Here is a 71,314-nt window from a genome sequence, read left to right on the forward strand (position 1 = left end):
ATAAGATGCCCTGGAGCTTGAGCCCCAGGTATTGTGAGCTACCCAACCTGGGACCTAGTAATTGAACTCAGGTCTTCTGGAACCACTGAGGCATCTCTCCAGCCCTTCTTTATTCTTTCAACAAATATTTAAGGGTCTATTCTATGTTGAGAATTACCTTAGGCCATGAGAATATGTGAGTAAATGTCTTAATCGGTTGTCCCTTGCTGTGACATAACACCTAAGTCTGGATAGAATGAGGTTTATCTTGTCACATGTTTCAGAACTTTAGTAACAGAAATTCAGGTAGTCACATCCAACAAGGGTCTTGTGACACTTAAAATCATGTTGGAAATCAGAAAATGAAGTAGACGCAAGCAGAAGAAACATGAGAAGAGGGGCGTTGGTTTATAATTACCTACTGTCAGGGTAACCACTGCAGTCCCTCAAGAGCAGGATGAGAAACCCACTAGTCCATCCATGACATCTCTGTCCCCATGTCATCAGCTTCCAACACTCCTGCATTGTGAAACCAGGATCCAACACAAGCTTAGATTAGGACAAATTATATTCCAATACAACAGGTTGTTTACTCCAAAGCCAATTACACGGAACAGACATTTTTATGTCTATGCTTTGCCAGGGTCTATTTTATGCCATACATTGTCCCTCGCCCTTAATTCAGTGTCTCAAACAACTTCACACAAAGTTATGAAAAGGTCATTGTGACCATTCTCAGATTTCCCATGAAAACAGTCAAAAAGAGGTTTAAGTAATTCCATCAACGCTTGCACAGCTAAAAGGGGCAGGGATTTGAGTTCAGACAAGCTAACCCAATTTACAAAACGCCATTACCATGTTGTACATTGTGATGGAGTTCTAGTTTATTCCTTGCAGACTTCCATTTTGTCCAACAGGTATGTAGCATAGGGTGTCCCTTGGAGAGCCATGTAAGCTGGCCCCATCTTCCTTTTAGCCAACACCACTCACAAACTCTGCATTGCTTACCTCACTTCTGTGGCCTACAGGAACTAACCCTATTAACATAGGCACTTACAGACAAATTCCTGAAAACCATGAACAGCTGCATCCAAAGAATCCACTTGCTGCCGTGATGGACAGAGATACAGAGACAAGCCTCCTCTATAAGCACGCTCATCACAGTCCAACATGCATCATCCAAGCCATGGTGACATCCCAGAATAGTCAGTCTGGGTCTGGAAAGATGGCTCAGCAATTAAGAGCACTTACTGCTCATGCAAAGCATCTGAGTTTGATTCTCAACACTTATATTGGACAGCTCACAACTACCTGTAACTCCAGCTCCAGAGAATCCAGAACCCTCTCCTGGCCTCCAAAGTACTGCACCCATATTTCTCTCTCTCTCTCTCTCTCTCTCTCTCTCTCTCTCTCTCTCTCTCTCTCTCTCTCCCTCCCTCCCTCTCCCTCTCTCTCTCTCTCCCTCCCTCCCTCCCTTCCTCCTCTCTCTCTCTCTCTCTCTCTCTCTCTCTCTCTCTCTCTCACACACACACACACACACACACGGACACACATATGCAGATAATTTAAAATAAAATCTTTCATTTAAATTTTCTTTCATTATAAGTATGTATGCCCACCACCTGGGTGGAGTCAAAAGCCAAGTGAGAGAGGACAAAGATGAAGTATTTCTAAACATATAACAAATACTGTTGCGTGTTTCTACGTTGTCTTAAGCTGGCAAGTTAGGAAAATAATGATGGTGGTGGTGGTGGTGGTGGTGGTGGTGGTGGTGGTGGTGGTGGTGGTGGTGTGATGGTCGTTGTGGTGATGATAGCAACTATTGTCATTGTACTATTCCAAAGATCAAATTCTTCTGTGCACTCACCTCACAACTGTAAGAAAAACAAAGTGGTCTATCGACATGCCTCCAGTCCATCTTTGGGATACTGGCACTAAGTTTAAATTAAATAGCAGCTGGCTACACATAAGCCAGCAGTCCTGGTGGAGGTGTGGTCCTGCCCATTGCTGAGGTATCATTATGCCAATCTGTCTCTCCAGCAAGGTGATCTGACAACTTACCAGGACTGTGTGGAGTCTCTTCCTGAGAGGCAAGCACTCTCTGGCAGGCACCAGGCTTCAGCCTTTCCTTTCTCCCAGCATTGAGATTCCTGGGGTAATTCAAATTTCTTGGGGCCAGCTTTTTTGTTTTTCATAGTTGGATGGAGTGGCATAGGTGTTCTCTTTTCTGCAAGAAAAGAAACAGCAGAGCCATTTGCCTTCTGAGTTCACAAATCTTAACCAGCTTTTATCCTTCATCCTTCCTTCCAACACAGGGCCCTAGGGGACAAAAACATGGAGGGGAGCTCAGTGCTTTAGAGTTTTAACACCTCCGTCCATCTCTCCCAAGACCTCCACCCCTGTGGCTTCAACAAGACTATATTTGGCTGACTTCATACTTGGAGAGGCTATGAGAGAAGTCCTGGGAGATGGGCAGAGCAGCATTATACTAACATTTCCAGTAGACACCAAGGGAAGTGTGCACAGGCGTTTGGACACATGTGGGTTGGGAGGGGTGGTTTGCTTTTGTTTCATTTGTTTTGTTTTCTGTTGGCAGGGTCTGTCTTACCTGAAACTCTCCATGTGGAGCTGCCCAGCCTCAAACTTGCTGTCTCCAGACTGCAGCAATTAACGGTGTACATTGCTACACCTGGCAACATTTGGGATTCTTGTGGCCAAAACTCTGGGTGTTCAGAGGTTTATTGCAGCTTAAATAGTGGGTTTGCTGAAGACTCTTCCTCCATGTGAACTAAGCATGTCAGTAAAACAGCCAGTAGAGGTGAGCACACAGAAATGAAAACAAAGCTAAATCACTTTTCTAAAAAAAAAAAAAGAAAGAAAAAATAAAAGAAAACTCACTGCTAGTGATACCCCACCCCCAAGTCTATGATATTGTGTGTTACTTTTGCACAGTTGCCATAGCAATGCAATAAATATTTAAAAGTCCAACTTTGAGAAGCACGGGCCCTGGATGAATTTGCATAAGGACTACAGTGTCCTCTAGAGGTAGATACTAGTAACGTCACTACTTACCGATGCCAACACCAAAATCCAAAACCCAGGTTATTAAAATGACTTGTTGGTGTTTCTGGAACCTGAAACAGAGGGGCTTAGCCCAGAAGACGCAAAGCTACTGTGTCTCTCCAGCTGTACATATAAACAGAAAGACAGACAGAAGCTCATCTTTTGGATATTGTTTGCCTCCAGCGCCAGAGCAAAATGTATCTTTATTCTTTACTGCATCTCAAATCAACTAAGAGCCATGTCTCTGGGTGGGTCTATGGGAAGTAAGGGGTTTGCAGTTTCCAGGAAGGATTCAATGAAAGAGGGACAGTGTCTTAGTTAGGGTTGTACTGCTGTGAGCAGACACCATGACTAAGGCAACTCTTTTTTTTTTTTTCCCGGAGCTGGGGACCGAACCCAGGGCCTTGGGCTTGCTAGGCAAGCGCTCTACCTCTGAGCTAAACCCCCAACCGACTAAGGCAACTCTTATGAGGACAACATTTAATTGGGTCTGGCTTACAGTTACAGACATTCAGTCCGTTATCATCAAGGCAGGGAGCACAGCAGCATCCAGGCAGGCATGGTATAGGAGTTGCTGAGAGTTCTACATCTTGTTCTGAAGGCAAACAGGAAAGAACTGATTCCAGGTAGCTAGGAGGAGGGTCTTAGAGCCCACAACCACAGTGACACACCTCCTCCAACAAGGCCACACCTCCTCCAATAAGGCCACATCTCCAAAGGGTACGACTCCCTAGGCCAAGCATATTCAAACTACCACAGATAGCCTCCCCCAGAGTGAATAGCCATTTCCAAAAAGTGTGGCTGCTGAGTGCATGGGCTTCATTGCTGCCAACCTTGCTGCCATTCTTACTGATATCAGAACCCAGCTTCTACAGCATTCCTACGTGGACTGAAGATCAGAAGCTCTACACAAATCCTCCAGGCCTTTGATGCCAGACTGAAACTATGAAGTATCCAGGCTATGCACTGGGCAGCTACAAGGTTCTCAGCCTGTAGACAGCCATTATTGGACTACCCAGCCTGTATTGTGTGAGACAATCTAATGAGTCCCATTTGAAATAGATATGTTCTGTTCCTCCAGAGAACCCTAATATAAATGCTGTCTGGGCACACCTGGCCTTTGGCATGGGGCTTTTCTTTAACCAAGAACTGGTGATCCAAAACACATCGCTATAGCCCAGGACTTTGCATATGCTAGGTAATGGAAGGTACAAGTCTACCACTGAGATCCTTGCAGTCCCACAGTGGGCTTTTTAACCCATGGTGTGAGGCAGGCAAGCATGGGAATTAGTTTAGCAGCCTAGGTCTCTAGTGGAAAGAGTTATGCTCTCTCTCTCTCTCTCTCTCTCTCTCTCTCTCTCTCTTTCTCCCTCCCTCCATCCTTCCCTCCTCCCTCCCTCCCTCCATCCCTCCCTCCTTCTGTCTCTCTGTCCCTCCCTCTTCTCATAGTGCACTTGTCAGCCTAGCCCCTTCACCTAACCAATGTTCACACCCTTCCCCAATGTACCTATCAACATGAGAACCCCTGAACCTCGTATGTATATCAGGCCATACATACTTGAGTCTCTTAACAGTACTATAGATTTCTCTGCTCTTAGTAACAGTCTAATTTAGACAGCTTCTAGTCAAATACGTTCCCAGGGTATCCTCTATGAAGATTAAAAGGGGCGGCCAGCATGAACTAATGTCAGGTGCATGTGCAAAAAGGCAAACTGTGTCCTTCAAGTGAACACTCAGAGCTAATCCTTTATTTTCAATGTTAGACCTATGCATAACTGGGCATGCATATAATTAAAGTCAGATGCATTATGGGAAAGGATGAGTTCTGTAGGAAGAATGAGCATATGACTTAATCTATCAATCAAGATACAGAACCTGGACTGGAGAGATGGCTCAGTGGTTAAGAACACTGACTGCTCTTCCACAAGTACTGAGTTTAAATCCCAGCAACCACATGGTGGCTCACAGCCATCTGTATTGAGATCTGATGCCCTCTTCTGGTGTGTCTGAAGACAGCTACAGCGTACTCATATACAAGATACAGAACTCCTCAAGCCACTCCCCACAGTAGCCAGCCCCTCCTTCCTTTAGACCCTATAAGAAAGAGACACCAAGCCATAGCCTAAGATCCTTCAGTATTCTCACTCTTTTGAGCAGCTGTTAATCTTGACGACATATCCTCTGTAATCCATACTAGCCCTTCATTTCTAATAAATTTCTATCCCTTTGCAACTGTGTAGCCATTATTTTCAGTTCTTGTAGTAATAGGCAAAGATCCTAGAAACATCCACTCAGACCCTCCCACCTCTAGGAACAGTTGTTCCAGAGAGTCCATTCTAAAAACAACAGCCAGCTCCCAGCATCCATCACCACGTAATTGCACCCCAGCTACGCAGTAAATCTCCATCTTGCAATGTCTTGGGAGAGGCAGGAGAGAAGGACGAAGCTAGAATTTCCCAATAACTTGTTGTGCTTGGCCCAAAGTATCTGGAGAAGATGCGATGAGGCTCGTGCCCTTTAAGAATGCCCTGGTCTCACCAGGCTATCATGAGGCATGTGCCTGAACCCCTTTCCCCACTGCAACCCATTCTGTGGACCAAGCCAGGCCCTGTATGCTGCAGTGTAAATCCTCCCAACTACCCCAGGCTTGGGAGCAGATCCCTTGGGGTCGCTACCAAGAGCCAAGAATTCTGAGAATTCAGGGTGGAGGGAGCCCTCAAGAAAACAAGTGAGTGACTTGATCCTTGCACCGACACATTTCTATTTTCAGCCTGGGACTGGGCTCATCCCCCTTGGGGAGAAGACCAGGCAGGAGAGAGCAAAGGCCAAAACGCGCATCCAGTTTATTATGGCCTTGAACTGTGTTGACTGTGGAGTAAAAAGAGCTCAAGGCTCTCCTGGGTGTGGACTTCACTTAGAAGAAAGGAGGAGGCAAGCAGTGAGGCGTCAGTTTTGCCTCAGATGGGAACTTGATGGGGTTTCAGACCCATAGGAATGTCCTCCGAAATGAATGTGGCCTTCATTCCGCCACCACACAGCATTTTCTAGCACTGAGTTAGACCCTGGCATAACGAGCATTGTGTCTGTTTTATAGGCCAGGAAAACAGGGCACGGAGAAGTGTCTGATGTGGATGATAGGAGCTGGGGGAGCAGCTCATGGTAGCACCCAAAACCCAAGGTTTGCCCCATAGCACTTCATAAACTTGGGCATAGCGGTGTGTAACTCTAATCTCAGCACTTGGAAGTGGAAGAGGATGAAAACTTGGAGGTCATCCTTGGCTATCTGGGGAATTTGAGGCCAACCTGGACTGAATGGACCCTGTCTCAAAAGAAAAAAGAGAAAGGAACAGAAGGAGGTGTAATTTGGTAGCAAAATGTCTGTCCAGCGTCCAACTTTCTTTGCTGATATTGTGATATACAATACTTAAACGCAATTTAAGGAAGGAGGAAAAGTTTATCAATAAATACATTTTTATTTCACATGTGCATGTGACATGTTTGTGCCTGAGTGTGTATGCACGCAATGTGCATGCAGGAGGTCTCTGGAGGCCAGAAGAGGGCAACAGATCCCCTTGAACTCGAGCTACAGATGGTTGTGAGCCACGATGTGGGTGCTGAGAACTGAACCCAGATTCTCTGCAAGAACAAGTACTCTTAACCACTGAGCCATCTTTCCAACTCCAAACTTCAGAGTGAACATCTCCTTTCTATTCCCGTGTCCTTCGTGGTTTTCTGTCTTCACCTCTGGATCATGGACACATGCCACCATTGTCATCTAATTCTATTCTAATCTCTGTCACTAACATCATGACATTTAATCAATTGTTTTAGTAATTTATTTATTTTTATTTTATGTACATTGGTGTTTGGACTACATGTATGTCTGTGTGTGGGTGTCCTATCCCCTCGAGCAGGAGTTACAGACAGATGTGAGTTGCCATATGGGTACTGGTCCTCTGGAAGAGCAGTCAGTATCCTTAACCACTGAACCATCTTGCCAACCCAAGCACATTGTCATCTTTTATTGTTTGTTCATTTGTTTGTGTTTTTCAAGAAAAGGCTTCTCCCAGGCTGTCCTGAAATTCACTGGCTTGGCTTCAAATTCACTGAAATTTGCCTGCCTGTCTCCTGAGTGCTGGAATTAAACATGTGTACCACCTCTGTCCTATTCCTAATTAGTATTTTAAAGATCTGTTTACTTTTATTTATGTGTGTGTGTGCCGTGAATGTGGGAACCAACAGAAGCCAAAAGAGAGCTTCATATCCCCTAGAACTGAAGTTACAGAACCTTGTGAGTCCTTAAAGTGGATGCTAGGGAATGAAACATCTAGAAATGGATCTTGTGGAAGAGCAGCAAGCACTTAAAGGTTGGGCCATATCTTCAGTCTCAGATTTACTTTTTTCTTTGTTTGTTTGTCTGATTGGTTGGTTGGTTGGTTTGATTTCTTTCAAGACAGGGCCTTACTATTTAACTCTGGCTGCCCTGGAACTCCTTGTGTAGATCAGACTGGCCTCGAACTCAGAGATCTGCCAGCTTCTATCACCCAAGTGCTGGGATTAAAGGCACGCCCAGCTCTACTTTTATTATTTTTAATTGTGTATACATCTGCATGTGGGTATGTACACATGAGTGTGGGACAGTAGACTGTGCCAGGAAACTCTATAAGGTTGAGTGTCTTTGGCTCCCAGATACCCACCTGAGATGGTAGGCGGCTCCTTGATCCCTGCCAGATTCCTGGCCTGGAACATGTGCCACACTAAACATGACCTGTGGTCGCATAGCCCAAAACAGAGTTCTCCATACTAGTCAAGTATCTAGAGGTCCTGAGGGTTTAGCTAATGAGCTTCCCTTCCCAGACATTCTTCCTACAAAAGGTATTTAATCTCTGGTCCACCCTAAGAAGGTAGCATGCACCCATTTCCCACGACCAGCAATCAATAAACAATTTGGAACCAATGACTCTCTTTTATCAAGAACCACTGTGAGGAGCACAGAGAAGGCTTTTGACTACTGAGCCACACTCTGTCTAAACCTCCAGCAGAAAGCCCTTCTACACTCTCAGACATCAAGCTAAGGACAATCACCAATGAGCTAAGCTGGAGTTCCCATTTCTCCAGCTCGTCATCCTCAGTCAGTGGCTTCCAACTCCTCAAGACCCAGAGATGACTGGACGTCCAGGAGTTTGAAAGTCCCCTATCCCAGCTTCATATCAGACCTGTAGACTCCTGATCCTTGGTTCCTGACTCCTCTGTGTGGTTTTCCAGCAGCAACTAGATGCCCAGGAGCTTAGAAACCCCAGCTTCGGCTCCACCCATCCTAGGCTGTATTTTCCCACCCCCACCCCCACCCGGGGTTGGTGTCTCAGTGCCTCCCTGTAGGCCAGCGGTGCAGGATAAACACAGTCAAGTGCTCCCTGAGTTTCCACTCCCCAGCAGCGCTTCTATACCTCAGCACTGTGGCAGAACATGGATACACGCATAAGTACAGGTGTTCATGGGGGTTTGACACATCAAATACACCGGAGCTAGAGTACTCATAAAGCTGTGAGCCACCTAGGTATAATGGGCACAGGTATAAACCTAGCACTGAAGACATAGGAGAACTCTAGAGGCCTGCCAACCTAGCTGAAATGGCATGTTCCAAGTCCACTGAAGAAACCCTATCTCAAAATTTAAAAGGTGGAGAAGTAGAAAGGGAAGATATCCTGAAGCCAACCTCTGGCTCCGCACGTGTTTTCGAGGGCAAGCATACCTGAACACACATGTGCTCAACACACATACATACACAGGAAAACAGAAATAGTATCTCTATACCATCAAACTTAACAGGAAAGCCATTTAAAGAACAAGACATATCTTAGTTCCTTGTGAGCAGAGTTTTATCTTATCAGATTGTAGGCCCATCCAAGACACCTCTAAAGGGAGCTGGCGGGATGGCTCAGTGATAAAGAGCACTGGCTGCTCTTCCAGAGGCTCTTAATCAATTCCCAGCACCCACATGGCAGGTCAGACCTGTCTGTAACTGTAGTACCAGGGCACCTGATACCCTCACACACATCTACCTGCAGGCAAAACAGCAAGGAACATAAAATAAATTATATATATTTTTACACTTGATCTTAGCCAAAAGGCCGAGAAGCGATTATATATATATATTTTTAAATGGGGGAAAAAACAACCTAGACATCTCTGGAGCCATCCTACAATCCAAATCATGAGAGAGAGAGAGAGAGAGAGAGAGAGAGAGAGAGAGAGAGAGAGAGAGAGAGATCTCTTAGCAACCCTTTGAGATGTGACCTAAGAGTCACCCAAATGTTATATATGGTTTCTGCTGAAATATGTTGGAAAAGTTTTCCAGGAGAAGCCATGTCTATGTTGTACTTGTACGTGGTATGCTTAAAGCCCATGTTTTTAAAACCTCTGTGTAGTGTGTATGTGTGTGTGTGTGTGTGTGTGTGTATGTGTGTGTGTAGATGTGTGTATTATATGTGTCCATGTACATCTGTATATAATATATGCATGCAGGTGCACCCATGGAGACCAGAGGCAGTTGGTTTCTGAGTGTCTCCATCAGTCATCTTCCACCTTAGCTTTTGAGGCAGCATTTCTCAGTGACCTGGAGCTCACCAATTCAGGTAAGCCCTGCTGCCCAATGGATCCAAGAGATCTGCCTTTCTCCATCTCCCCATCTCTGGGATTACACGCATACCACTTCCCCCAGCTTTTACATAGTGCTAGGGATCCAAACTCAGATCCCTTTGCTTGCATGGCAACTGCTTTCCTCACTAAGCCATCTGTTTCCAGCCCCTAAAGGTCAACTGTTAATAAACTCTAATTCAGTTTCAGTCTGGCTCAGCCTGAACTTGTTTTCTGCAGTGAAATGCATGATTTCTTTCCCAGTCTTTTAACTCTCTAATTGATGGAGGAGAAAATGGACCTGTTCCTGCACCTCTTGGTGACAAGGACACAGCTCCACACTGCCACCCTCAGAACCCTGGGAAGTTACCTGTGGTTTGGGGGGGGGGGGACTTCAAGTTAGAGCAAACTGGGTGATCATATATTTGTTCCAAGCCTGCTTTCTTTTTCTAGTGCAATTAGCCTGTGACACACTAAGGTTTATAGAGCTGTATTTGCAGTGACTTTAACACTGAAAGGAATGTCAAAACTAACCACTGTGGAATAGAGCTGGAGATTATTGGAGATATTTTAATATAAGCTTAAGAGTGGGTGCTCAGAACAAAGTTCAGCACACCCAAGTGAGGTTATGTGCTTCCCAAGAGAGTATGGGAAAGTAGGACACATCCAAGTGTGAATACAGGCTCCTCAGGAGAGAAGGAGCAATGAATTGTCCCAGCATCTGTGCTGTTTTGTAATTCTCAAGTTATATCCCTAAACATAGCTAAGGAACTATTTTCCCTCTTTTCTCTCTCATGGTAAGAGATCTATGTGAGGTGGTTCTGAATGGACTTAGAATAAGCAAAGATGAACAAAATGCCATGGGTGTTGCATGACGGTTTCAGTGTGTGTCTTTCCCACGAATGAGGTTTCTAGGGTGGGTCCTCAGAAAGTTCAGGCTTACAGCTATGAATAGGAAACGGCCTTGAAAGGCTGATTTTGAGATGGAGCATCAGAAGCCATCTAGGAAAGGATAAAGGCATGCAAGAGAATTTTCTAGAGATGTTCCACTTTTTTGCATTGCCTGCCATGGGTAAGCTCTAAGAATACATGGTCCTTAGAGACTTCATCCCAGGATTGCTTCTTGCTGCTGATACACCTTTCCTGTCACTATTACATAGCCTAATGATTCCTGGGCATCAGCCCACCCTAGGGGGTAGATTTTCTGCAGATCAACATGAAGATGTACTTATGTAGTAATGCTCTGTAGACAAATTGATGATTACATAATCCCTGATGATTTTATAGAATTCTTAAATTTATACAAGTAATTTCAAGTCCCCTATAAAATAAAAGCTGCAAATACAGCTCTATAAACCTTAGTGTGTCACAGGCTAATTGCACTAGAAAAAGAAAGCAGGCTTGGAACAAATATATGATCAAGTGAAACTTTCCTTCTAGGGTGGGTAAAAGGCCTCTGTCTGGTAACTAAATGCCATAAACTGGGAATGGACAATTTATTGTAGGTACAAGGTCAGAAAATAAAATATTGACTAGTTTGTCTATACAAAACTTCAGAATAATAAGACACAAGGCAGGTGATTTGTCTCTTGACAAAGCCAGGCTAACTCATGACTTAAAAATTATTGCTTTAAACTTATAATGAACTCATGGGGGGCTAGTAACAGATAATGAATGTTTAGTCAGCTACTACTCTTAATGGAAAGGCATATAAACAATTCTGCTGTTCTTCCTTAAGTCTTATCGATTTATGACATGAATTATTGCCTTAAACTTACTATGAACTTATTGGAATGTTAAATTTCTAAAGTATTTAGAAAATCATGTGATCAAGTATCCTGCTGTAATGATTATACTTTATAGTTGTATGAGGTAATTTTTTAGAAAGAGTATATATACTGACAACAGAAAATTAAGGTGTTGGAACTTCTTTTCCTGCTTCATTCAGAGTGAGTGGGTGTTCATTGTGCATGCATGAATTTTCTCTTTTTTTCCTTCTTTCACTCTTTCTTTTTCTTTTTTTCTTTTCTCTCTGGTTCATAAAGAGTTAATGAACTTCAAGCCTCTCATGTGGCCAGTGAGGAGCCCCAGAGCCAGAGAAAAAAGAGCCCCAGCAACTAAAACTTCTTTATTGACTCCCCTGCTGCTAACAGCAGGAGTTAATTGTCAGAAACCAGTGGCAGTTAGCCACAGAATAGTCAGAAACAAGAGACTTTTAGTCACAAAATAGTAAGAAAGAGTTACAAGGCCACAGATCACCAGTGTCCTACCTCAGAACCAAAGAACCTTTAAAGGCTGGCAATGGAGTTCTGTTCCACTACAATAGGAGGCCCCAGCCATAACTACAGACACCTGGGTGAAGGGCTTCTCTCTTTGTCTTGTATCCCTCAAAATTTTCCTCTCCTTTTTCATCCTACCTGACTTTCATGAAGCCTGAGTTTTATTCCTAGCATAGCATAAACTGAGAACAGTGGAGCAGACTTGTTATCCCAGCACTTGGAAGATATAGGCAGGAAGATTGAAAGTTCAAAACCATCCTCCCCTATATAGTGAATTGGAGGCTATCTTGTGTTACCAAAAGAAGAGGAGGAAGAAGAGGGGGAGGAGGAGAAATGGGGGAGGAGGAAGAGGAGGAGGAGGAGAAAACAAAGAAACAAAGAAAAAATATGATGGTTAGATCAACAGCTAAAGCTCTTGCTGTTCTTCCAGAGGACCAGAGTTCAATTCCCAACACCCACATCAGAGAGCTCCAAAGAACTTCTGTAACTCTAGCTCCAAAGAGTTTGGCACCCTCTTCTGGCCTCTATGTGTATGTGTGCACATCCATACACATTGACACATGAAAAATAAAATGTATATAAAGGTGAAGGGTACTTTAAACTCCTTCTTCTGTTTTTACAACTTTTCTGAAACTTTAATACTGAGTAAGGAGAACTAAGCAGCAGGTAAGTGTCTAGGGGGAAATATGGCAGGGGCGGGGAGGGAACTGAAGAAACAGTAAACACCAAGTGTCAGGTGATGGGCCATGTTCTTAACAACAACCCTACAAGATAATCAAAACTCATCTTAAACCTGAGGAAACCAAAGCATGTGATGTCTAGCTAAATAAAAATATTTTTTAACCTTAAAAAAGTATTATGGGCTGGGGTTGGGGATTTGGCTCAGAGGTAGAGCGCTTGCCTAGCAACCACAAGACCCTGGGTTCGGTCCCCAGCTCCGGGAAAAAAAAAAAAAGTATTATGGGGGCTAAAGAGATGGCTCAGCAGTTAAGAGCACTGACTGCTCTTCCAGAGGTCCTGAGTTCAATTCCCAGCAACCACATGGTGGCTCACAACCATCTGTAATGGGATCTGATGCCCTCTTCTGGTGTGTCTGAAAATAGCTAGTACACTCATAAATTAAATAAATCATTCTTTTAAAAATATCATGGGGTAAGCTGGGTGGTGGTGATGCACTCCTTTAATCCCAGCACTTAGGAGTCAGAGACAGTTTTATCTCTGCAAGTTCGAAGCCAGCCTGGTCTACAGACTGAGTTCCAGCACAGCTGCATGCTGCGTGACTATGGTAGGAAAGAAGACTGACCTGGACCTTAATTAATGGACACCTTCAGTTAACTTCTTTTGTAGGGAGAAGGCCACAAGTTCTTTCTACCTTTTTTTTTTTTTTTTTTTTTGGTTCTTTTTTTCGGAGCTGGGGACCGAACCCAGGGCCTTGTGCTTCCTAGGCAAGCGCTCTACCACTGAGCTAAATCCCCAACCCCTACCTTTTATTTTTTTAGACAGGGAGGAATATCTGTGCCATGCAGACATCTGTCTACATACCAATATGCTCTTCGCGTAAACAAAAGGCCAGTCTGAATTTCACTTCCCTCCTTTTTCTGAAGTCATTTGAGGTTTACTGAGGCAGCACCAACTTCTAGAAAGACCTGCCAGGTGGGGCAGCTTCCAGTTATTCACACTCTGTCTGTCCCACTTAGCTGCCTTTCAACCAAATCAGCCTCAGGAATATCCTTAGAGAGAAAGGAGTGAGGGTAGACAGGTAACCATCCATACCGTCAAAACCTGTTATTTTCTCTCTGTCTCAAAGGCCTCAGTTCCTCACAGCCCCACAGACACCAACATTCACCTGGAAAGAAGCAGAGACCCTGCTGTATCTGAGCAGTGTTTTTATAAACTCATGAAAAGAGGCTTTATTGGAAAGAACTTAGGCAGGAGACGGGCACAGGGCCTGCGACACGTCTGGTGGTTTCCTGTGGGTTCCTGGCAAGCAGTGATCATTAGCAGATTCTGTTCTGGGCTCAGGACTGGCTCCAAGTGACGGGGTTTTATGGGACTTATGCTCTTGCTAAACACAGCATTATAGGATGGATTACATGGTTCTGAGGAGCAAAGGGCCTGGCTCCTTCTCTGACTTATTTTCTGAAGTTTGTAGAGGCTTCACGGTTAGGGCCTCTGTAACCTTACACCAGGACTCCTGGTCTTTTTTAAAGCCTACTTTTTTGAAAAAAATAAAAAACAAAAAGTAAATCACTAGAGATAAAAAGAAAAACAATCACTAGGTGGATGTTTTCCAACAGCTCGGTGTACAACACTGGTGATTTGTACATAAGAAAGGTATTTGAATAGAGAGACTGCATGCAGTGGTCTGGGTGTAGCTCATTTGACAGAGTCTTGCCTAGTACACATCAAACCCAGCAGCACATGAACTGGGTGTAGTGACACACACCCATAATTCCAACACTCAGGGTGCGGAGGCAGGAGGAGTGGAAATCTCCAGCTGCACAATAAGTCAGACACACACACACACACACACACACACACACACACACACACACACACACCCAAGAAGGGGGCAGGGGAGGAGGAAGAAAGATGGGGAGGAAATCATAAACAGTGCTGTTATCAAGAGAGGGGCAGAAGGCTAGAGAGGTGACTCAGGAGTTAAGAACACTTGCTCTTGCAGAGGACTGGAGCCCAATTCCTAGTACTCACTTGGTGGCTCACAACCATCTGTAACCCCAGTTGCAGAGGATCTGATGCCCACTGCTGACCTCCAAGAGCTCCTGGTGCACATACATACGTGCAGGCAAAACATTCATACACAGAAAAAATAAATAAGCCTAAAAATAAAAAGAAACAGGCAATACTTACCTGGCAGGGGAGATACCATGATCACGAAGGTGGTTTTCCCAGGGCGAGGCTTATCCATTGCACTCCGGATGTGCTGACCCCTGCGATTTCCCCAAATTCGGGAAACTCGACTGCATAATTTGTGGTAGTGGGGGACTGCGTTCGAGCTCTCCCCTGGCCAAAAAAAAAAAAAAAAGAAAGAAAGAAAAGAAACAGGCAGTGTTAACAGGCTGCCAAGTCCTGAATTCTTTTTTTTTTTTTTCTCTGTCTGCAGGTATGTGCATTCATGTGTGGTTATGTGCATGCATGTGTGGTCATGAGATGCATGTGTGGTCATGAGACGCATGTGTGGTCATGTGGATGCATATATGTGGCCATATGCATGCATGTGTGGTCATGTGGATGCATTTATGGTCATGTGCATGCATGTGTGGCCATGAGGATGTGTGCAGAATTGGAGGAGGATACTTTGAATCAAACCTCAGCTAAAACCTCCATATCTGTTACTCCTTGTCTCCATGACCTTAGCTGAGTTCTTCAACCTCCTTCCCACTGATGCAAGATGGGTTACAGGCCCTTCCCCAAGGGAACTATTCCACTAAGTGAAATTAAGTTAGCAACTAAACAAACATAATTTTTGTATCTTGTTACCTTAGGTGCTTCATCGCTATAGATGTGGGGAAATGGCCTTCTGCCATGAATTGATGAATGTCTCCATAGGCTGGTGTGTCAGTGGTTTGACCCCGATGGAGGTGCTATTGGGTGGTGATGGGCCTTCAAAAGGTAGAGGCTAGCGGGAGCCTCCTAGCTCACTTGGGAGCATGCCCTCAAACTGTGAGACCTAGAGCTCGCCTGTCTGTCTTCAATGCTTCTTAGCTCATGCAGGTAGCTCTTTAGGTAGCTCTCTGAACATAATGTTCTACCCTTTCCAGAGGCTCTAAGGTGACCACTCCAAAGCTGTGAGGCAAAATACTTCGGGACAGCCATACAAAGTGGGCTAAAATAACTTCTATTCCCAAGGAAGTAAATTTCAAATATAAAAGTTTGTAAGTAGACACCCGCGGATCCCGGCCCGCAGCAGCTCTCTGCCACCAAACACCGTGGGAGAGAGACCTCAGCGCCTGATCATGTGGGCACTCCTGAGGCTGCAGAGCGGAGGAGACCACCAACACTGCCCACCCCTGCCCACATCCCTGGCCCAAGAGGCAACTGTATAAGGCCTCTGGGTTCCCGTAGGGGAGGGCCCAGGAGCGGCAGGATCCCTGCGCCTGAGACACCGCCAGAACCTGAAGGAAACAGACCGGATAAACAGTTCTCTGCACCCAAATCCCGTGGGAGGGAGAGCTAAATCTTCAGAGAGGCAGACACGCCTGGGAAACCAGAAGAGACTGCACTCTGTGCACATCCAGACGCCAGAGGAAAACACCAAACGTCATCTGGAACCCTGGTGCACGGAGGCTCCCGGAAAGAGCGGCACAGATCTTCCCAGTTGCTGCCGCCGCGGAGAGGACTTAGGCAGTACCCCACGAGCAAACTTGAACCTTGGAACCACAGGTAGGACCAACTTTTCCCCTGCAAGAAACCTGCCTGGTGAACTCAAGACACAGGCCCACAGGAACAGCTGAAGACCTGTAGAGAGGAAAAACTACACGCCTGAAAGCAGAACACTCTGTCCCCATAACTGGCTAAAAGAAAACAGGAAAACAGGTCTACAGCACTCCTGACACACAGGCTTATAGGACAGTCTAGCCACGGTCAGAAATAGCAGAACAAAGTAACACTAGAGATAATCTGATGGCGAGAGGCAAGCGCAGGAACCCAAGCAACAGAAACCAAGACTACATGGCATCATCTGAGCCCAATTCTCCCACCAAAGCAAACACGGAATATCCAAACACACCAGAAAGGCAAGATCTAGTTTCAAAATCATATTTGATCATGATGCTGGAGGACTTCAAGAAAGACATAAAGAACTCCCTTAGAGAACAAGTAGAAGCCTACAGAGAGGAATCGCAAAAATCCCTGAAAGAATTCCAGGAAAACACAATCAAACAGTTGAAGGAATTAAAAATGGAAATAGAAGCAATCAAGAAAGAACACATGGAAACAACCCTGGACATAGAAAATCAAAAGAAAAGACAAGGAGCTGTAGATACAAGCTTCACCAACAGAATACAAGAGATGGAAGAGAGAATCTCGGGAGCAGAAGATTCCATAGAAATCATTGACTCAACTGTCAAAGATAATGTAAAGCGGAAAAAGCTACTGGTCCAAAACATACAGGAAATCCAGGACTCAATGAGAAGATCAAACCTAAGGATAATAGGTATAGAAGAGAGTGAAGACTCCCAGCTCAAAGGACCAGTAAATATCTTCAACAAAATCATAGAAGAAAACTTCCCTAACCTAAAAAAAGAGATACCCATAGGCATACAAGAAGCCTACAGAACTCCAAATAGATTGGACCAGAAAAGAAACACCTCCCGTCACATAATTGTCAAAACACCAAACGCACAAAATAAAGAAAGAATATTAAAAGCAGTAAGGGAAAAAGGTCAAGTAACATATAAAGGCAGACCTATCAGAATCACACTAGACTTTTCGCCAGAAACTATGAAGGCCAGAAGATCCTGGACAGATGTCATACAGACCCTAAGAGAACACAAATGCCAGCCCAGGTTACTGTATCCTGCAAAACTCTCAATTAACATTGATGGAGAAACCAAGATATTCCATGACAAAACCAAATTTACACAATATCTTTCTACAAATCCAGCACTACAAAGGATAATAAATGGTAAAGGCCAACATAAGGAGGCAAGCTATACCCTAGAAGAAGCAAGAAACTAATCGTCTTGGCAACAAAACAAAGAGAATGAAAGCACACAAACATAACCTCACATCCAAATATGAATATAACAGGAAGCAATAATCACTATTCCTTAATATCTCTCAACATCAATGGCCTCAACTCCCCAATAAAAAGACATAGATTAACAAACTGGATACGCAATGAGGACCCTGCATTCTGCTGCCTACAGGAAACACACCTCAGAGACAAAGACAGACACTACCTCAGAGTGAAAGGCTGGAAAACAACTTTCCAAGCAAATGGTCAGAAGAAGCAAGCTGGAGTAGCCATTCTAATATCAAATAAAATCAATTTTCAATTAAAAGTCATCAAAAAAGATAAGGAAGGACACTTCATATTCATCAAAGGAAAAATCCACCAAGATGAACTCTCAATCCTCATCTTCGATTGGTTTATATACAAGTGTGCAATTTCTAGGCTTGAAAGTAAAATGATGCTATCTGGTGCTGGATAGAGGAGCCTTATTTTTTATTATGGCAGCTTGCTATTTTTGTAACATGGTGATTTGGTTGAACACAATAAAGTACAGTAGTAACTGATCTCCCCCTCTTCGTGGATGAGTGAGGAGATGATTAAATGTTGATGTCAGCATCCATGAGCATATTCAGATGAGCTTCTGCTTCTGTTGAAAAGGATGCTGTGTTTGATTGTGGTCCGAAGCTTTGAAGCACTACTTGGCATCTCCTTCCTTGGAGGTGTCACTGTTTAAACATAACAGATTTGATAGCTTGTTGGTAAGGTGAGGTCCAGCTTGTCTCCACTAGGTCATCTTCATGTGAATCCGGTGGTTATACGGTTTTGTTCTAGGGATATTTCATTTTTTTAATAATGGTTTTAGCTGACATTCATGGAGAGAATGAATCCTTAGAAGTGTGCCACTAGTGAAAGGAAATCCTGTCTAGAGTATGTTTCTTTACAAAGCTGTGTCACACCATCCTTTGGGCCCTCTGCTGGAAAAGTAGAATCAAGTCTCAAATAATGCCTTTTAAATTGTATCCTCTAGTATTATAGATGTAGGACAGTACTGTATCATACCTCTGTGGATGTAAAATAGCTTGTACCTGCTTTATGATACGTAGTAGTGACCGTGCTTTATCAGAGCTGTTTTTAATGATATTGCTCAGAATGTTTTCTTTCCAGATGATGATTGAGAAGCTAATTTAAAAAAAAATGGTGCCAGGTACGACAAGAGTAACAGAACTGTGCTGTTTTCTCGGGTTTAGTTTTTTTCCTTTTTTTTTTTAATGGAGTGTGCTGGATGTCTCTACAGTTTTGTTCAGATGACTGCAGAACCTGGAAAAGCTGTTGCTGCTGTTGATGCATAACACACTGCTATTATTGGTCTTTTTATATAAATATAAATATATATATATACAGATATATAATTTGAATTTTTTGAAACTTTACCTGTGCTGTCAACTTTCGAAAAAAGTATCCCCGTTTACTGTGTTGAGTTGGCACTGTACAGAAATTAACAGCCATATTGGTCTAGAAATGTTGAACTTAAGTTTTTTCCATTTGTACAGGGGTAACACACTGTATTAAATATGTAAGGTCTTATATACGTGGGTTTGATTACAAAAACTAATAAAGTGTTCTCTAAATTAAAAAAAAAGTTTGTAAGTAACCACGTTACTACAAAGGCAGAAGATTTCATGTATCCCAGGCTGGCCTCAAATTTGTTACATAGACAAGGATGTCCTTGAACTTCTGATCCTCCTGTCTCTACATCCCCAATACCACTGTTCCTGGTTTGTGTAGTGCTAGGTATCGACCGGTGCATGCTAGGCAAGCACTCTACTAACTGAGCCATATCCCCAGCATTCAATTATGTTTATGATGATGTCGGCTGTCAATGGCAAAGCTGTGCTTTTGATCCATTCCTTCATGACAATAGTCTCACAAGCACTGATACAGACTGCAGGATCCCAGCCTCCAGAATACCAGCTCTTTACACCCGTGTTCCCATTCCCATCATTCAAACCTACACGATGTGGAGAAGTGACTCCTCTCCCCTGACCTCTGTAGCTTTGTCTGCTAAAGGCGTGTGCGCTCACATCTCAGCAGTAGACTGCATGGCAACTATGCAAAGCAATGGAGTCTGTGTTTGGAATCTACTCAAGCAAGTTGTTCTCTGACCTTCAAGTGCATGCCATGGCACACATGTGTGTGTTCACACACACACACACACACACACACACACACACACACACATACAAATACAATCTAAAACAATGCTTATACATACACCCTCATATTTGTCTGCTCTTTGTGTTCATTATTATTTTGGGTTGGGTTGGGTTTTGGCGTGTGTGTGTGTGTGTGTGTGTGTGTGTGTGTGTGTGTGTAATTAGAACGAATCTACTCAGAAGCAGAAGTGGCCAGAGTCTTTTCAGTGACAGAGTGGCAGTGAATGGAGTCACAGCTGGCAGCAGCACCTCTAATTGCCGTACCCACTGGCAGGCAGCAGGCCAGACACAGCTAAAGAAACAAACGGCCAAGTGCCACGGTGGAGCCTGTGCGCCCCACAGAAAACAGAAACAAAGCTCTGCCTCTGGCCAGAGAACACTCATGTTTGTGTTCACAGGAAGTCTCCAGACACACCAATTGTCAGGAAGCAACAAGCTTAGGCTCAGCACCCAAAGCAGCTCCTGCAGGTCAAACGAGCCTTATGTTGCCACTGGCAAATCTGGGGCCATAGGGAAACTACTGTTGGCCTCTGCACCCTCATCCATTAGGAAGGAGTAAGTGAGATGTGAACTTTGAGAAATGAGAACGGCATCTGGGGCACAAGAGATGCTTTCAAAATGTTTGCACCCGCTGGGTCTTTTTTTAAGAGTTCTTTTATCATTTTGAATTTTGTATTTTTTAATATTTATTTCCATGTGCACTTGAGTGCACACACATGGAGGCCAGAGGACAACTTGCAGAAGTTGGTTCTCCTTTTAGACGAGGTTTCACTTTGCAGCTCAGGCTGGTCCTGAACTTAGGATCCTTTTTCTGCCAACCTCTGGAGTACAGGAATACAGGTAGGGATGGAAACCAGAGCCTCACATGTTACACAAGTGCTTTATTACTGAGCTCCACCTATCCCTAGTCGGATAGCCAAGGAGGCCAGAAGAGGGCATAGGATCCCCTCGAACTGGAGTTACAAACAACCACGAACTGACATGGATACACCAACTCTCCCACCACCTCCCTGTTTCTGACACATCTCCAGCCTTGTCTGTGGCCATGCTTACCTGTCTCTGGCATCTAGAACTCTATCTGCCCCTGTGTGTCAGCTCATCCAGGCCTGAGACCTGAGCAACACAATGTAAGTCTTAGCCTAGGTACAGTATGGGGTGAGAGTATAGTTGTATGAAAAATACCCACCTGTGTGCTCAGGGCCCTGGCGGTTAGAGGTACTGAGTGGGATCAAAGGAGCCAGTCTACCTGCTTCTCCTTTCTCTAGCCCTAGCAGCCAGGCCTGGACAAAGGGGAAAGAGTGCTGTCGACAGATGTTCTATATTAGAAGAGGAGGTGTTTTATAGAGGGGTTTGAAATAGTCTGGGGGCTTTGCAGACTACTTTCCTGTATCCTGAAGGAGCCACACACACCCTCCCCACAGGGGCCTCCACCCATCCAAAGTCTGCCTCTCCTTGTTTCCTTTGGCCTGGCAAGCTGCCTAGGCTGATTGCCTCGTACAGCTCACGTGCCCCAGACATCCACCAATTGGGAAGACCCTCTAGACCACAAACCTTCAAACTTTTCAGCCTAGAACTCACTATTGACCCGGGGCAGACCTCAAACCTATGATCCTCCTGCCTCTGTCCCCTGAATTACCGGTGTGTATACCGCATCCAGCTCAATGTAAACTTGGGTTCTCCACTAGAACAGATATTTTTTTCCAGACCCCATTCATTCAACTCCTCTGACTTGTTGTCTTCAGGGGATAGCTCTGTGTATCTGGTGTGTGTGTGTGTGTGTGTGTGTGTGTGTGTGTGTGTGTGTGCATGTGTGTATGTGTCTGTCTGTTTATGTCTCGATCTCTGTCTATGTCTTTCTGTCTATCTATCTCTGTGTATCTGATGTGTATGCATGTGTATGTATGTGTATACTGAACATTTCAAACTCTGTTCCAGACTAAAGAGCTGAACCAGGCTGGGAGCTCAGTAATAGATCCCTTGCCCTGGCCACACCCTGGCTTCCATCCCCAAAACTGCAAAAAATGAAGGAACCGGAGATGGGTGAGGGGGCAGAGTAGCTCAGTAGTGGGTACCAGTATTGGCTTCTAAGATACAACTTCCCAGATGCCAGTCCCTTTGGAGGGAAGGGAGCACTGCAGGTCGCCGAGCTCATTGCTCCAGCTGTCTGACTGTAGCATGGAGTTACCCTGACACTGAACAAGGCTTGAGGCCTGCCCTGCTATGTCTTAGAGGATCCTTGAAGGCTCAGTTGCAATGGCGACAACGCTTGGTGCTGGGTGGAAAACAGAGCAGGCTCTGTGGTCAGTAAGCCGCTATCTCCCTCAGGACCATGTAAAGCTGACTCGTTAGGTAGTCCTCCGCCTTGTCTGAGTGCGCAAGCTCACTCATGGGAGTGACTGGCTAGCTGCCAAGCAAGGATCCACCCACCAGCTGGCCCCGCCCACTTCCACCCGCTGCCCTGGGACTATAGGAGCACGTGGCCACATCTATCTTTTTACATTGATCCTGAGAACCAAACCTCAGGTCCTCATGCTTGCACAGTGTCGTAATTAGGTTTTCTTTTGCTGTGATGAAATATCATAACCAAAAGCAACTTGGAGAAGAAAGGGTTTATTTCACGTCTACTTCTACATCATAGACTATCATCAAAGGAAGTTAGGACAGGACCCTAGAGGCAGGAGCTGATACAGAGTCCGTGGAGTGGGGCTACTTAGTACTGGCTTGCTCTCTATGGCTTGCTCAGCCTGCTATCTTATAGCATCCAAGACCACCAGCCCAGGGATGGCACCACCCACAAGGAGCTGGACCCTCCCACATCAATCAGCCTACAGCCTGATACTACGGAGATGATTTCTCCATTAAATTCTCTTTCTCTCAGATGACTCCAGTTTGTGTCAAGTTGGCACACACAGCAAGTGCTGTTACCCACCAAGAAACATCTCCCCAGTCCCTAGACAGCCTACGTAAGGCCAGCAACCTCTTTTCACTGTCCTTAATTGCAAACCAGCAAAGTTGGAAGGCAGCTCAGCCACAAGGTTAAAACTGGCCCTACAGGAGGGTTGTTTCTTGCACCTCCCCAGCTGTGCCCAGCCCCAGCAGGGCTGAGTCATGGAAAAGTTAGTTCTGCTCACTTCTCCCATCAAGCCCACAAAGGCTCCTTTCACGTTGTCAGCAGAGAAATGAAAAAAGTATGGGGCCCTCCGCCCAAGGCTGGGCTGCAAAATTTCAAACTTCCCTCTAGAGTCAGACGCTGTACCTCCTGTGTCAAGAAAGCAGAATGGACAAATAGCACATATCTCATACTACAGTGTTCTTATTGGAACCAGCCTACTTAACTGTGCATCCCTACCCTAGTGCTCCTCCATCCCTGTCTTCCTGGGAACTGAGGTGTGGGGAGGGGGCTGGATAGAGACAGTTACAGCTCATCTCTGGAAAGCTGATGCTGGAGGAAGCCTTAAGCTCACAGACACCAGGCCCGCAAAATCCACGTCCTGACAGTAGACCAAGTAGAAACAGGGCCATTCCTTATCCTAGACCAGACCCCTGGATCTGACAGTCCCTTTTGGAATTGCCTGGCAGGTTTTTGTTTGGTTGTTTGTTGAAGGGGTTGTTTTTCTTCTATTTTGAGTTGTTGTTGTTGTTGTTGTTGTCGTCGTCGTCGTCGTCGTCGTCGTCATCGTCGTCGTCGTCATCGTCGTCGTCGTTGCTCCCCTCTGACTCCAGCTCAGACCCAACAGGGAGCAACCTGAACGAGTTACTTATATCTGTTGGGCCCAACTTCCTTTTTGCGTTGAGAGGGCATGTGACACCCACCTCCCCAGACCATTCAGGAAATTAGGGCACCTGTGAAAGTCCATTGGGGTTCGCAGTGTGTCTTTCCACCTCTGTCCCAAACACACACCTATGGGGACATGGACGGGGGTCGGTCCTGGTCACTCAGCTGGTCTGGCATCTGAAGCGAATGGGATGAATATGTGTCGTTCTTTGACTGGATGGATCTCTGGGTGTTAGTGACCTTTGCTCTGAAAGGAGGCTGTGATCTTTACAAGTCCTTAGCTTTACAAGGCTTGGGGTGTTCGCCTTAAATGGAGAGAGAGAAAGGCTCATTAGCCCCACCAGGGTGTTGAAAACTCTAGAAGCTTAGAGGTGCAGTGTTCCATATTAGCCACTAGGTGTCTCCAAGGATAAAAGATGAGTGCAGAAGCGCTGCAGAGTTTTGGGGTCTCCTCTAGTCTCCTACAGAGGCCTTAGCAACTACTGGGCGCCAAGAGTCTGACTCTCCCTGGCTGCCGTTTCTTTCCTGTTGTTTTATAGACCTGGAAGATGGGGAGAAATGGCCACCATGGTGGGGTGGGATCTAATGAAGGCAATGGCCGGCCCTTCGGACAGTCCTTTAAAAAGAAGAATGGAGCCTGCGGGGACTCTTCACTGCAGTCCTTGGCCAAGCCTGTCCTCCACCTCTCTCTTGCCTTCTTGCCAGAGTGGGGTGGGATAGGAAGAGAAATTAGGTCTGGATTGAATCCCTCCCTCCTGTACTTCCTGGCTGGGTAACCTGGGAAATGGGATGACAAAGTCCCCAAAGTGAGGTCAGCTAGAGGGCGGAATGTCAGACCAGATCACGGGAGAGTGGCTTCCTAGCCCCTTCATCCCTTTTGCTTCCACCAAAAACCGGGAGTTCTCAGGCCAACTTCTCCCCAAAACTACAGTAGTTGACAAAAGAGGAGGTGATCTCCACCACCTTCCCAAATCTGTACTTCTCAAAGGGATTTGTTCACACCCAGGCAGGGAATAGTAAAAGCACAGTTAGTTCCTTGTGCACCCAGGGCCTGCTGGATCAGTCTTTGGGGCTGAGGCCCAGGAGTCCCAGCCTGAACACGTCTAGGGCTGGAAAGGGCTGCCCCAGATTACAGGGCAGGCTCCCTGGCTGTCTCTCCCTCTCCCGCCCAGAGATGTGCAGAGGGGGCGGGCGGCAAGTCTCATCAGTACTTTTAACTGGGCCTGCTTCTCTGACTCACCTCCTAGACTTCCCGCAACAGGCAAGTCTAAATAGCTGGGTCCCTCCCTCCCAACAGGGAGACGTTCTTGCAAGGGGTGGGCAAGAGGTTACAAGGTGGGTGTCTAACAGGTCTGTGAAGGAAGGGCACCCAGAGAGGGGGCGAACTGAACAGTGGCATAGGTCTGAAGACGTGTTATTTACAGGCTTTTGTTATTAAGGAAATTGCTGTCAGTCAAGGTAATTCTAGCCCAGATAAGCAATAAATATGCTCCCAGCTAATCTTATGGGGATTTTATTGGCACCTGGGGTTAGAGGTTCCTTTACCCGGCTCCCCTTTCTCTCAAAGCAAAAATCCTGCTTCCAAGAGGTCCCTCTACTGCAACGTGAGAGACTTCACGTTGACACAACTTCAGATGCACACTCTTTGAAGGAAAAGGGGACTCAAGCAATGATGAAACGTTAACTTCCTGGTCCTACCTGGAGGCAGGAGGATGACCAAGTGACCTGAAATGAACCCTTGGCGACCCAATTGCAAGTTTCCCCTCGGCTTGCCCCGCCGCTCTGGGGTGGTCACCTGGCCCAGGCTGGGAGGAATGTCTGATCCTGTAAGCTGGCTTGCCTGAGTTGGTTGCGGCGTGTTCGAGTTCCGGCTGCGAGCCCTCGGGGACTAGGGCAGCAAGTCCCAGCTTGCAGAAAAGAGAAGCAAGTCCCAGGAGAGTGCAAGACGCAGCGAGACCGGGTGCGCGCCCAGGCGCGTGCCCCGCCACAGCGCAGGGGGAGGGGAAGTCGCCGCAGCCACTCAGAGGCACGGTAGTGAAGCCTCCCAACAACTTTAACTGTCAATCAGACTTAATGGGGTATTAAAAAAAAAAAAAAAAGGAGGGGGCGCCCTTTAGGTCCTCCCCGCAGCTGCCCCGCGAACGAAGTAATACGGCGGTGCAAACTAGGACGTCCTATCCACGAGTGCTCCACAGTCCGGGCTCGTCCAAGTTGGAAAGAACAAAAAAGAAGGCAATAAATACTAAAGGGGAGGGGGGAAGAAAGAGGGAGCCACACCGAGCGGCAACTCCCAGCCCGGGCTGCAAGAGAGGGAGGAGAGAGCCCGAGAGAGCGGGCGCGCGCGAGGGCGAGCTGTGCACGGGAAGAAACTGACACCCGGACCCCCCACTTCTCCTGCACGGTGCTGGCAATCAGATCGCGTTTAAGCAATTTCCTGAGCCCAAGAATAGCAATGAGTCGGGAGACTTTCGCGGACTGAAATTGGGAGCTGCAATCACTCCCCAGGTTTTGTGTGTGGTGTTTTTGTGTGTGGTTTTTTAGGTTTTTTTTTTTCCATCCTTTCTTTTTCTGGAGAAAGTTGGAGGGGGCGCTACAATTGGGAAACAGCTTTTTTGTTTGTTTGTTTTTTTAATCTTGCACTTTGAAACCGCGGACTGTAGCTGTGTGCGCGCTTGTGGTTGGTGCTTTTTTTTTTTCCGTCCCTGGCCTTGCCTAAACTCCTCTGTCGGTCTGTAAACATTACCTGTGAATTTCCCGGCCGAAAGGCTGTTGGGGGCAAGAAACTTCTTGTTAAAACTTCCCACCCCTGGACTCCCCTCCGCCCCTCTCACCGTCCCAATCTTCTGAGACGCTTTTTTCCTCTCAACCAGAGCAGAGTTTTTTGTTTTTTGTTTTTTTTCTTTTTCTTGTTCTTCTTTTTCCCCCCATTTTTCCTCGCCCAGTCCTTTGCATCTGGAAAGAGATCAGTTCAAGGTTGGCCAGGTGGGACGCCTCTTTTTCTTTATTTAGTTTATTATTGTTTGGGGGTGTTTCTTTCTTTCCTTTTTTAATTCCTGTTTTGCTTAGTCCGGGGAGTTTTGTCCACCGCCTCCTACCTCCTCCCCCTGTGCCCGGCTCCGCCGCGCGGAGGATGGTGTGGAAATGGCTGGGCGCGCTGGTAGTGCTCCCTCTGCAAATGATCTATCTGGTAACCAAAGCAGCCGTGGGACTGGTGTTGCCCCCCAAGCTTCGGGACTTGTCGCGGGAGTCAGTCCTCATCACCGGCGGTGGGAGAGGCATCGGACGCCACCTCGCTCGGGAGTTCGCAGAGCGTGGCGCCAGAAAGGTACACGGCGTGGGGGCGGGGTGGCACTGCGACACCTGGAAGTGGGCTCTGAGGGTAAAGGGACTCTGGCTTGCGAGGAGGGGGAGGCGGTCGTGGGGGGTGCTCCCACCTGCTGCGGGTGCGGAAACCAGCGCCAACGATCTGAAAGTCTTAGGCCACCCACTCCTCGCATCACCTGGGACTGCGAAGCAAGTCGGTTTCAACCTTCGTAAATTTCCCGGGCACCGGACACTCTGTTTTGGCAGGCCCTGAGCTGCTTGGCTCCCCCAGGATTGGTATCTCGGTGGCTATTTACCCCTACCAACTACCACACCTCGGATACCCACAGATTCTGCCGCATAACTCCCTAAGGTGTAGTACCTCCCCCCCCCCCGCGCGCGCCCTCTCTCTCTCTTTGCGGGTACCCTGCTGAGAGCGGTGTGTGCGCGCCCCTGGGTAGAGCTGGAAGCCAAGCCGCCTGCTAGCTTGCGCTTGGTATTTTGCTTGGCAACTCGCTGGCTAGTCCCAAGCTGAGAGGTTGCGCTCTGCAGGGACATAGAGGGGGTACTCGGTTCAGATTTGTAAAGGAGGGAGTTGACGTGGATGGTCTATCCCGGCTGAAAGACTGGGAGGCCCAGGTCCTTAAAATCCTGAAAGAGGAGTAGGGGGGAACCAGCCCCTGATAAAGAGCCCTTGTCCTCACCTTCAACCTTGACCCCCCCCCCACACTGGATTGGAAGGTAGCACTGTGCCCCACTGACCACTTCCTCTTATTATGTGGGTGACGCCAGTTCCCCTTGCTCCAGATTTTGGAGACGTGGTGTAGCAGTGTATTGGAGGGAGAGCCAGCTGTCACCCAACTTGCAACTGCAGACCAAGCTGACTCACCCAGTGGCAAGAGCAATGGAGAGGGATTTGAGGCCGGCAGGCCGGACTGTCTGCAGCCGGCCCGCGAGGCCCGCGAAGACGAAGAACAAACTAGGGAATTAGTTTGAAATTTAAACTGTTGCTAAGGAGGGGGGTGGGAGGACCAGGCTAGCCAGCTGATCTGACATGGAGCCGCATACCTTGGGGATTAGAGTAAACACGCTCTGTGGAAAGCCAAACCTTCATGTAATTCCAGGTTGCTTTTGTTTTGTTAAATACCGCCCTGAGATTTACAATTCCTTTGGTGGCTGGGACTGAACTTTGGAGTCTGAACCTTCATCCAAAGCTGATTGCCCATTAACTCTCCCCTGGCCAGGCTGTTCTAGCACAGCTGGGGCCGGGGTCCTCCAGCTGTCCAGGGCTCCTGAATCTCCTTGGGTGGTTTGGACAGCTGTTTAACCTTGCCTTTGGAAGGGGAGTTCAGAAGTGTTTTTAACCCTTGGAGTTGCTGGGAAATAAGGGTTGTTCTCACCAGTTTCTCTTCTGGGGAGGGGGGGTGCAGAGTAGGGTCTCCGTGGAACTCTTCCAAAGCTCTTTGTTGGGGGGATACCAAGAAGACAGAGAAGGGGACCCTCTTCGAGGGGATACTTGGGGACTGTTGCTTATGCTTGACACAGTGTGTGTCTCCGTTGCCTGAATCTTCCAGCTGGCTCTGGTCCTGCCGCTCTTCCACTGTGCTTGTGGCAGACTGCAGTAGCTTATGAGAAAGGCTTTGTCAATCTGGAAAAACTTGACCGACTGTAAACAATCCTAAATTAAAGGCAGAAGTAGGCTGGCTGGGGGGGAGGGGGCATGAGTGCCGAGTGGATCCGACAGGTTCATACGCTGGAAGGCACAACCCCACCTATCTTGGAAAAGACAAGCTTTTCCAGGGAATGAGCCCAGGCTGATGAGAAATAGGCCTTTAATTGGTGGCACAGTCACCCAAAAGAAAACCGGGGTGGGGGGGACTCCTGATGCCATTCACTTGGCTGGAAGAATAACCCCCACCCTCCCAGAGCTCCCTGGAATTATAACCATGTGCAGTTACTGGAGCCACTGCATTCAGTAAGTCTTTTTCCAGGTCTTTCCGTGGGAAGGGGGACTCCTATCCTCTTAGCTGAGTGCAACTGGGGCCAGTGTAGGGACAACCCCCAGACCCAGGAGTGTTTAGGGCCCTGTAGGCTTGACAACAAAGGGTTGAATGCTATGGGGGTTGGAAGTTTGCAGTTAAGTTGATTGGGGGCACAGGTGTGAATTAGGCACTGGGGGTTGGCCTAGGAGTGTGGGAGGAAGCCAGGAGAGGTCAGTGGTGTCCCAGGTGTGAAGAGGTAGTCACCAGCACCAGCCTTGGGGAAAGTAGAGGCTGCCACTGAGAGAGATCCCTGCCTGGATTCTGCTGAGATTGAGTCTATGAGAGATCCCCTAAATGGAGAAAGAAAAAAGGCTCAGAGCCTTCTTCAAACAGCTGGCTGGCATGTCCAAGAGGGATAGCCCAATTTCCCATAATGACCTTGAGTTAAATAGGATATTTGTAGACCATGGGGAGCCTTGGACTACAAAGCTGACCCAAATAAAGGGTTTCTAAAAAAAAAAAAAAAAAAAGATTTATTTCATTTGTGTGTGTGTGTGTGTGTGTGTGTGTGTGTGTGTGTGCATGCACGCGCACACACAGAGACAGGTGCTTGTAAAAGGCAGAGGTATGATCCCCTAGAGCTAGAGTTATAGCCTGGTGTGGGTGCTCAGAACTGAACTCTGGTCCTCTGAAAGAACAGCATATGCTCTTAACCACTGAGCTATCCCTCTGGCCCTTAACAGTGTCTTAAGGAACACTGATGTCTGGAATTCAAAAGTTCTCTTATCACAAAACAGCTCTCCCTACCCACAAGATACCAAGATGAGCAGAGACGGAAACAGTAAACCTTAAGGACTCAGGGGCAACGTTGTTCTTGTTGGTTCTGAGCAAAACTCTTTTTTATTTTGCTGTGCCCCCATAATTGCTCCCCACAGAACAGTCAAAACTCAGGCCCATCCTCGATGTCTGTAGGTTTAGCAAGGTTCTAACAGGAGCTCTTGATTGAAGCAGAAGGAAGATATATGGGGGAGGGGGATTGTTTGGTAGAATTTGGATATCCCACCTGTTGGTCCAGCTAGAGGTAAGCATCCACATACCATGACTGAATTCCTACAGAAGCAAGAGTACCGGGTCACATATCTCCATGGAGGGCCCAAGGTCCTATTTCAGGGAGGCAGTATAAGAAGCAGCCAGAGTTGCATCTGCCTCTGTATTAGTGCATTTCTAGTACGTGTGAGCATGAAGCAGACAGCCAGGGAGGGCCTGGCCTTCAGGTCCATTGGTAAGTTTTGTTCTATTCCCTTCCTTCCTGTGGCCTCCTTCCTACTAAAGTGGCTCATCCTCCCCATTGCCTTGACTTCAGACCCAGTTCAAAGCCTACCCATGGCATCCGGCAGGTGAGGACAGCACAGCTCTGGGCTGGCAGCAGAGATATAAGGCAGGTAGAGATTTACCACACCTCGACGGTACAGCAAAGGCACAAATTAGTACGTGGCAGCTTCCAGTGGCCTTCGCCATAGCCACACACCAAGTAAGTAACTTGTGACAGGTGACGTGTAGAGAATCGGAAGGAACTGGACCTTGTCAGTGGTTGTCTTAGTCTTTCCTGCTAGTCATCAGACCGCTCTGACTGAAGAATGTAAGGTTTGGGAGACACACTGTCCCCCCATTCATAGTACACTCCACACCCACTTCCAGCCCCTTCAACAGCCCCTAGCTCGCCACCAACCACACACTTTGAGAAAGCAGTCGCTGCACTTATAAGAAAAAAAGTGTCCTTCTACCTAGGAAAGGGGTCTGGTTGACACAGTCCTTATAAGTCATCCCTAAAGCCACGCTGCTACTGTCAGAGTCCTTCACAGTTGATGGGTTTCTCCCTTGGAGATTTTCAGGTTGGTGACATGTCTCAGCAGTTAAGGGGGAACTGATTGTTCTTCCAGAGGACCTAGGTTCGATTCCCAGCATCGACATGGCAACTCACAACTGTCTGGAACTCCAGTTTTAGGGGATCTGACGCCCTCTTCTGGACTCTGCAGGCACTGCTGCGTGTAGTGCACCCGCATGCGGACAAAACATAAACAAATCTCAAAAGGGGGAAGTGGTTGCTGCCAACACTTAGAAGACAGCATGCCCTCACCAGGACCTAGGGCGGTTACGGCTTGCCTTTACCAGGTTTTTCAGGGTACAGTAGGGAAGTATAAGTAGCCAAGCTCATGTTCACAGCCTTCACCCTCAGGTTTAATGTTAACATACTGTGCGTTTCTAGAAATGCATGCTGACATCTACTTGGGCTCCTGGGTCCTGGTGATACTTTGAACTGTAAGGCTGGCTGTAATCATCTGTGTAACTGGTGGTGTGAATGGCTGAGGTCATGTGCCTGATTATGGTCATAAGCATGTCTGTCATTGTGCACAACAGTCATCCCACCCAGGGCTGTAACACTGTAGGAGAGGGAAGGATGGCACGTGGCTGTGGCAACATCTGTAGTCCGGTGACACACATGCCCTTTTGCATCATTGTTTTGGGTGGACTTGAGGCATGTAGCTTGCGCCCAAGATGTAGATGAAGTTGGGACAAAGGCCCATCGTTGAACCCCTGATTCACAAACTCCAGTTTCACAGCCAGAGTTTCTCTTTCTGAGCCACATAATCTCAGCTCCACCCAACTGCCTCCCTCTGGGTCACAGAGAGGTCAGACAGGAGCTATTAAGTCCTGGGGCCTAATGTACAGAGGGCTCTGGAGAGGGAGTCTGAGGAACAGGGCAGGAGTCAACAGGATGCAGGCAGGATGTGGATAAGCCCACTTATTCAAAGAACCAAGCTGCATTTAAATACAATGGGCGGAATGCTTGCCAAAGGGTCAGACCAATTTTAAGTCAGGCTTGGCAACCCAGGCTTATAATTCAGGCACTTGAGAGGAGAAGCACAGAGATCAGGAGCTCAAGGCCAACCTCTGCTGCATGCAGTTTTATTTTGTTTTGTCGTTGTTTTTCTTTTTTTATTTACTTATTTATTTTATATGTATGTGTGTGTGCAGGTGCCCTTGAAGGCCAGAAGAGGACTTTAGATCCCTTGAAGCTGAAGTTACAAGTGTTTGTGAATTTCCCTGTGTGGGTGCTGGCAACAGAACCCCAGTCCTCTACGAGAGCAGCAAGTGCTCTTAACTGCTGAGTCATCTCTCCAGCCCCCAGAGCAGGCACTGACTGAACAGGTTTGAGGCCATCTTTGGCTACATAAAGCTATCAGCCGTCCCCTAAAAAGGAGTGACCAGCTGGAGTAGAACACGAGAGATGCATGACCCACTGTTAAAGAATTGCTAGTGGGTTCTTAGGCCCAAAGTCTGGGTCCTGGACACCCTAGAAAGTTAGGATTATATGCCCCCAGCTGCATATGTAGCAGAGGATGGCCTTTTTGGGCACCAATGGGAGGAGAAGTCCTTGGTCCTGCCAAGGCTGAACCCCCCAGTGTAGGGGAATGTCAGGGTGGGGAGGCAGGAAGAGGGGGTAGTTGGAGAGGGGGCACACCCTTATAGAAAAAGGAGGAGGGGGATGGGATGGGGGCTTATGGACGGGAAACCTGGAAAGGGAATAACATTTGAAATGTAAATTTTAAAATATCCAAGAAAGAAAAGAGAGAGAGAGAGAGAGAGAGAGAGAGAGAGAGAGAGAGAGAGAAAGAAAGAAAGAAAGAAAGAAAGAAAGAAAGAAAGAAAGAAAGAAAGAAAGAAAGTGAGGGTTGTCCACCTTTTCTCAATACATCAATTAAACAGACAATTACTAGCAAGTAAGCCCATCTTTGGGGTACTGTTATGGGGTTGACCTCTTAAGTAAGAACCAGGAATATACATAAGTAAGTCCTGGTCAAAAGTAAAAGAGGAGGGGGGATGTGCAAGTGTCTCTCTTTAGGTCATAGGATGAGCCCTCGCTCCCTCTTGCCAAATCTGAGACCACCAAGCTAGAGCCTCACACTAAGAAATGATCTATGACCTCTGAATCTGCAGGGAAAGAAAGGTCACTATGCAGGGAGAGACATTTTTGGAGCTTTCTGGAGGAATGTGACTACCATGGGGGATGCAGTAAAGCCCTACTTCTTCCTGGATGGTGACCCCATGGAAACTAGATTGTGGAGTCTCCCTTTAGTTATCTTTCTACTTTCAATGTATTAGCATCTCCCAGGATCACTTGTAGCTGGGGATGGAGGTGGGGTGGGTCTATTCTCCCCTACTCCACCTACTAGGAAATGCCAGTGGCTCCATTATGTTACTTTTACCATAGACCTGACCACCGCTATAGTTGTCTTGGCAACCAGGCCAAGGTATTTTCCACTCCAAGATGGGCAAGTAACTGTTGAAGGTATAAAGATTTGATCAAAAACTCATGGAAACCTTTAGGTACTTATGAACAAAATGAATGCCCATCCTTGGGCACAGTGAAAGCCAGGATGTGATGAGGAACCCATGATCCAGAGTCATGGGTCAACATGGCAGCTCACTATACTGTGTCTGCTGTTTGACAAGCCTGTACATCAAAATCCTTTGAGAAAGAAGAGGTCTTCCCAGGCTCTGGCTTTTCTTGCTGACTGGGTGTCTTTGGGTCTGGCATGGTGACTGATACTTGGTAGCACTTCGTGAATGACTATTGTCTGAATAGACGCAGGATCCACATTCCCTTGCTATTGAAAACTCATGTTTACTAAGAACCTACTACATGCCAAGGACTCTTCTAGTCACTTCATACATGCAGGGCCACTATCTCCTGATAGTAGCCTAGATTAGTCACTATTTTTGTTCTCACTACTGTGACAAAATACCTGACAAAAGCAGCCTTAAGGGGAAGAAGGGTTTCAGTGTGGGTCCTTCTAGCCCAATTAACATACCCAGATATTTCTCTACTGGGTTGACTGTAGATCCTATCAAACTGACAGCTAATGTTAACTGTCATACCTTCCAATGGGACTACCGTTGTCCTCTTCTGACAACCAAGACTATAAGAAAACACAACCTAAAGTCAGCCAGCTATGGGCCAAGATGCCTGAGTGTATAGCCCCAGTACTTATGTAAAGAGCTAAATGCAGTAGCTCACACTCATAATCCCAGCACTAGAGAGACAGACCTGCAAACTGTGAGGCTTGCTCAACAGCCAAGCTGGCTTACTTGGTAAGCTCCAGGCCAGTGAAAGTCCCTGTCAAAATAATAATAATGATAATAATAATAACAATAATAATAATAATAATAATAATAAATAAAAATGAAGTAGAGTTTGAAGAAGACAGCCAGTGTCATTTAACCTCTGGCCTCACATACACACACACACACACACACACACACACACACACACACACACACACACACACACAATCATAGCTCCTAAAAGACCCCAGAGTGTCTGCCCCTAATAATACCTTTGCTGCCTCTCATCGCATGAAAGAAACTGTTCACAGCCTCCCCGGAAGGTACATAGTGTGTGTCTCTCACAGTGTGTGGTCTACCCTGGTCAGACAACAGCAGTGCCAGCTCCTTTGGTAGAGTTTGGAGGTGTCCTGACTGTTCTAACAATTCTGGGATTGGGTACCTCAGATCTCGCTCCCATGCTCATAGAGTGATACTGAGCTCACCCTGCCCTTCCTGCTGCCTCACTCACCACCCTACCTTTATTAGGGAGACTTCCCCGGACATGAGGCTGCTCACACTGCTCCTTGATCATCCTCAGTAGAAACTACCAGAGGATACAGGCTTGCCTGTGTCAGCCTGTCGTCCTGGACTAGCCCAGTAGACTTTATCAGGTCATTTGCCGACACCCGTAGGCAAAAAGGGTGGAAGAGACTTCTCACTGTTGAGAGGAAACCTCTACATTCTCCAGAGTTAGTAGTTCAAAGGGCCAAAGTAAACAGCCACCAGAACGGCCCAGTGGCCATCTATGAACCTCCCGTGCAAACTTTGCAAAGGTGTAAAGTCACTATTACAGGCTAGTAGAAGAAGGCATTTGCTAGGTCAATGTCTGGAGCCATTTTTATGGGTGTGAGATCTGCTTTTCCTCTGGCAGTCTCAGGCCCTTGAGCAAGCAGTTCCGAGGTGGCACAGCCAGCTCCCCTTCCACCCCAGCACCTCACTCCCAGTCCCCCCACCCTCCACCCCACTCTCTTACAGCTCCTGTTAACTAGCACACAGTAGCCTACAGCCTGTCACTTGTCATAGACACACTGAAGGTCAGCATGTGGGTAGGGCAAGTCCGACCACAGAGGGCAACTTCACCTTCACGTGGGCAAATGGTGCCACCAGTCACACCCATGTGTGGCCCCATCCACCCTGGGCCCCACCTCCCATGGCCTCAGCTAGCAAAAACCTAGCAATCTGTCCTGCCTATCATAGTCACTTCCTGATGAACACACAATGGAGTGCTCAAAGACCTTAGGGATGGCAAAGCATAAGTTCTGCATGGGCTGGAGACTTTGCTCTCTTGGGGGTTTGCAAGTCCTTGGCTCTGGCACAACTATTGTCTTGCATCATGCATCATGCTTCTCAAAGAACAAGTATAATGAAGCAACTCGGATTTTGAGCTCAGGAATCAAGAACAGCAAAGTTCACAGGTGGACTCTCCTGTTTGCTCACCAAGTCACCCCTGGCAAGTTGCTAAACCTCCCTGACATTCACTTTCCTTCCCTGCCAAATGGAATTAAGTAAGATCATTTGTGTAAAGTTCAGAGCACAGGGTGAGTGATCAAAAAGTGTCGACCACAATGGCGAAGCGACAGGCCAGAGACTTTAAGGAAGGAACAGTTTGTGTCCTTTGAAAGGATGCCGATAGGTTGCCATGGGTTGTTAAGCTGTTGGTCCTGGTGGGGACCCATGGACCATGCCTTCCACTTGCGTGCCCAAGGTCATGCTACTGGTGCTCACAAACTCAGTGCTTTCAGAATAGGGTACACTGTCTCTAAAAGGGTTCTAGGGGTCAGAAGCCCAGCCTGGGACTCAACCGGACTAACTACAAGGTGTCAGAACTTTGTTCCTTCTGGAAGTTGCTTCCTTCCCCCTTCAAGCCCCCCTCTCTCACACACACATATGCCACTGCAGTCCTTAGTTATGACCCTTGTTCAGGCTACTCCTCCATTCCATGAATGTATCTCTGTCTTCCAAGCCTATCTGGAACTGCATCAGACTTTTCTGTCTCCCTCATCCATTCAGCAGGAGCCAAAACATAGACCCCTACACATCATACATGTTGAGCAGGCACTCTGCCACCTCTCTGTAGCCCCGGCCCTTCATTTGCCTGCTTCTTAAATTTATTTTCTCTTAAACTATGTGTATGTGAAAAAGGGGGTATGTGCATTTGAAGGCAGTACCCATGGAGGCAAAGATAGGGTGTCAGATCCCCTGGAGCTGCAGTTACAGGTGACCATGAGCCACCATGTGTGTGCTACAAACTGAACCTAGGTCCTTTGCAAGAGTAGTTTGAGCCGTTGACCATGACACTGTCTCTCCAGTCTTCCTTGCCTGCATTTAAGGCAGCCTGTGACTTTATGCAATAGCTTGAATAATCCAGGATTCTCCATCTGAAAACCATAGGGGTCAGCACATTCAGTTCCCCGGGCCTTTCACCCCCTTTCCCATGTAAAGTAGCATGTGCATAGTTCAGGGGATCCAAGATGACCCCTTGGGGGCTGGTTTCCTGTAATTCATTCCCCTCTTCTTGTGTAGGCCTTGGTGTTCTTATCTATGAAATGGGCATGCGTAGCCCAGTCTCCCAGAAATTTGGGGCTAATGCTCAGGCTCTCTATCAGGTAGGTGCCTTGTCTCACTCAGCACCTGTTACAGAAGCCACACACAGAGTCTTTGGGACTGGAAGATTTCACAGTCCCAGCAGGCAGTAGAATAGTGGCTATAGACTCACTGGGGAGAGTTCTCCATTGGGGAGGAAAACGCAAATGGGTGTTAACTATGTCCTACTGAGCCATGAAAGAGGACACTCTGGTCTCCCTGAAGGTTCTCCACAAGGGTAGAGTGTGGAAGGGAAGGGCATCTGGAATTCTATGAGGACACAGGGACCTTGCAGGAATTTCCCAAGTGTGACAAAGGGCCAGCCTCTTCATCTGCTGTCTACCAGGGGAATTGCCTGCATGCCACCTTAGTGTGAGAGCAAAAGCCTAGGAACACAAGGATTCTGATGGAAAGGTAGTGCAAGGAAGTGGCCACCATCTTTGACCCCACTGTTAAGAAAATACTTCCCTCATCCTGAGCATGACCTGAGCAGGGTCCAAGTAAGATATAAGGATGAGGTAGATGTAGCCACTGGCATTAGGAAGCATGGCTAGGAAAGAATATAGATGACAGGCTGGCCAGAATAGAGTGTCCAAGAGAGGTGAAGAAAAGGCAAGGGCTGAACCCCTGAGCTGGTAGCTATAGATGGAGTTTGGACTTGATTGGGGGAGCACTGGGGAGCCCTAGAAGATTTTCCACAGAAATGCATGACAACGGGGTTAAAGGACAGTGAGAGGAGACCTGTAATAAGCACTCTCTGAGTGGCGGGATGGGTGTCTCCCTCTGTGGTTACTTATATAGGGCTAGTCCCCAGGAAAAGCCCTGCCCTTCCTGATGCCCCACAGCTGCCCTTCCACTCTCCTGCTTCCTGCAGGATGTGCTGATCCAGCCCCTTCCTGCTGTGATGCTCCACTTCCTCTTGAATTTCTCAGCCCTGCATGCCCAAGTCCTGGCTCTGACAGCCCACTAGCAGTCAACTGGAAGGTCATCTCCATGGCCTGTGACCTGTGTCCTCTCAGAAAGTAAATGGGCCCCTTAGCAAACGACCTTAAGGCTCTCTGAGTTCCTTGCTTGCCTTTGGAGGTGAGGCAATAAAATGCTTAATGAGCTAAGTCTCCCTGGGAACCAGCAGCCCTGGAGTAGCATGGGGGAAGTTCATCTTTCTCAACTGCAGCTTAATTCTCACTTCTGCTGGAGGTGCCACCTGCCAGGGCCAAGGTTACCTAACTAGTTCCTGACTGTACTCTTGATTGGCAAGCTTCTAGGGCCTCAGTGCCCATATCTAAAACGGGTCAGAACCAGCAAGAAACCCAACAGATAAAGACTATGGTTGCATAACACTGGTGACCTGAGTTCAATCCCCAGAACCCATGTAAAGTTGGAAGGAAACAACAAATGCCGCAAAGTTGTCCTCTGGCCTTCGTCCACGTGCTACAGCACACTTGCCCCCTCAATACACCATGCATATATATGTGCACAAGAATTTCTTTGAGAGATTTAGATGGATTAATCTTTGAGAGATTAAGGCTCAGTGCTTAAGAACGCTTGTTGCTCTTGCAGAGGACCCAGGTTCAGTTCATAGCACCCACGTGATTGCTCACAATTGTCTGTAATACCAGTTCCAGGGGATCGGATGCCCTCTTCTAGACTTTCTGGTACCAGATGTGCACATGGTATATATGCCATACACAAATATCTATATGCAAGCAAATACTCCATCCGCATAAAAGAAAAATAAGTAAATCTTTAAGAAAATTTTATGCATATATGTGCTCCTATTCTTTGAGCCATCTCTGCAGAGCATTTTAGATCTTGAATGGCAGATCTGTTTCCTGCTACCCAGGAAGGGCAGAAGGCTCATGGCTTAGCAGTAGCATTGAGTGTTGCTGATGTGAGTGCTGGTGTGACCAGGTGATCGAACCTGGCTCTCCACTTGGTTTCCTTCTTTAAGGTCACCATGATTAAAGGAGCCCAGGATTCTGATGGCCTGTAAAATCCATGTCCAGTGAAAAAGTTTTACCTCAGAAAATATGGTAGAGAGGCCTAGAAGATATCCTAATGTCAACCGCTGCCTTTGTACACACACACACACACACACACACACACACACACACACACACACACACACGGGTGTGGAATCACTTCAAGGCTCTCTCCCCTCCACAAAGCAGGTTAAGCGTGAGTTTCAGGACCCACCAAGAAAGTCAGTATAAAGGTTCCTGAGTCACAGAGAACTGCTTAACTCTAAGGGGCTGAAGCCCCACCTTCCCCTTGAAAATGACTGAGGGCCAGTGGGCACAGCAAATGCCCTAGGCTTTCTGTAGCTCCGGGCTGTCCCTAAGCAGGGCCAGCATCTCTGGCTGCTCATCAGCCTTCCTGCTCCAAAAGCATTTTCTTGCACTTTTGACCTTCCCCAGTACAAGGAAGCCAGCCGGAAATGACGGAGCCCAGAGACCCCAAGTGACTCATCCAGCCACATAGCTTGTCCACTCCTGAATAGATTCCTGGGAACCCTGACCAGGCTGCTTCCCACCCAAACGGTAGCATAGCCAAGGAGCTAAACAGTCTGTCTGGGAGCAACGTCATCCAATGTGACATATACCTGGAGAATATTACTCCCTTCTTCATGAACTTTCCATAAAGTCCAGAGCCACGGCAGACACTGGGAGCCACAGTAGACGCGTCCTAATACACTGGACAAAGACCAGAGCTGACCTAAAGCCCTGCCCCTGAGCTTGGCGGACCCTTGAGAAAGGTACAGGTTTAGGATACCCCTGCAGTCCCTACTACAAGGAAGGCTGATGGCAGATAGTGGAAGCTACCAGTCCCAGAGAGATGCTCCAGGAGAGGCAAGCCCTCCAGCTGGGCGGGGCCTGTGGCTGGGGGTGTGGCGTGGCGCACAGTTCACCCAGCGGCCAGCAGACTGGCTGCGTGTTGCAATGTCTGGTGGCTTTTGCAGTATCCTTTCAGCGCGTGCAGCTGGACTGCCCTCGCTGAGGAGCAAGGAAGCAAGCATATGGCTGGAACAAACCTGGTGTCTCTTAACAGGCTGCATGTCCCGGGGCTGTTGGCACTACGTAGTCCGTTTGCAGCTCTGGGTTCGGCCACCAGTCAGCAGCATCCATGACATCGGGTATTTGCTGCCAGTCTGGTCATGGAGGAAGAGCCTGAGGTCTGAGTGGCCAGAGAGCTATACCCCTTATCTATCTTCAATCCTTTACTGTCTGGGCCCAGCACCCATCTCCTGTCTCCCAGCTCCTTCCCATCTGTACTGGATATGCCACTTGCCCCCACCCCTCCCCTATCTCCACTCAGGACCTCACCCCCTTATTCCTCTACCATCCCCCTACTTGTACCCAAGATCCTAACCCCAGCCCTGTATTCACCCCTTACTTTGTCCCTACACATATTTAGGACCCAAATACAAGCCTCCTACTCCTCACCCCTGCACCTATCTTCAGCCAGAACCCCCCACCTCACCTCTGCCTGCACTTTGTATTCCAACCCCAAGCCTCTACTAACCTACATACTTCTCCCCTCCTCATCCAGTCAGGAAACCTAATTCCTCCCCCACCAACCAGTGCCTACCCACTGCAGTCTACCACCGCCCCCCCTTTGCCCCCCGCATCTGCCCCACTTTCACCAACACCCCCCTACCCTACCCCACCTCCACTTGCAGAAAGACTTCCTGGAGCCTCCTGCCAGTCCTCTGAGTGCAGTGCCTGGCTACTGTCTCCATCATGTGAGCCTGCTGGCCAGTCTTGCTCCCTCTGCATGGAACACACAATCGTAAGGAGGCAGTGTGGTATCTGTTAGATGCCAGGGACAGGGGCTACTCTGCTATTGGAAACTGTTTACAACCTAGGTGGTAGGCCTCCCATTCCCCTCCCCTCTGCTTCACCAATGGCATGCTTTCAGAAGTTGAAGCAACCTGAGGACTTACATCTTTCTCTCCTCAGATATCCAGACTTAGCAGAGCCCATTTTCCCCAGTGCAGGAGGAATGGAGCTCTGGTTGGCAGCTTTCTTTTTGCAACTTCTCCTCAGCCCTTTGTGAGCCTGGTCGCTGCCCTGGAAGCCCACAGCCAACCCTGCAAGCCTCCTAGATGCCTCTTCTCCCATCACCCCCTCCCAGTCACCTGAGCATACTAAACCTCCTAACAAGTCCTATCCAACCTGGATCCTAAATTCCCTTCCAGGATTCAAAACTTGTTCTAACATCCAAACCAGAGGCTGTCACGTCTCTGCTCATAATACTACCTTCACCAACACCCTCACTATCATACTCAAAGTAGAATTCAGTGGTGTCCTCTGTTTAGCTATGACCCACTGGCCTCCTTCTGGTGGTTATCACCACACCATCATTACCCAGAGCTCCTTCCTGCTTGGGGGAGGGGGGCTGTTTATACATCGGCTGCCTCTTTCTCCAAGATAATCTGCATGACACCCTCCTTCACACCCCTCAGGTTTCTGCTGAAACCTTATTTCCAGCAGCCTAGCCCTTTAGTACCACTTCCATCGGCCCTCTTTCTCTGCCCCCTGTGCAGCTCTCTGTTCCTCCTGGAACAGCCACCCCTATTTTGCACGGTCATTGGGAGTTTTGTTTAGAGGGGGTTGTATGTGCATGCGTGTGTGTTGGTATGTTTGAGTGTGTGTGTGTGTGTGTGTGTGTGTGTGTGTGTGTGTGTGTGTGCGCGCGCCTGTATGTGCATATGAAGGCCCTAGATTTCCTCAATCACTCTTCAGGTTTTGTATTGAAGTAAGGTCTCTTGCTGAACCCTAAACTTGCTGTCTGGGCCATTCTCCCTGGCCTCTTGTGCTGGTGCTATAGGTGGACTACAGTGTAGCTTTGGGAGTCCAAAATTTGGTGTTCGTTCTTACCAGGCAAGCACATTAAGACCCACGGGGCTATCTCACCAGCCTATAAGGTCAATTGTGTTTCATCTTTCCTCCCCCTCCCCCCAGCCCTACACACACACACACACACACACACACACGTACCCAATGCAGACTGAACACAAGAATGGGATGAACTGATGCCCAACTGTATCCCAGAGCAGGCAAGTGTGCCTTATAAACAGTTACCACTCAGTAAGCAGTCCATGGATGAGTGAACAAAGGTCCAAACTCTGCATTAGCTTGCCTTTGAAATCCATGTACTGCTTTGAAACTTCACATGGGGCAACTGGCATAGGTTCCTTGAATTACCTGGGTTCAAATCCCACTTGGCTGGGAGGACATACTGCCCCTATGTAACATGCCATGAGTGGGTAAATACTGTCTCCCACTCTCTCCTCAGCTCCTACCCGCCAAGATCCCCTGGCCTTCTGCTCCACAAAGTCCAAGTGGAGGAACTAGGGTAGAGGTCACAGGGCTTCATCCAGGAACTATAGTCTGTGTGTCTCCACCTTAGTGGCTTGCCCTTTGCTGTCTGTGGTAATAAGTGATATTTGTGGAAAGAAGCAAGGGCCTTTGTTCTAGCTAGAGAGAGCAGCTGACTCAGAACCAGTGTGAGAATCAGGCCAGGGCCTGTTGGTGGGAGTAGGAAAACCCCAGTCATGTCTCACTTGGTTTTTGAGCAAGGCTGAACACTGCCCCTTGGCAAGTAGCAGTTTTAGGATCTCAAGAGCTATGGTGGAAAGACAGGAACATCTGTATCAAAGAAAAAACAAGGGATGGGGGTTGGATCAGGGGTCAGTCATTGGGGCTGACTTCCTGAAGGCCACTTGAGTATACACTAGAGCAGTCACGGGGAGATGGGATGCCCTTCAAGGACGGGGCACAGAAAAGTCACATTGAGGTAGGAGGACCAGGCTGAATGATTGCTCAGGTGGATGCTGATATATCCTGAGAGGGCTGGCAAATAGCAAAAACGTGGCCGTCACTAAATTTTACTGAATTATGAAATCCAATAACAATGACCAGCTTAGATTCTAGAAGGGTCTCTGGCTGTTGTATGACATTTTACCCAAAGCAGCAGCAAGGTAGGAGAGCATCAGCTGGGGCCATGGCCACAGTCTGCTTGAGGAGAGGAGGCTGGACCTAAAGTGGCTAGATTCAGAAGGTAGGTGGCAAGGATTCTGATGGGCTGGGTGCAGAGTTCGAGAAAAGAACCTATATGGGACTACAAGGCATCTTTGGGGAGGACAGAGGAGGCATCTGCAAGTGGCAGTGTGGACGATGAGGCCCGGTGTTCTGGTGACTGAGCCCACAGCTCCGTGGCTCTCTGGCCTCAATGTCACAGGGTCTCTGCTCTCATCCGTTAAATCGAGATAACAGGATTCACCTATGGTAGTTGCAAGAAATGACCACAAGCTAACTAATTTATAACTACAGGTCTTAGCCAGGCGTGGTGTCACAAGCTGAGGCAGGTGGATCGCCAAGTTTAAGGCCAGCCTGAGCTACAGAGTGAGACCTTGCCTCATGGGGAAATAAACAAAACAGGCAAGAACTACAGTTTAGTCTATCAGCGTTCTGGGACCCATTCCCTGATAGATTGATTCCTCTCTTTAACCCTTTCATCTCTAATGAAGACTACACAGGTATCACTAAGCAACACGTCCAGGTAGTCCAGCATGGACCCTAACACATGACTGTCTTTCTTTGGGGGCCTTAACTGTGTCATAACTGCAAATAAGGGTACCGTCTTGAACACTGGCTGTCAGGACTTGCACATAACCGCACAAGGTCACTTACCTTCCCACTCTTCCTGTCGTGAGGATTTAATATAAGATTCCCTAAGATTCCCTTAGGTTCCTTCTAGAACCTAAGCTGGACATAAGATAGGGACATGCTCAAAGCAAGAGCCCAAGCCCAAGAAGTGGTGGCCATGGCTTCCCTCCCCCACCTGTTTTTCCTATACTGCCATCAATAGGAGCCCATGACTTCTTGGCCCCTTTGGTCCACCCTGCAAGGCCTGGGCATCCTCACAGCCAATGAGGATGGTCACTCTGACCTACTTAGTAACCACCTGGCCAGCAGGAGCAGGAGTCACACAAATACAGGATTATGCTGCCCCCCCTCCTCTGGGAGACCATCCAGACAGGCACATGGGTGTTGTAATACCCGGACGTGTTGCTTAGCGATACCTATGTAGTGAACAAGCACACAGGATCCCTTTGTTCATACAGGCAGGCAGTGGCCAAGGACGCAGGTTTGAGAATTAGACAGCGTATGAGTAAATTATGACATCGCTCAGTTTCCTCCTGTAGCGATGTCTGTGGGCTCTTACCTAGAGTTATCAGAGTCAGCTGGGACATGTGGTGACTCATTGAAGGGCCAAAAGTCCAGGCAAGTAGCACCTGGCCTGGAAGAAGTAGCGACCTGGCTCCAAGTTGCAGCCAGGTGCTTACGGATGAGCTTTGTCACTGCTAACCTGGGGTTGGCCATGGGATTCCAAAATAAACCTGAGGCCATTAGTATTATAAAATAAATACTAATGTCATTGCCATTAACAGAAGAAACACATGCTCCTTCTCATAAAAGATACTACCACCTAGGACTCAGGAGATGGCTTAGTCAGCAATGTGCTTACTGTATTTCCATAAGAACCTGAGTTCGGATCCCTGGCACCCATGTAAAAATCTGGGCCCAGCACCACAAGCCTGTAATCCCAGTCCTGGGGAGATAAAGACGAGAGGATCTCTGGGGTTTGCTGAGCAGGTAGTCTTGCTGAATCAGTGAGCTTCAGGTTCTGTGAGAGCCCTTTGTCTCAGGTAAAAGGCAACACCTGCTGCCACTCTCTGACCTCCAAACAAGAGTGAGTGTACAAGCTTGCTTGGGGACAGACAGACAGACAGACAGACAGACACACACACACACACACACACACACACACACACACACACACACACACATACTTCCTGTAAAGCCAGAGCTGTCCGTGGTGGTGCTGGAAGGACCATCTGAGGTTCTGTGTCTTGCCTCCTGATCAGAGTACGCTGAATGCAGTAGCCACTCCTCCCTGTCTGACTCCTGTGAGCATGGTGCATGGAGCCTTGGGGAATGACACAGGGAAGGAGGCAGCTCAGCAGGCACATCGTCATCGCTTTGAATGCTTGTCATTTGGAAAGAAAGGGGCTTCTTGTGTGTGCCCAGGGTGACAGGACAATGCTGGCAATGAGTGAGGACTGGAGTGACCACGTATGGCTTGTCATAAGAAAAGGGGCCTCCTATCAGAGCCAGTTAGGAGCTATAGCTTCAGGTCAGATACTGTTTGAACCAGTGTTTGTGGAGGCAATAGTTCTAGAAGCTTGATTAAAGTGACACTTCTGTGGCTAGCTGGGCAGGCAGAGAGGGTCCTAAAATATGTCTTCCAAGATTCCTCTGTCTCAATAGCCCCAGAGGCTCCTCCCTAGAATTCCCAGGAACTTCCAGAGCCCATCTTGTAAACCTAGCCTCCTAGAGAAATTTGCCCATTAAGGTCCTGCAGTTGACCTTGCAAATTGGGTAACTTGGACCCTCTTGCCTGACTGGCCCATGGCTGTGGCTAAAGGATGTCTTTCAAGTTGGGGGAAAGGTGAGACAGAGACCACTACGGTTCTAGAGTTCTGAACCAGACAAGACTGTGTCGAGGAGCAGTAGGACAGAGTACCGCAGTGTCTCCCATCTTTAAATTTGAAAATGTGCTCTGTCCCCAGACCTGTAAGCTACTTGGGAGGTCAGTGTAGAGTAATCCTATGTTCAAGGCCTGCCTGGGCTACAGAGCCAACTCAAGGCCAGTGTGGCCAACATTAAACCCTGTCTCAAAATGTTTTTATAAAGAGGAATGGTTGGAGGATTACAGCTCACTGGCAGAATATTTATCTAGCATGTGCTGGGTCCAGAGTTCAATCCCTGGTACCACCAAGATAGACAGACAGACAGACAGACAGACAGACAGACAGACAGACAGACAGATAGAGTGTGCCATGTTCATGTCTCAGACACCACAGGTAGTCCCCCCAGGGTTGCACCCATCCCTTTTTGTTCAGGACCACCCTAGCTCTGACTGTAAAGTAGACTGAAATTCCCAAGCTCACTCTCACACAGCCACAAGCATGGCTCTTAATTAGCATCACCCTATCACCTATCTGCTGTGTTGGGTGTGGGAGCAAGAAGCCATACCCCTCCCAAAGCTCTCTAACCCATTCTGCTGCCCTGCCTAACATGCTTGGTGTCTCTGCTTGGCATTTTCCTTCTGTCTACAAGGCCAATATCATCAGTCCAACTATAAGTCACAGCATTCATGGACCATGAGCTCCTTGGCCTGTCAAGTCTTGGACCTGAGATTACCTGCTCATGTCACTGGTGGGATGCCCCGTCTCACCCTCCACACTCCTGCCACACATGCAGTCAATCTCTTGGGTATCTCCCTGGATTTGGAAGAAAGGGGTGAGTAGGGAGGAATACCAGTGTCCTAGAATCAGCAGACTTTTCTAGAAGGGCCAGCACCACGTGACTGGGTCAGCTGACCATGAGCAGTGCTGGATTCACAAGATGAATGAATGCCTGAATGACTCTGAGCCAAGGCAAAGGGCTTCCAAATGGTCGACACACTCATCTGTCTGCCAGTGGAAGCACAAAACAAGGGCTAGTCTTAGCAGGGAGGAGCGGAGTTTCTGAGTCATACAGCTGTACAGATAGGAGAGGCGTGACCCTGGGCAAGTCACTTTATCTGTCTGAGACCTATTGTGCGGGGAGTAACATGTCCACCCACACCATGTCGGCATGAAAGAGGGCATTCCGTGTACTTGACACAGGGCCTGGGCCACGGTGAGGTATCTGTTAATATTAGCTGTTACCGAGTGTTGTAGGAAGGGTGGAAGGGGAGGCTGGAGAGGCTTCAGAACTAGGGGCAGTCAGGCACGGCTCTGCAGAATGAATAGGAGTTTGCAATGTTTTAGAGAAAAACAATGAAGAGAGATAACAAATAGCTACCTCATCATGGGTAGAGGCCCTAAAGAGGTATTAATGAGGGGTTGGAGAAATGGCTCAGCAGTTAAGAGCACTGGCTGTTCTACCAGAGGACCTGGGCTCAATTCCCAGCAACCGCATGGCAGCTCACAACTGTCTGTGTTTCCAGTTCCAGGGGATCTGACACCCTCACAGGCATACTACCAGTGTTCATAAAATAAAAAATAAGTAAGCTATTCTTTTAAAAAGAGGTATCAAGGAGCACTAAAGCTAAACAGGGGTTATTGATGCTGAGTTACAATGGGGAAGTTTTATATTATGCCTCTGTTCTTATTGGTGCCCGTGTTGCTTTGAGACAGGGTCCTTCTGTGTAGCCCAGTTTGGTCTTGAACTGGCCGACCTCCCACTTCAGCCCCTTATACTTCAATTATAGGTGTGTACTATTACACCTACGTTCCCGGTTGTTGTTGATGTTGCTACTGTTGTTGATTTTTCCTTAAGGTTTGGAGTGGGTGACACATCAGGAGTGAGGAAGTCAGAGGACAACTTAGAGTAGTCAGTTTCTCCCTCTGCCACTTGAGTCCCAGAGATCGAACTCTAATCATCAAACTTGGTGACAAGCACTGAGCCATCTCACCAGCCCCTGATTTTTAAGACCAAAGCCACCTTGTTCTTTAGAGATGTTTCCCATAAACAGACATAAAGAACTGAGTGGCAGAGAGATCTGACCCTTCCCCCAGTGTCCATCTGAGGCTGCTTGCTTCCTTGACCTGTTGACCCTTAAGTGACTAGCGAGGATGTCGAGGATGATACTGTGACCTGTCTATCCTTCATCCCCAGAAGAATCCCAGCAGAGCAAGCCTGCAGGACACCCAGCAGGCACCAGCACTGTGCTGAGTCCCCTGCCAGGGATTTGAGAGGAAACGTACAAGGCTTTACTTTGTCTTCAATACTACTGGGGATTGAGATTAGGACAGTGAATAGCAGTTGTCACTGACTACCTATGCTTGGAGCCACATAACAGTGATGTTCAAACACCAGCTCTGTCACTCTGTGTGTGTGGCCTCGGATAAGATGCTTAGGCTTCTCTGACTATTCCTTCCCTGTGAATAGTCAGTTCGGCTGGCTCCTGGGATCCCCATGGGTCCTTTTGTTTATTCTTCCTCCTCTGACCCCCTGGTTGTGACTGATCCTTGATCATTCAACCTTCCTTACAGGAATGGGTTCCTGAGGTGGGAACTGCGTATCTTTTGTTCCCCTAGGTCCTAGCCCTGGGCTCAGTAGCCACCCATAGTGGGTTCTCTGGCCCTGGCAGATAGGTGGATGAGGTTGTGGTAGAGACATCAGTCTGGATGAGACAACAAGGAGGGCTTCCTAGGCAGGAACGAGCACCAGCAATGACAGATTTGGAGTGGGATTTTAGGTCTTTCATACTTAACCTGCAGAGGGTAGACTCTGGGTTCAGATCCTGCCCCCACCGCACAGCAGGTGTATCTTTGGATACCTGACTTAATAATTGAGCCCCGATTCCCAAGTATAGGTAATATACATCTCTAGCGGAGAAGAGCTTCAGCTGCTGACACTGGCAAGTAAAGCAAAGCAGGGCAGGCACTGTTGGTAGCCCACACCAGGGGTCAAGACCTTTCCTTCCTCCTTCTGCTCACCTGCCCTGAGAGGGGAAAAGAGCAGAAGCTCACTGTTTGAAGCCCACTGTTTAACTGCACAGGAGACTGGAGGCCAAGAGGTGTGAAGACCCCAATCCTGACTTTATAAGCTTAGTCTAACCTGACCTTGCCAGCTGGTCAGCCAGGAAATTTAAGAGGAAGCTGAAGTAGTTGTGAGGACAGATGGACATAGTGTGTCCTATCCAAAGACCATATGCATCCACCAGAGGACCTGAGGGCACAGGCACATAGGGCTGTACATGTTCATAGACACGCACCTCTCTCTGCTCGCATCCAGCAGAGATGCAGGCTTATAGACACATGTTCACAGATGCATACACACAAGGCATGCTCACAGACGTAGACGCCCACAGATATGAAGCCACAGATGCACACTCTCAGATACACATGAACACTCAGACACACATACATTCACAGTCACGCAAATGCATGCATGGACTTATGGACACACAGGTGCACGTTCGGTCAGGTTCAGAAGTACTAGCACTCCCAGACCCAGACACACAAACACCATATTCGGAGATTTGCTCCGAGGGATGCAGCTTCCCCCCGGCACTCATCTTTGCCCAGCACCATGGCTAGCTCCTTGTCTGCACATGCTGGGTTGAGGGTGCTCTAGGAAACCCTATGCCTCACTGGTTCACACAGACTTACTTATGGAAGGTTCTGTGACTGCTAATAGGGCAGCCACAGAGGGTCTTTCAGCTTCGAGGGGTAGTTTAATACCCACCTACAGTATCCCAGTTTTGGCCCTGTCATTCATCAAACAGGCAACATGTGGCTCAGTAGGCACTGAGATACTAAAATGAACAGAACAGAATTGGATCCTAGGGACTCAAGGTTCACAGAGACACTTAGCCAAGGTACCAGGGAGAGAGGTAGAGCCACTCTGCCAGCACACAAGGGGCGACCTCAAGAGGACCGGGTTTCTGATGGTGGCTATTGCCTGTTTTCGGGAGACAGTGTGCACAGACCTTCACCCAACATGCCTGACCACCGCTATCTCCCTGGGCCATCTTCCAGCCCAGATGACAGGGCTGGTCTCCTTAGTTCCTGATTGCAAACATTCTGAGCAGATCATGGCACACGTTAGACACTGGAGCAGACCATGGCAACTGGCTGTCTCTGAATAACCAAGAACCAGGAGCAACATATTCCTCTAGAGTCATGGAGCAGCCAGGCTCCTTCTGCTTTGTTCTAAGAAAACCACGGGAGTTCATAATGACATCCAGCCCCTTGTCGGTGCTTTTAAAGAGAAAAGAAACATAGATCTGTGGCTAAAGAGATGGCTCAGGACTTAAGCGCACTTGCTGCTCTTGCAGAGGAGTGGGTTTAGTTCCTAGCACCCACCTGGTGCTTCCCAAACAGTTTTAACCAGTTCTAGAGGATCACATGTTCTTCTGGCCTACACAGGTACTTGTTTGCATGTGGTACGCATGCATACATCAGGCACACACACACATACATATAAAATTAAAATAAATGTATAGAAAAGAAAGAAACACAGACTCTTGCTGGAGACTTGCTTCTCTTATGCTGATTTTCCTGAATTGTGGTGTTCCCTACCTCTATCTCTGTATCAAAAATCTGCATCTCAGTGTAGCTAGCTCCCCAGGCACCCAAACCTGGGCTCTTTTGTAGGGGAAGATGTGCTGTTCTCCTTCAGATCTAGACTGAATACTAGCCAGGCTTCAATTCCCAGTCTTTTGTGGACCATTCATACATCTCCTTTAGCACCCCGCTTACAGGTCCCATCAAGGTCACTAGGTAACTCCTTCACTTGTCACCTGATGGCTAAGGAAGCCCTTGCTTCTCAGCAGGAGTCTCACTGTTGGTTTCCTGTCTGTCCTTGCATCCTTCCTTCCCAGTGTGACCACAGGGAGGCGGAAGCCCTCCAAGGCCTTGTGGAAGAAGAATGTGACCCCCCCCCCATCCTTCCTAGTGGCTGGTGGGAATAATCACAGCTCCAAACTTAATTGGTGAGAAGACTAGCTGGTTTCTGACAGAACACATCCTGGAATATTGCCTCTAAGAATCAAGTAAAAGGCTAGAACTGGGCTGGCAGGAGGTGTCCTGCTGGGAAAAATATGTCAGAAAGGCTTGATCTTCACACACCAACAGACTGTTCATAAGTGTGCTCAGAAACAGCTGGCTCTCTTAAGAGTAGGGGATATCCCTCTTAAAATCTTGTTGGGGCAGGAGACATAGCTCAATGGTTAAGAGCACTTGCTGTTTCTTCCAGAGAACCTGAGTTCTCTTCCTAGTACCCAGATCGAGTAACTCCAGCTCCAGGGAGCTCTGACACCCTCTTCTGGTCTCTCTTGGATCCTGCACCCATGTGCACACACCCATGCACAGGCACATAGACATATACATAAAAGTAAAAAAGAAAACTTATTGTTAGCCAGTGTGGTTGCTGGTTTTATGTCAACTCGATACAAGCTAGAGTCATCTGAGAGGAGGAACTCAGCTGAGCAAATGCCTTCATATGATTGGGCTGTACATAAGCCTATAGAACATTTTCTTCATTAGTGATTGATGGGGAGAAACCCAGCCCATTGGGGGTTCTACCGCCTCTGTGCCAGCAGTCCTGAGTTCTGTAAGAAAGCAGGCAGAGCAAGCCAATAAACAGCACGCATCCATAGCCTCTGCCTCAGCTCCTGCCTCCAGGTTCCTGCCCTGAACGAGTTCCTGTCCTGATTTCCCTTAGTAATGGACTGTTAGTAACCTGGAAGTTTTAGCTAAATAAACCCTTCCCTCCCCAAATTGCTTTTGGTTGTGGTGATTTATCACTGTGATAGAAACCCAAAGAAAGACAGCAAGCACAATGGTGTAGCAGGTGAAAACAGTCCTGGCAACCTAAGTTTGATACCCAAACGCACAACAGAAGGAGAAAATCAACTCTTAAAAATTGACCTCTAACCTCCACCCATGGACTGGCAAGCACTGTGGTACACTCAACATACACAAACAAGAACAACAACAAAAATGGTAATAATAACACTAATAATACAGTTGATTTGCTTTGGGCAGTTCACTTTTAGATGGAATCAAGGTAACCAGCATTTTAAAGACTATTAAAATTCTAAATTCCTGGCAACAGTCATTGTCTCAATCATCTGTACCACCAATTTCAGAGCCACCTATTCCATGCTAGTTTTCTCTCCTTCCAGATTGTTCTCTGGGGCCGGACTGAGAAGTGCCTGAAGGAGACAACAGAGGAGATTCGGCAGATGGGCACAGAGTGCCACTACTTCATCTGTGATGTGGGCAACCGGGAAGAGGTATACCAGATGGCCAAAGCTGTCCGAGAGAAGGTTAGTAGCCTGGCAAGTCTGGCCCCAGCACACTGAATTCATATGGTCTGGGCGGGAATGGTGTCATGACGGACTGGCTTTATACAGGGCACCTTTTGTGTACTTTCCATGAAGCTAGTCCAAGTTACGTGGTCAGAGACTGACATTAATAGCACAGTAAGAGTAGGCCCTCTGTGGTCCCTTGGATACTTAGACACTGTTAGTTTCTCTCTGAGACCAAGAGGAGCAAGTGTCCCATTGCATTCTGGGAAAACCTTTTCCATAATCCAAGACATTTGGGCTGGGTAGACGACTAAATGCTAATAGAGAAAAAGACTTCACCCTGTTACACATCCCACTCATGGTAACATTAACCATTTTTATGTGACCATAACCTCATTTATTATAAATATGCTATGTTCTGGGTATAGTATGTACCATAAACTATTTCTAATCCTCAGACACAGCTGGTATGGCACCAGCGCCATTTATAAACAAGACTGATGCTCAGAAAGGCCATGTGGCTGGTGGTTGCGGAGCCTGGTCTGTGCCCCTCCAGGTACAGCCCACAGGGACTGGCTGCCCTCACGGCTCCACAGCCCCCTCTTGCCCACAGGTGGGTGACATCACCATCCTGGTGAACAATGCTGCTGTGGTCCATGGGAAAAGCTTGATGGACAGCGATGATGATGCCCTCCTCAAGTCCCAGCATGTCAACACCCTGGGCCAATTCTGGGTAAGAGTTTTTCTGGCCCAGAGCCAGCCATAGGCAATGCAGGAAGCCTGTGTGAGGTAGAGAGAAAGAGAGGCTCAGTAGGACTGAGGATCATGGTAGCAAGGATGTTCCACAGCAAAATAACTAGATAAAAGAAATGACTGGCAGGGAGACATAGGAACTTCTGACTGGCTAACCTAGTGTTCTGCAGTGGGAGGTCTCAGTGATTGAAGAGTGTCACTAGAGTAACTATGCATCCAGAATAGGCTGTTCTCCACAGTACAAGGGTACAGGGCTTGGCAGAAGCTGTACCACTCCAAACTGACCCCTGCTATCTACCCTCAGACCACCAAGGCCTTCTTGCCACGTATGCTGGAGCTCCAGAACGGCCATATTGTGTGCCTCAATTCTGTGCTTGCACTGTCGGCCATCCCTGGCGCCATTGACTACTGCACATCAAAAGCATCAGCCTTCGCCTTCATGGAGAGCCTGACCTTGGGGCTGTTGGACTGTCCGGGTGTCAGCGCCACCACCGTTCTACCCTTTCACACCAGCACCGAGATGTTTCAGGGCATGAGAGTCAGGTCAGTGGGAGAGACCAGCCACCCCTCCTGAATCAACCCAGCCAGTGGTCTTCACAGGAAGAAGCCCCCAGAGTCCCTTGGCCTTGGCCTCGCACTCTCAGACCTCATTTTCCACTCCCAAGGCAATGGGATATGACTGCACTGTATCAGCTACTTTTCTGCTACTGTAACAAAGTGCCTGACCAAGGTAATTTAAGGAAGGAAGGGTTTGTTGAGGTTACAGTCTGTCCTGGTAGAAAGTCATGGCAGCAGTAGCAATGAGGCAGCTGGTCACACTGCATTCACAGTCAATAAGCAGAGAGAGCTGGATGCTGGTGTTCGGCTCCCTTTCTCCATTTTGTTCAATCCAAGACCCGCTACCCACATTCAGGACCCTACTTCTTAGTATAGGGGCTCACACAAAACTGAATGGGCATCACTACCCAACAACAAGAAGGGAAATGAATATTCACATATGACCTGCATAACAAAGCCCATACCCATAATCCCGAGTGAAAGAAGCCATGTGATCACATTCTGCACGGTCTCATGCGCACGGCATTCTGGATCAGGCAAAACAATGGTGCTAGAGACAGGATCGGTAGTCTAGAGCTAGGGAACTGTGTGGCGGTGGTTAGACAAGCAAAAGTTAATTGAGCTATGAGCTGAAGATGTGAGCCTTAATTATAGAGCCAAGACAGGCGAGGTGGTTTGGTGGGTAAAGGAGCTTGCTGCCAAGCCTGACCATCTGAGTTTGATCCCTGAGACCCAAATGGTGGAAGGTGAGAACTGACTCCAGCAAGGTTCCTTCTGACCACCACATGCATTCGGAGGCACATGCCCACTTACACATATACACAGCATGCACACAATCATAACACACACACACACACACACACACACACCAATAACTTTTTAAATTAATAAATGGAAATTATAGCCTCATCTGAAGAAATCCCAAGGCCCACTTGGGCTTAGTGTTCATGCTCGAGTGTCTGCCTGGGGAGGCATCATGCTGTCGCTTGCTGTAATGTGCTGTAATGTGATACCAGGCTTCATTGCCAGTCTGTAAAATTGGGTGATGACTGACATTATGGCACTGATACTGAACATTGTATCGGTACACATCACACACCACACACCCAATTTAGGGGAAGATTTATTGCCTCTCAGAGCTGTGCTTTGCTTATCTGTTAAATGGCAGGAATAGTAATTTACCAGATAGATTGCTGGTAAAGTGAGAGATAATAATGAACCTATCGTCCCTAGCACAAACCCTAGCTCACACAAGTTCCTCATAAAAGAGATGTCTCCCCTGTTATCTTACTTTTTGAGACAGGGTCTCATCTGTAGCCCATGATGGCCTTCAACTTGTGGTGATTCTCTGCCTCGGCCTCATGAGTGCTTGGGATTAGAGCAGTGTCCTGCCACACCCAGCTGTTGTTATTTTTCCAAGACTAAACATGGTCTTGACGAGTTTTGCTAGAAGACAGTCTCTTTAGGGTGTGTCCAGAAGTAGACAGTTCTACCTAGCATGCAAACAAACCATCACTCATTCTGAATTTCAAGGAGGTTATACTAGTGACTGTACTGATGTCCTGGAATCAAATCCCAGTTCTCTGTAACTCCTAGCTCGTGACTTGACTTTTCTGTGCCTCAGTTTCCCTGTTTATGTTTTTGTTTACAGTAATTGCCAACTTCACGGGTTGGGGAAGAGCCTGGGTGGAGCTGACTGGCTCTGCCTGCTTATGAGCACTAGGTGAACATTAGGTGTATACTAGCAAGCTACCTGTAGCTATGCAAGTGACAGCCAAGGGTCTTCTGGAAGACCTACGTATGCTTTAATCAACTCCTCTTTATTGAAAGAAAAAGGAAAATAGAAGAGCCGTTGTTTTGTCCTGTGGCCGTCTTAACAGTTGATTGGGATAGGACCATCCATCCAGCAAGATTCACTGTATCAGAGACTACCATTGTTTTTATATTTACTGACTTATTCTGTATTCTAGCCATTCCTTGAAAATAAGCTGTAAACCCATTTCACAGTTAGGGAACTGAGTGTCAGAGAGACATCATCAGTATGAGGCCATACAGCTGGAATTGGGCCAGATGAGCAGGCTTCTTCTGCCTACGTCCCAGAATCCTCTGTTTTCATCCCAGTCACCATGGAGAGAAAGAGGGAAATCTTAACAGGTTTGAGGCCTCTCCATTGGGTTCTTCTGCAGGGGTTTTACCAGGAAGGGTCCCCCAAAGCCCAGACAGCTGGGCCTTGCTGTGCTGTCTCCCCTCTCCCAAAAGACAGTAATGGACACAGGGAAAGGCTGGAGGCTGCAGATATGCTATTCTGTGACTGACGTTGTAGTGAACTACATCAGCATGCCCTTCTCTAGAAAACCTAGGCTGCAGGTTTATGGGGCTCCAGGAATTGCTATCTTGGCCTGTGAAGAAAATCTAGTCATCAAAGTATGACCTGAGTTTGTTCTCTAGAATTCACATTTATAAAAATCCAGGCCAAGGTAGCATACACTTGTCATCCCAGCACTGTGGAGGCAGATATAGGCAAATCCCTAGGGCTGGTTGGCCATTCAGGCTATCCAAGTTGCAAGCTTCAGGCCATTAAGTGACCCAGGCCATAAAACAGTGTGTATGACGCCTGAGAAACAATACTGAAAGTTGACCTCTGCCCTCCACACACATTCTGCCCATATTATTTTCCTCCACACACATAAACACTCATACCCACACACCCACGTGTGTACACACACACACACACACACACACACACCCCAAAGCCACACTTGTCACACAACTGAAAAGGTATAGGAGGGTTACAGCCTTTGAGCTTGCCCCTTGCTCAGGAATGGCATCAAACCTGATGACTCACAACCCTTAATCTTAATGGTACCAGAGCCCTGTGAGGGACAGAGGTCAGGGCTAGCAGCATGTACCTTCAGAATGAAGACGGCCAAGAACAGAAACATTGGAATAGTGGCTAGTATTTGCCACTGCTTTCCTCTGCCTGTTTCCTTATCCATAAATTACAGAGAATATTTGTGCATGGGCCCGATACTCAGGGAATTATTATGGTATGAGTCTGGGATCAGATGCCTTTGAACAAGCATGGGAAACCCCCATTGTTCAAGTATCTGATCACCTGTTCATCTGGGAGTCCCATGGAGAGACACTTTGTAAGTGACCGACTGGTTAGCGAACCAACAGGCTGAGTACCTCCCTAGCAGAAAGGCCCAGCAGAGGAGTGGGGCAAAATAGCAAGTATTTATTGAGCCCCTACTGTATCTAGGTACTACTAGATGCTGATGATGCAACAGGCATCGAGATTCACTAGGCCTCTACCCTCAGAGGGCTTCTAATCTGATAGGGAGATGGACCATTGACAAGGGAGAACTTAACATACAAGGTCAGTCTAGGTTCAGTTGATGTGGTTAGGCGAGTAGAAGAACATAAGAGCAGAGGCTACCCAGCCATGTGAAAGGATGGGGTCTCTCCGCAGAAGAACTAGGAGTGAGCAGGCCATAAAGATGACTGGTAGGAAAGAGGTACAGTAAGAAAGGCGGAAAGATGACCTATGCTGCGGAATGTGGCAGGAGTCCAGTGTGCCAGGAGGCCTGGAGAGCGTTGAAGAATGAGCCCAGCAGGGTGGACTCTAGTTCTATGACTCTGTCAGAGATACTATCTGCTAGTGGGCACACTCCACTCAGGTGGTGGGGATGGGTAGCGCAAGATCGAGGGAACATGGGTCTCTAACAGGAGTGGACTGGGAGAGAATCGCACAGTCTCGAGTTCCTCACACAGAAGATCCAAAATAATGCCCTCAGAAACATGAGCCACTCACCAACATGCCCAGCAGAAGGGTCAACTTCTCCAGGAGAAACCAGTATTTTCCTGCCTTCAGGTTTCCCAACCTCTTCCCGCCATTGAAGCCAGAGACAGTAGCCCGGAGGACAGTGGAAGCTGTGCAACAAAACCAGGCCCTTCTCTTGCTCCCATGGACCATGAATATCCTCATTATCTTGAAAAGGTATGGGATTGGGGAGAGATAGCTCTTCGTCAGGTTCAGGCCCAACTTTTTCCTTAACTTCAGTGGGCCCTAGTGGGGGAAAAGGCAATAGGCCGGAGAATGTGAATGTGAGATCGATTAGTCATGTCTGCTGGGGCCAGAAGGTTGGGGAAAAGGCAATAGGCAGGAGAATGTAAATGTGAGATCGATTAGTCATGTCTGCTTGGAGCGGGAAGTTGAGGAGTGAATGACACCTCTGATTGTACTGACCAGTAAGTAGGGCAGACTTGTTGATCTAAGGATCTCTGTGAATGATTTGTTTGCCTCGTTCGTCTGTTCTTTCTTTTTTCTTTCCTTCCTTCCTTCCTTCCTTCCTTCCTTCCTTCTTTCTTTCTTTTTTTTTTTTTTTTTGGTTCTTTTTTTCGGAGCTGGGGACCGAACCCAGGGCCTTGCGCTTCTTTCTTTCTTTCTTTCTTTCCTTCTTTCTTTCTTTCTTTCATCTTTGAGGCAGAGCCCATTGCAACTCAGGCTTACCTGGAACACAATACAAAGAAGCTTAGGTTGGCCTTGAACTTGAAATTCTCCTGTCTCTCTCGTCCTGGGATTATAAGCATGCACTACCATGCCTGGTTTAAAAATTATTGAGGGATCCAAACATCTCTTGTTTGTGTGAGTTTTACCTATCACGACTTAACTGCATTAGAAATTAGAACTGAGAGGGGATGTTGGATTTACACATCAGTTTCTATTTATAATCTTTCTCATTAATAAAGAGCAGTAACCAGAACTATTAAATTATCATAAGTGTTTTATTTGTTTGTTTGCCTTTATAGTCTTTTCAGACAGGATTTCACGAAGTATCCCAATCTAGCCTCAACTCATAAATATATTTTTATGACAAATAACTATATTTTCTAAAATAACACAGACAAGTAGTTAAGAGGGACGCTGGATTGTGTTTCTGCAAGTCTCTCCATTGTCTGGTTTCATCTGAAACAACTAGATTCTTTTTTTTTTTTTTTTGTCTTTTTTTTTTTTTTTTTTTTTTTTTTCGGTGGGGACCGAATCCAGGGCCTTGCGTTTTCTAGGCAAGCGCTCTAGCACTGAGCTAAATCCCCACTCCCCAACAACTAGATTCTTCCATCTGCTCTTTATTTCAGTGGATTGGGATAGTCCCTGTAGCAAAACCTCTGGGAAACTGCACTGCATGTGAAGAGAGAATAAAAAGGAAGAGCTGGGATGTGATTCTGTTGACGGAGAGCTTGTCTAGCTTGTGTGAAGGCCTAGAATCAGTTCTTGATGCTGCATAAACCAGATGTGGTGGTTCCTGCCTATCATACCAGCATGTGAGAGGGAGAGGCAGGAGATTAGAAGTGTGACATTTATCCTTAGCTGCATAGTAGATTTGAGGCTAGGCTGGGTGCTGTAAGACCTTCCTCTTAGGGGGAAGAGGGGAGAGAGGAAGGAAGGAAGAAGGAAAGGAAGGGAGAGAGAGAGAGAGAGAGAGAGAGAGTGTCTACTCTGCAGTGTATTTATAAATATCCAGAAGAGATCTCAGGTACCCCCCCCCAAGAATTCCTAGACCACATTTTTAAGAAATACTACTCTATAAACTATCAGGCATAGCCCCAGCTCCCAGGTAGCTCAGAGAACAAGGGTCTTCATGCCAACAGCATGAAATTTGGAGACATGTCATAGCTCTAGACGTGGAGTTTTCCAGGGTAGACCACCTGGGAAGGCGGGCTTCATAATGGAGATATTTTCTCTAGAGTTTTTTTTCAGCACTGACTTCAACCTAGAACCGTTCAGACTTAGCACAGCAAGACTTTATGCCTGGGTCCCATACTGAAGGGGTAGTGTATATGGCAGTCTCATCACAACCCTCAGTACAGGGAGAGCTGTATCCTCGCAGCCATGCCTCTGGTCCCAGTACAGCCACTTTGTCTGAGGGTCACCCTGTTGTTATCAGAAATCGACTCCCAGGAAAGCCCAGCCATTGGCTATGTGACATGGAACATTGACACTAAGGGAACGGTGACAACTGGCTCTTTATCTTCCACCCTGACTAGCCTTTGTGCAAGCAGAGGGTAGAGAGTAGAGAACAGGGGAGAGGGCAATCTAAGATTGCTCTCTTGACTGCCTGAGGGATCCTCTACGGGAGTAGGTACCAGACTGGGTAGTTGGCTTAGATGGCTACATGCTTGGTGTGTAAGCATGACGATCTCGATTTGATCCCCAACACCCATATCTGACCTTCATCCGTGCACCGCAACAGGTGAATGCACACTCACTCATATGCAGAGAGAGACTGATTGGTTTCTTTAAAGGAGGGCTGGAGACATGGCTGATGGTTAAGAGCACTTGCTGTTCTTGCACAACACCAGAATTCAGTTCCCAGCACCCGCATCAAACAGCCCACAACTTCCTGTCAAGTCTGGCTTCAGGGGATTCAGTACCATCTTCTGGTCTCAGTGAGCAACTTTACTCAAGTGTACAACAGGCACACATATGTCCACATACTTAAAAATAAAAAAGACTAAAAACAACAGACCTGTGTGTCTATTGGAGTTCTGGAAGCTTAGTACGGTGTAGCATCTGGCAAGGACTTTCCTGCAGCCTTATGACATCATGGACAGTTCCCCATAGAGGCCAGAGCAAGTGTGACCAGAGAGTTTACTTCAGCAATAAAGCCACTCTTCAGATTATTTATTAATCCACGGTACCTTGAAAGCACACTGGATGCTGACAGTGCAGCCCTGTCTGTTCCTATGCTTGGCCCTTTACCTAGTGAAAGTGCTGATTCTCAGGGTTCAGGGGGTATTTTGAGAAGGGGAGCCAGTTGTCTATTACCGTTTGTCACTGCTACCACTGACGATCTTCTCCTCTCTCCTCAGCATACTCCCGCAGGCTGCCCTGGAGGAGATCCACAGGTTCTCGGGGACTTACACCTGTATGAACACCTTTAAGGGGAGGACATAGAGGCAGGAGGAAGACACACCTGAGGAGCTATGGAACCTGAGGGGGAAACCACAGCAACTGGGCACACACCCATGTGCCTATTCGTTGGCACATCTGCTGGGTGAGCAAGACTGTTCTTGTCCCCCAGGGAAGATTTTGCAGCTCCCCAGGTCAACTCCAGGACCTTTGTGCAGGACTGATGGGTGTAACCCTGACCCCCATGGGGAGGCAAGAGGCCAGCAGCCACCCAACAACTTTGTACATTTCTCATTCTGTAGGGTTTATCGTGAAATTGCTTCTCCAGTCTAACCTGCCTGAGCAGTGTGCATCTACTATTTCCAGGAGAGTCTGCCCCCAGACACTCTGCCTTTCCCTCCACAACCCTCTCATTCCCAGCTCATGCAAACTGGTCACGCGGCAGGAATGCGAAATAAAGAGGTGGCTTTCGAAGCTTCCTTTGTTCACATGCTTGGGAGGGAGGGAGGGAGCTGGGAAGGAGCCTGTCCCAACCTCAAAGCCCCATCTTTTGAGAGAGAAGTCTGCCTTGGGGTCTATAGAGAGCAGGAGAGGAACTGCAGCCCAGTCCAAGAGAGAGAGGGGAGGGAGGGAGGGAGAGAGGTGTGACCAGGCCTCTCCAGACATGGGGCTTCCCTGGTAGGGTCCCTGAGCGCTAGTCCACAGAAAAGCTGACCACATCTGTCCTTCCTTGGTCCCACTGGGCCACCAATGTAAAAGTAAAGTCAGACTCCACTGAGCACCTGCTGCCTCCCCTACATGAAGAAGCCAAGATGATACTAGCAAAAGATGCCGTTCATCTGCGTCTCCAGAAACAATGACAACTCATCACTTAGGGACAGCATTGCGTTACAGCCCCTACAGCACATATAATTGTAGGAGATGGAAAACCCAGAGAATGGAAGGAGCTGTCATGGTCTCAGTCAAGGGTAGAGGTGCCCATGGTTCTCTGGTGTGACTTTCATGCTGAGAAAATCCAATGTCACTGTAGTCTGTGTAGAGCAGGGAGCAATGTGACCGGCTAGGAATAGGATCCAAGTATTCAGCTTTTACAGGTGGGTGGCAGGGAGTAGGCAGGAGTCCCGCCAGACAGGGAGGAGAAAGTCTCAGGCCTCTGACTTAGCAAGGGGCTTCCCTGAAAGCTACACAAAGGCCACACAGACCTGTGCACCTCAGGCTGGACCCTTGTGCTCATAGCAAGGAGGATGAGATAGCTCGGAAAGCAGACTGGTCTGCAAGAGAAATACCAGGCATCCGCTGCTTATGGAGCACTGATGGGGTACAGCCAGCCTAAGACATAGCGTTCACACTATATCAGTTATTGGTTCTCCCTGCAGCCACTGGAGGAACAGACAAACAAACAAAAAACAGCTCAGAGTGATCACTGTCTAATCACTTGGTGGTGGGTGTCAGCCAGGTAAGACCCGCAGATCACTATGGTTTCCTACAGGGAATGTGTCTGCCTTGCAACCTCAACCTATTTATGAAACTGTCTTCCCTCTCGGAAGCCACTAACCAAGATGAGGTCTCCCAGGAGATAAATGTACCGGTCTATCCTCATGTCCTCTTCAAGTTCTCCCTAGAAATAGTACATGTCACTTTCATTCCCATTTCATTGGCCAAATTTGGTCATGTGATCATGCCTGATCCTGGGAGAATCTACATGGGCTGCCAAGCTTTGGAAGAAGACTTCATGAGGAAAAGTTAGAGTCGAAGCCAACTTCAAGGATGTAGTAGCACTGGAACCCATGTGGTGCTGAGGCAGATGCCTGGCTCACTTCCCAAACACCCGTCAAAAGGGAGAATTTTGAAACTCATTTCACAGGTGAGAAGATGGGTTCAGAGCAGGATGTGGGCTTGTCCAGGTCTGGGGGCCAGTGAAAGGCTTGAAACCCTGTTGACCCTGGAAGGGATGGTTGGCATTTTGCCTGACTCCCAGGAAACAAGGCCCATCATTGGCCCGCAGCCCTCCATAGATTTGTGACCATCAGTCTTGTAATGGCAATGCCCCAAGCCCTTTCACAGGTAGAGGACTTGACCACAGGTCATGTAGGCTCAAGATATCTCCATTATAATGAGGTACCTAAAGACCTGGAGGCTTGGGGTTGGGGATTTAGCTCAGCGGTAGAGCGCTTGCCTAGCAAGCGCAAGGCCCTGGGTTCGATCCCCAGCTCCGAAAAAAAGAAAAAAAAAAAAAAAAAAAAGACCTGGAGGCTTAGCCAATGAACTTTCCTGCACAGACACTCCTCCCTGCAAAACGTATTTAATCTCAGGCCCACCCTGAGAAGTGAGGTACGGTTTTACTCATCCCCTCTCTGCCATGACAATAAATGTCTTAAAACCATGGACTGTCTCTTTTCATCAGGATAAGCCTTGGGGAGCTTTAGAGAAGTCCTTTGCCTACAGAGCCATCGTCTAATCTCCTGTAGAAGGCCTCCCTGTACTCCCAGTGGTGGCCGCCACCAAGCTCAAGCCTACTGCTGTCAAGCCAAGGACTACCCCTGTAGGACCAGCTAGAGCTCCCTCTTTTCCCCCTAGGCCCCAAGCTAGATCCAGCTCCGGGGGTTGGGCCCCCAGTCCCTTCTCAGCTCTTCTGTGGCTTCCAGCAGCACCTGGATGCCCAAAAGTCTGAGAACCAGACTGCCCTGGCCTCCTTGCAGGCCTGGGAACTCCCAGCCAGCTCTGTGTCCTGCGCCACAGACTGTGCTTTCCCACCCCCGCTGCGGTATCATGCAGCTTCCCGCAGCCTAACACCCGCCCATCGACAGCTTAGGATAATCATGATCCCCGAGTCCTGCCTCCCCAAGTGGCCAAGCCCTGTGGCAGAGCAGACTCGGGACCCATTAACCCTACACGGGTTCAGCATTTGAACACAGCTCTGACTTGCAGTTTTCTGTGACAGCAGACAATAGCAGGCAACAAGGAGTCAAGTCTGGACCATCTGTCATCTCATTTTTTGATCCTGGACAGTTGTCCCCAATGTGTATGGGGAATGTTAGTACTGCCTCAGCTCCCTGTGGTGTCTAGAAATCTCCCAAGGCCGGTATCTGTGGCTGGCTCTTCTAGGAGAGAGGCTGGGGTGGATCCATCTTGGAGGACAGGGAGAAATGAGTGGGGCAAGGTGGGAGAGGGCATGTCCCGTCTGCTGAGCCCCAGTTTTCCTGACCACCTCTATGCAGCTGAGGTGTTTCTGTGTCATAGCCTGTGGGCTGACCTTATGGAGATGCTTTGGTTACTGCGGTGTCCATGAAGTTGCATTTGGCCTATAAACTGGAAATGTAGTAAGAATCCCAAAAGAATATGCTGGGATGCTGGGATAAGCAAGGCCCTGAGAGCCTTCCCCAGGGCCCATCAAGCATGACCACTGCCTTAGTTAGCTACAGAGACTGGATACCTTGGTTTCCCAGAATTCCAATGGTTTCTCTTGGTGGTAGGGTGGGGCTTGGTTCCCCCACAACACATAAACCAACACCCCACTTTTGGGTTCTTTTTTTTTTCTTTTTTTCTTTTTTTGGATTGCTTCCAAGAGAAACCAGAGAAAAGGCCTTGGGCAGATTCCCAGGAGGCCTCTCTGGTCCCTCCCTGGAATGGTTTGACTGCCTGGAGAGCTTCAAGAGTGAGCCTGGAGAGCTAATTCTGTCCCTTTGCTTGTCCAAGTGAAGGAGAGTGACAAGCGCCAACCCCCTGAGGGGCAAAACAGGCTGTGCCAACCCTGCAAAGAAGCCTTGGGTCCTGGGAAATGACCCAGTTGCCAGGCTGGAGGTTCCTCCCAAGCCCCAAAGAGAAGCAGATCGGGGGTGGGTGCCAAGCCCAGGGAGGCATCAGACCTCAGCCCTGTGTGGCTCAGGTCCAGAAGAGCAGGCTGTCTGGCTGGGCCAGTGGTCAGGAATTCAGTCCTGTGGTGACCAGTAGCTCCCAGAGACCAAATTTTTTGAGAAACTGACTCTCCTAGGGATAAGCTGATGTCTACAGGGACAGACCAGAAAGCTCCAAGGTCAACCCCAGAGTTCACTATTAGGCCCCTACCTCTCCTTACTGAGAGCTCCATCCCACAGAAGGTAGCTTTCACCTTTGTGGTATTTTTATCTGACGGAAGACAAACAAACAAAAAACTCAGGACACAAGGAACAGGAGCTGAGGTCCTCAAAGAACAGCTCTAGTGCCTGGGAAAAGAGAAAAGAGCCTGCGGCCCAAGTACAGCCCCACCCCCAGTCCCCTCAGGAATGCCTTTCTGCCGCTCAGTGGACTGGGACTGAGCTAAGCTGAGAGGACTTCTTTGCGCACACTCCTGGCTTCAGGCAAAGCCAAAGGCGACAAGTATCCGCTGACGCAGAAGGAAGGGCTGGAACTGCTCCTGGACTAATCTCACTAAGTTCCCAAACATTCCTTGGGGCTTGGAGTGCAGGTCAGTTTGTGGAGTGCTTGTCTAGCTCTGGGTTTGATCCCCAATACCACAGAAACCAAGCGTGGTACAGGCTTTTATTTCTAGCACTTGAGAGGTGGAGGCAGAAGAATCAAAAGTCCAAAGGCTATGGTCAGCTACATAAGGAGCTGGACGCCAGTCTGGGAATCAACTTGAGAACCTGCATCAAAACCACAAACAAACAAACAAACAAACAAACAACAACAACAACAAAAAACATTGATTAGGGGTCAGAGAGCTGGTTCCCCAGATAAGGGCACTTACTGTCTACCCGGACAACATGAGTTATGAGTTAGATCCCTGAAGTCCACATAGTAGGAGAGAATCAGTGCCCTTGGATTATTCTCTGACCTCTACTTGTACCCCTACACACGCACACACACACACACACACACACGCACACATGCACACACAATAAATGGATCAGCCTAAAATATTTTTAAAATACACCTGGGTCCACTTTGGTGCAGAGTGGGATTAAAATAGCTCTTCACTGTGCTCATCTATTCAAAGCTCCCATTCTCTACCTCTCAGCCCCACCTCTTAGAGCAGAGCCAAGGCTCAGGGGCCTACCCCAAATTTTCCAGCTCTCAAGCTCACCATGAAGCCAGAAAGCTCCACAGGGAGTGGGAGGTCCCTTTCCCATTGCTGTAATAAAACACCAACAAAAGCAACTTAAGGAGGAAAGGATTTACTTTGGCTGACAGTTCAAGGGACAGTCAGTCCATCAAGGTGGGGAAGTCGAGGAAGCTGGAGCCTGAAGCAGCTAGGCATGTGACGTCTACAATCAGAGCCATGAATGTGCATGGTAGGGCTCAGCTCACCCTCGATTTCAAACAGGCCAGGATCTCCTATCTAGGGAGTGGTCCTGCCCACAATACTGAACAATTTCCCACAGGTATGTTCACAGACCTTCCTTCCAGGCCATTTTAGATTCTGCCTTGACAGCAACTAATGTTCACTCTTGCAGGAAAGGATCCATAGCGTTGGGTTCAATCTGGGCTCAGGTTGTAATAGCATCTCTCTTGCCCTTCTGTGTCTTGGGTCTGGGTGACTATCCAGTGTGAACTGAGTTAAAGAAGGCACAGTGAAGTTAAAGGGATGACATGATATTTGTGGTTCTCACAACCCCAGAAACAAACTGACAGCCCTTCAGGGTACCTGGATCCATGCCATGGCCTGGCCTGTGGTGGTGACATATTTCGAGGCTGATTCTGACTGTGGTATGATAAGCTAAGGCTCACATGCAATGGCATAAGGTAAGGAGAGGTCTCAAGGGAGGACAGCTGTGGAGTCCCCAGAGGGATGGAAGGTACTTTCTAGAAAGCAGGGCTATAGTTCTTCTGTGCCCAGTAGGTGCTATGTCACCATCCTTGGCTCCAAAAAACCCATGGTATAGCTCCCCATGTCTTGGGAAGAAAAGAAATAGAGATGACCCCTTAGAAGGCACAGTTGGGAGTAACAGCTATTGTCCTGCTGGGATACTGCTCTCCAAATGGGAGATGCCCAGGGTGGACAGAAAACTTGAGAAGCAGGGCCATCATAGAGGCACCGTAATTGGCAGCAAATGCTATATTGGGGTTCTCTAGAGGAACAGAACTGAAAGAAAGAATATACATCATATAAATCTGATATATATATTTGTATACACATGTATATGAACATGTACATCATATGTTATACATATACATATACATATACATATACATATACATATACATATACATATACAGGATTTATTAGAATGAATTACAGGCTGAAGTTCAGCAAGTTTATCAATAGAAGGTTCAAGATCCACAGTAGCTGTCCAGTCCATGAGACTGAATGCCTCAGCTGGTCTTCAGTATACAACAGAATCTTGAAGAAGTGGGCTTTAATGCCAATAAAGGAATGGATTTGCTAGCAAGGATGAGGGCAAGCCGTCAAAAAACAGAGAACTCTTTCCTTTTATGTCCTTTATGAAGTCTGACACCAGAAGGTGTGGCCCAGATTAAAGATGGATATTCCCTCCTCAAAAGATCTGGATTAAATTATTCCCACTTCAAATTATTTAATTAAAAAAGTCTTTTACAGGATTTTACCACTTGGGTTTTAGTTAATACAAGATGTAGTCAAGTTGGCATCCAAGAATAGCCATCACACTGTCCTGACCCAGGAGGCTGTCTGGTCAAGAAGCATTATTGAGATAAGATTCATTAAACTGTGTGATCCAATTGTGTATAATAAATTTTTCAAAACTGGTTTCTGTGAACACCTTGATTCACATGCACAAATCCAGATACACACATACACATTTATATAATTATAAAAGTAAAACATTTAAAAAAAGAAAAATGAGTATGTAGACAGAATCAAGATAAAAATCACATGATCTTCTCAATAGATCTAAAAAGGTCTGATAAAATTCAACATCCCTTCATAATCAAAGTCAAAGGAGACAAAGGATAGCATGAGACTCATTCAGTATAAAGTCTGCACAAAACTAACCTCTAGGTAACGTTATACTAAATGGGGAAGGATTGAGAGTGGCCCGTAAGATGAGCAAGACAAGGTGCCCCCTCTTTCCACTTCTATTCAATATAGGGCTTGAGTTGTCAGCCAAGTAATAAGGCAAGAAAGAGAAATTAATACAGACAAACGGACACAAATTGGAAAGGAAGATGTCAAACAATTTCCACTTCCTTATGATAGTCAAATTGAGACAGGCTGACCCCATGACAGGTTTCAAATTGGCAGTCTAGGAGAGTAGGGAACTGGGCAAGTCCAGGCAAGTCAGTTAAAAAGAAACCCAGACTTCAGGCAACTAATCAGAAACTAGAAAGTACCCAGCCACCTAGCCTGAGGCAAGGACAGTGGGTCAGCAAGTTTCCAGAGCTCTCCAGTAACAGGTTCCATCCCCATGCTCCAGTAATGGATTGTCCCTAGAGATGGAGTAAGATAAAGGCCCAAACCTCCTCAGTAATAATTTCCAGCCCCCATGCCCATTACCAAATAAAATGCCTTAGAGATGGAGATATAGGTCGCCTATCCCAGAATTCCCTAACATGCTTTAAATCTAGCCTGTGAGCTCTTTTGGTTGTCTCTCCATTTTAGAATGAGGGGCCCACCCCATCACCTTAACTCCCCCACCCACTGCATGCTGATCGTCTACATAATAAAACTTTCCTTGCTTTTGCATAGTATTTGTCTCTGGGGTATCATTCTTCATCGAGCAATGAACCCTTATAAAATAATCTTTCATTGAATGACCAGATCATAGTTTATCCATCCATCATCTAAGTTGATAGATATTCGAGGACAATATCTGCTTGCTGTATTTGCCTCCTTGAAACCAGACACTCTATGAGGGCATAGCATCTGGCATAACCTGGTTGTCTGAAAAATAGACTCTTCAACAATGGCTGCAGATAGGGAAGTGTAAGCGAAGGGTCGGGGGGGTGGGATATCTTGAAGAGAATAGGGGGGTGAGAGAGAGACCCAACCGCCTGGTCAGGTGGGCACTCCTGAGGCTGCAGAGCGGAAGAGACCACCAACACTGCTCACCCCTGCCCACATCCCTGGCCCAAGAGGAAACTGTATAAGGCCTCTGGGCTCCCGTGGGGGAGGGCCCAGGAGCGGCAGGACCCCTGCCACAGACACCGCCGGACCCTGAAAAAACAGACCGGATAAACAGTTCTCTGCACCCAAATCCCGTGGGAGGGAGAGCTAAACCTTCAGAGAGGCAGACAGGCCTGGGAAACCAGAAGAGACTGCTCCCTGCACACACATCTCGGACGCCAGAGGAAAAAGCCAAAGATCATCTGGAACCCTGGTGCACTGAAGCTCCCGGAAGGGGCGGCACAGGTCTTCCTGGTTGCTGCCGCTGCAGAGAGCCCCTGGGCAGCACCCCACGAGCGAACTTGAGCCTCGGGACCACAGGTAAGACCAAATTTTCTGCTGCAAGAAAGCTGCCTGGTGAGCTTGGGACACACGGAAGCAGAATTTCTCTAGAACCGGGCACGTTCTGTGTTTACCGGAAGTCCCACACCCGCGGATCCCGGCCCGCAGCAGCTCTCTGCTCCCAGACCCGGTGAGAGAGAGACCCAACCGCCTGGTCAGGTGGGCACTCCTGAGGCTGCAGAGCGGAAGAGACCACCAACACTGCTCACCCCTGCCCACATCCCTGGCCCAAGAGGAAACTGTATAAGGCCTCTGGGCTCCCGTGGGGGAGGGCCCAGGAGCGGCAGGACCCCTGCCGAAGACACCGCCGGACCCTGAAGGAAACAGACCGGATAAACAGTTCTCTGCACCCAAATCCCATGGGAGGGAGAGCTAAACCTTCAGAGAGGTAGACAGGCCTGGGAAACCAGAAGAGACTGCTCCCGGCACACACATCTCGGACGCCAGAGGAAAAAGCCAAAGACCATCTGGAACCCTGGTGCACTGAAGCTCCCGGAAGGGGCGGCACAGGTCTTCCTGGTTGCTGCCGCTGCAGAGAGCCCCTGGACAGCACCCCACGAGCAAACCTGAGCCTCGGGACCACAGGTAAGACCAAATTTTCTGCTGCAAGAAAGCTGCCTGGTGAACTCAAGACACAGGCCCACAGGAACAGCTGAAGACCTGTAGAGAGGAAAAACTACACGCCCGAAAGCAGAACACTCTGTCCCCATAACTGACTGAAAGAGAGGAAAACAGGTCTACAGCACTCCTGACACACAGGCTTATAGGACAGTCTAGCCACTGTCAGAAATAGCAGAACAAAGTAACACTAGAGATAATCTGATGGCGAGAGGCAAGCGCAGGAACCCAAGCAACAGAAACCAAGACTACATGCCATCATCGGAGCCCAATTCTCCCACCAAAACAAACATGGAATATCCAAACACACCAGAAAAGCAAGATCTAGTTTCAAAATCATATTTGATCATGATGCTGGAGGACTTCAGGAAAGACCTGAACACACTTAGGGAAGCACAGGAAAACATTAATAAACAAGTAAAAGCCTACAGAGAGGAATCGCAAAAATCCCTGAAAGAATTCCAGGAAAACACAATCAAACAGTTGAAGGAATTAAAAATGGAAATAGAAGCAATCAAGAAAGAACACATGGAAACAACCCTGGATATAGAAAACCAAAAGAAGAGACAAGGAGCTGTAGATACAAGCTTCACCAACAGAATACAAGAGATGGAAGAGAGAATCTCAGGAGCAGAAGATTCCATAGAAATCATTGACTCAACTGTCAAAGATAATGTAAAGCGGAAAAAGCTACTGGTCCAAAACATACAGGAAATCCAGGACTCAATGAGAAGATCAAACCTAAGGATAATAGGTATAGAAGAGAGTGAAGACTCCCAGCTCAAAGGACCAGTAAATATCTTCAACAAAATCATAGAAGAAAACTTCCCTAACCTAAAAAAAGAGATACCCATAGACATACAGGAAGCCTACAGAACTCCAAATAGATTGGACCAGAAAAGAAACACCTCCCGTCACATAATTGTCAAAACACCAAACGCACAAAATAAAGAAAGAATATTAAAAGCAGTAAGGGAAAAAGGTCAAGTAACATATAAAGGGAGACCTATCAGAATCACACCAGACTTCTCGCCAGAAACTATGAAGGCCAGAAGATCCTGGACTGATGTTATACAGACCCTAAGAGAACACAAATGCCAGCCCAGATTACTGTATCCAGCAAAACTCTCAATTAACATTGATGGAGAAACCAAGATATTCCATGACAAAACCAAATTTACACAATATCTTTCTACAAATCCAGCACTACAAAGGATAATAAATGGTAAAGCCCAACATAAGGAGGCAAGCTATACCCTAGAAGAAGCAAGAAACTAATCGTCTTGGCAACAAAACAAAGAGAATGAAAGCACACAAACATAACCTCACATCAAATATGAATATAACGGGAAGCAATAATCACTATTCCTTAATATCTCTCAATATCAATGGCCTCAACTCCCCAATAAAAAGACATAGATTAACAAACTGGATACGCAACGAGGACCCTGCATTCTGCTGCCTACAGGAAACACACCTCAGAGACAAAGACAGACACTACCTCAGAGTGAAAGGCTGGAAAACAACTTTCCAAGCAAATGGTCAGAAGAAGCAAGCTGGAGTAGCCATTCTAATATCAAATAAAATCAATTTCCAACTAAAAGTCATCAAAAAAGGTAAGGAAGGACACTTCATATTCATCAAAGGAAAAATCAACCAAGATGAACTCTCAATCCTAAATATCTATGCCCCAAATACAAGGGCACCTACATATGTAAAAGAAACCTTACTAAAGCTCAAAACACACATTGCACCTCACACAATAATAGTGGGAGATTTCAACACCCCACTCTCATCAATGGACAGATCATGGAAACAGAAATTAAACAGTGATGTAGACAGACTAAGAGAAGTCATGAGCCAAATGGACTTAACGGATATTTATAGAACATTCTATCCTAAAGCAAAAGGATATACCTTCTTCTCAGCTCCTCATGGTACTTTCTCCAAAATTGACCATATAATTGGTCAAAAAACGGGCCTCAACAGGTACAGAAAGATAGAAATAATCCCATGCGTGCTATCGGACCACCACGGCCTAAAACTGGTCTTCAATAACAATAAGGGAAGAATGCCCACATATACGTGGAAATTGAACAATGCTCTACTCAATGATAACCTGGTCAAGGAAGAAATAAAGAAAGAAATTAAAAACTTTTTAGAATTTAATGAAAATGAAGATACAACATACTCAAACTTATGGGACACAATGAAAGCTGTGCTAAGAGGAAAACTCATAGCGCTGAGTGCCTGCAGAAAGAAACAGGAAAGAGCATATGTCAGCAGCTTGACAGCACACCTAAAAGCTCTAGAACAAAAAGAAGCAAATACACCCAGGAGGAGTAGAAGGCAGGAAATAATCAAACTCAGAGCTGAAATCAACCAAGTAGAAACAAAAAGGACCATAGAAAGAATCAACAGAACCAAAAGTTGGTTCTTTGAGAAAATCAACAAGATAGATAAACCCTTAGCCAGACTAACGAGAGGACACAGAGAGTGTGTCCAAATTAACAA

General features: G+C 47.4%; 1 protein-coding gene, 1 long non-coding RNA gene, 1 other non-coding gene and 1 pseudogene across 6 annotated transcripts; 2 read left to right on the plus strand and 2 right to left on the minus strand.

Annotated features, from left to right (window-relative positions):
- Window positions 1–9,037: 9,037 nt before the first annotated feature.
- On the minus strand, window positions 9,038–9,185 carry LOC120103322 (U2 spliceosomal RNA; annotated as a pseudogene).
- Window positions 9,186–14,820: 5,635 nt separating this feature from the next.
- Window positions 14,821–14,984, plus strand: LOC120103202 (U1 spliceosomal RNA). Its single transcript, XR_015621484.1, has one exon. It is a non-coding gene; the product is annotated as a U1 spliceosomal RNA (small nuclear RNA).
- Window positions 14,985–22,462: 7,478 nt separating this feature from the next.
- LOC102550246 (uncharacterized) lies at window positions 22,463–25,856 on the minus strand. The gene is made up of 2 exons (XR_015620534.1): window positions 25,342–25,856; window positions 22,463–23,948 (listed from the first exon to the last, which is right to left on the minus strand). It is a non-coding gene; the product is annotated as an uncharacterized LOC102550246 (long non-coding RNA).
- A 174-nt stretch (window positions 25,857–26,030) lies between these two features.
- On the plus strand, window positions 26,031–60,255 carry Dhrs3 (dehydrogenase/reductase 3). 4 transcript variants are annotated; one of them, XR_015619758.1, is made up of 7 exons: window positions 26,031–26,968; window positions 51,432–51,575; window positions 52,016–52,290; window positions 52,615–52,853; window positions 56,743–56,868; window positions 59,742–59,926; window positions 60,084–60,255. XR_015619758.1 is itself a non-coding variant. In XM_087549483.1 (6 exons), exons 3-6 carry the CDS (start codon window positions 52,027–52,029, stop codon window positions 59,824–59,826), a joined length of 714 nt encoding a protein of 237 aa, XP_087405609.1. In that variant the 5' UTR covers window positions 26,031–26,968; window positions 51,432–51,575; window positions 52,016–52,026; the 3' UTR covers window positions 59,827–60,255. The 4 variants fall into 4 exon arrangements, 2 of the variants coding, with proteins under 2 accessions (XP_087405609.1, NP_001032276.3); XR_015619757.1 differs by having other exon boundaries at window positions 52,171–52,290; XM_087549483.1 differs by having other exon boundaries at window positions 59,742–60,255.
- Window positions 60,256–71,314: the final 11,059 nt, after the last annotated feature.

This window comes from Rattus norvegicus, chromosome 5, assembly GCF_021556685.1.
Source record: "Rattus norvegicus strain SHRSP/BbbUtx chromosome 5, alternate assembly SHRSP_T2T, whole genome shotgun sequence".
In the NCBI taxonomy this organism is placed as follows: domain Eukaryota; kingdom Metazoa; phylum Chordata; class Mammalia; order Rodentia; family Muridae; genus Rattus; species Rattus norvegicus.

What these genes read in the sequence shown, in the direction of transcription:
- Dhrs3 (NM_001037199.3), top strand. Translation starts at nt 26,774, where the DNA reads ATGGTGTGGAAATGGCTGGGCGCGCTGGTAGTGCTCCCTCTGCAAATG. An exon ending in CCAAAGCTGTCCGAGAGAAG is followed by an intron (nt 51,576 to 52,170) that starts GTTAGTAGCCTG and finishes TCTTGCCCACAG; the next exon opens with GTGGGTGACATCACCATCCT. An exon ending in TTTCAGGGCATGAGAGTCAG is followed by an intron (nt 52,854 to 56,742) that starts GTCAGTGGGAGA and finishes TCCTGCCTTCAG; the next exon opens with GTTTCCCAACCTCTTCCCGC.